The sequence below is a fragment of the Ptychodera flava genome, chromosome 3, assembly GCF_041260155.1.
Source record: "Ptychodera flava strain L36383 chromosome 3, AS_Pfla_20210202, whole genome shotgun sequence".
Lineage (NCBI taxonomy): Eukaryota > Metazoa > Hemichordata > Enteropneusta > Ptychoderidae > Ptychodera > Ptychodera flava.
This window is the reverse complement of record NC_091930.1, coordinates 49,907,847-49,979,935: the sequence shown is the minus strand read 5'-3', so window position 1 is coordinate 49,979,935 and position 72,089 is coordinate 49,907,847. Positions and strand designations below refer to the sequence as shown.

Sequence of the window (72,089 nt, the reverse complement as noted above, 5' to 3'; positions counted from 1 at the left end):
CTTATCACAGGTACTCTCGGCCATGTCTCCATCGCTACCTGGTTGCTCAGCTGCTGAATAAACAAGTGTGATTACGTTGTAGAAAATTTGCGTTTTACATCTAAACATGCATTTTAAAGTCTAAATTGACGCTAAGCAGTTGAATATGAAAGATAATGATAATATGTGTGTTAATCATGGAAGCATTAACATTAAAGTACAGAAAAGTTCTCTTCTTCGTCTGTGAATTAGCAAAACAGACATGTCTGTTTTGCTAATTCACAGTGGAAGAAGAGAACTATTCCTGTACTTAGATGAAAGATAATGGATAATCCGCCTCAAATATCTCATCAGTACAAATGCAATTTTTTTATTCCTTTGTAAGACTTGTCACAACACCAAACGATACTTTCGTTCGCCGTCATACATTACAGTTATCAATCAAGTAAAACCGTGGCATGTGCTAGATTTCGCTGAGACCTTTTCTCCTTTTTTATGCCTCAAACAAGAATCAACAGCTATGGACATTAAAAAAAAGGCTTTTATTGCGCTGTTGAGGATTACCTTTATAGACTTCATTCACTTCTTTTTCTGTAATTTTATCCTTCCTGTCGGATTCCCTTGACTTGCCGACATCCGCTGAAATCTTACTGGCTTTGCCTAAAGTAAGAGTTAACAGTAAATGTCAAGATATATGATATTTAAATATGATTACACTTATGTAGGGATGAATTTCGACAATAGAAATAATGTAACAGTGTATTATTGACCACATATTCTTATTATTCTTCGACAGTGACTCGGTTTTTTGTCATTAAATTAAAAACATAAACAAAAAAGCGTTTAATGTGTACCAGATAACTTGTATTCCTGATAAGTATATAAGAGGAACTTTTTAAATATTTATCAACGCTATTGATTTGTAAAGTCTACATATGTAAATATATAGACACCATTGTCAGGAGACTACTCGACAAGTGAGTCCAGGGGCTTACGATACAACGTTGTAGAGATGGAATCGTAAAATCGTTTCTCTAGCAACCCTTTTATACACACACACACACACACACACACACACACACACACACATACACATATATATATATATATATATATATATATATATATATATATATATATATTATATATATATATATATATATATATATATATATATATATATATATATCCCTTGTGTGCTGAGCATACATTATCAGAAAAAACACACCTTTACTTTCTTGGTCAACAGATGCTCCAGATAAATGTTCTTATCATCTGCTCTCCCTGCCGTGAGTTCTTCTGTAGGTAGCTCAGTCACAGCTTGAAACAAAGTAATATAATTTCAAAATAAGTACAAATATGTCGTTCTTTCTCTGTATGTGTTTCTCAATAATTAGCTAGCTTTAATTATGCTATCTTTATGTGTTTGATATCTGAGGTACTCTAGCATTCAGGACAATCGCATTTTAGCAATTGTGCATTTCTACATCTACTGAACTTCCTCCTGATAGCTTTTCTGGTGGACAGAATTGTCCCCGATGCTTATTTTGGCCAATAAAGCGATGTATTCATTGCTGTGGTAAAGTTTTGTGCGATGTGTGATAGCGAGTATGTTAGTGCGAGACTCGTGCTTTATGAACTCTAAAATGTGCTGAGCGGCCGCAGTCAGAAAATGGAAACAACTTATCTCTGCTATTAAACAACTGTTTTTTTAAAAGTGGGAATTTGACCGAGCGGTTTTGACTGTGATGCCTTTGCTTAATGACTTGGTGCCGTACGTTGTGGTTTCGAATTCGAATCCGAAACGAAATCTGATCGAAATTAGAATTGATACAAGTGAAATTTCCTTCAAATGAAAATGTGTAAAGCAAGCCAGGGATATTGCAATCGGCTTAAATTATTGAAATCGATTTCGGAAAGGAAAAAATATTTGAAGTCATGGAGTGATTCATGAATAACAGAAAATCAGTCTCCCTTCAGACACGTTGATATGAAAATAAAAGACGTTTGCATGACTAGACAAGCGTAACAATGATCGCCCTATCGAGTCATGGAGTGATCCTGTCATAATTGCTTCATTTCGCTGAAGCCACTTGTTATATATCTTTCTTGAGTTACTGGCCAATCAATATGACCGTTTTCAGAAACGATCATTGTAAAACGAAATTTCTTGCCTTTGAAATGTTTTATCGCTACTCGGATGTGATACTTGCATGGACTGTTCTGCTACCTCTATTCCATGTTTTCTGTTGGATGCTATGGACTTGTCGCTACCCACTGAATCCTTATAGCCATCACCAATGAACAGAGAAACAAATCAGTCAATTCTTTTTAACAAGGACGATGATTGCCTTATCAAACAATTGGAGCGCTAATCGTACTAGGCCTAATTAATGAAAGAACGGTTTTGCGCCTCAGTCTAAGTAGACTCTACAGACAATCACAGCAGCTACAGAAATAGAGTCAGTAGAGATATGGTGAAACTTGAAGTTTCTTGACCACCTTAGTGTTTTCCTTTGTGGAAGTGTTACCTGTATTAACTTCATCCTTTTCCGCATCAGCTTCATTCTTTCTGTCAGAGACCTTTGACTCGACTGAAATCTTCGCGCCATTGCCTAAAGATAAATTAATATTCGAAGAAGATATTTAACAGAAAATAAAGAAATTCGAAAATTTTGTCACGATATGTTACATGAACGTTCGACAAAGTGATGTACTATATGCAGTTAGTATGATCATAAAATAGTTATATATCCTAGGATGATTCTTCAGTAGTAATCCGCTATCAGATATTCTGTACAAAAGCCTTCAATATGTGTAACGTAGAATTTATTCTTTAGATTTAAAAATTGAGGCAACATGTAGTGAATAGTTTAAGCATTCCTGTATCCAATATTATTAGACAATCTCAAGATGCATATTACCGCACAAGCACACACCCCTACATACATACACACTTCTTAATTCACCCAAAAGACCTTGTACTGTATGAGTTATTGGTACCTTTGTGTTCAACGGTAGATTCAGTTTCTGTGTCTTGATCGTCCACATGTGGAGAGGTGCTTTGCATATCGGCAGTTATCGAGGCAACAAAACTTCCATTGCTATTCCGCAGATCCTGGGCTACCTTTTCCTTTATGTGATCTCTTATTATCTCTGCACGCTGAAATGCTGTCGGGTATTTCGTTACAACTGACACTATTCGCTTTGTCAAATCCTCTGGGTCTTCATCCATATTTATCGCACATTCTGTCGCTTCGAGCTTATCAATGTGCTTACTGACGATATCATTGCTGTAAGATCTTTTAGGGTAGACTACGGGTATCGCTGCGCACATAGCTGCCAGAGTAAGGTTACCATAATTTGTGGGAGCTGGCGGAATTAATACAAGATGAGATGACATCAGTTCGCTGTTTAGTTCTTCAGTACTTGTCACGATTTTAGGCGTGATCTTTAATTTTGAGCTACGTGTCAGCTTCTCCTCTACCTCTTTCTCCTTGCTTGGTGGTATTCCAATTATTTTCCATACCGAAGGAGTTTTGTTGAACTGAAATATGAGTTCCGCTGCTTCGTTTACCGCCTTTATAGCAACATCAAGTTTTTCGGGGTCTTCAAACTCGTATTCCTGGACAACGGATATAATTTTGAATTTTTCGTGTTTGAGTATCGGTGGTTTATCTGATCTTGGAGGCACTAAGTATTCTTCGTTTATTATCGGCGAAAGAAGCTGCTGATTGGTGCTGTGATAAAGCTGGCTGTATTCCGCGTGGACACGTTCTCCAACAGAAAACGAACACTTTGCATTCTTAAATTCATCTGACATGATTCGCTTTCGAAATTCCAGTTCCTCTTTACTGCAACCAACGATCAAAGGCGTGATGTCATCTTTATCAAAGAGATTGATCAGTAGCATGAAGCCCTCGGAAACACCTTACTCAGGATTTTGAAGGTTGGTATTGAGGTGAACGCACTGAAGCCAAACACGAATTTGACATTTTTCAACTCTTCCAATTGTGGATAGTATTCATTAGGACACAGCAGCCAGTCACCATTTGGCTCTCTAAATTGGAATATGCCCTCCTTTGTTGGAAGTTCAAGAGTCACTCCAAGTTTTTTTGCATCTGCTTCCTCTTCTTTTGTTGCTTTTAAAGCTGTACAATGCATAGATATTCCCATGTCCTGCAGTAGTTTTATCACCACATGAAGAGCATCGGTGATTCCTCCATGAATTGATTGTCCCCATCGGTCAGATACGATCAACGCTTTCTTTACCATATTGCTGTCAGCAAGATAAAGGAGAAAGTATTTTGGTTTTCTGTGACCAGTGTACGGTTTTCATAATCTACTTTATGTGTAATACATTACTGTTGCCTAATTGAACCGTGCACGTTTCTAGAGCAAAACACTTGCCTTACGACTTACACTGAGTCAGATTTGAAATCTTATTTCACAAGTTTTACACTTGAATACTTTTAAAATGATATTTTGAATGCATGGGCTCGATCTATCTGCTCTATACCATATTGCACGGCCAGCGATGGGCGTTTTATCACATCAGTAATCTAATGTAAAATTTACTACTGAAAGGGTATTCAAGTTATCGACTCGTTCATCTTTATCTATCTTTCAAGGCGCCATTTTACATTTTGTATCAGCCACTTTAACAACGGCGAGGAGTTAACTTTCAAACCGGTCTATACATATGTGCGTCATCCACTTCGAGTGGCAACTACGTCCACTCGAGGTTTCAAGGAATAAGCCTAAATTCCTGGACAATGCAACGCAAGCGCTCAGCCTAGTAAGCTAAGGTAAAAAGAAGTATTTGTGAACAAGCAAAATCATGTGGTTTGAATAATCGACGGCCTTTGAATCGATCCAACCTCACATAAATTATTGTAATTATAAAGCAGTAAGCTCAAAAGACCTAGGGGCCCATCACAAAGAGTGATTTTCACGTTAAATTACGATGACACCATCGTCTTCCATCTTCCGATAAAGAAGATAGCGACTCGATATGAGCGACTTGAATATTCTTTCTATAATTCATTAAATCGTACAGTGACATTTTAAAATACGTAATATTTCAATATTCCAAACTTTTCATTGGCAACACCCTATCTATAGTGTTATAGACGTTCAAAAATATAGCTGCACGCAAAATGTACAGCTGTAATGTACTACCCTAGGTTAGCAGTTCTTCGTACTTTATTCATATACATCAACCGTAATTGAGAAATTCCCTGAATAAGCGTGAATATTTTTTGAAACAAATAAAATCATTTGGACATCCTCAAAATGGGGTTCCCTTGTGATGATAATAATTGAAAATACTATTCACCCTTAACAGCCATCCACCTATAGAGGGCGATAGTGTCACCTCATCTGTATAGCATTGAGGACACAAAGTCAAATAGTGAAACTGTGTCTCTTGGCTTGCAATATATATCTTAAGACTTTTTATGTTAATATGATTTTTTTCCTCCTTTGCCGTCATCACATCGAGAAATTTCTACTTCAATGTAAATATCTCAACACCTGGACATAATTGGTCGTGTTTCAATGAGATACTGCCTTACTGGGCGCGTGTATACAGCTTACCTTTCAGTCTTTGTTGCCGTTGTACTGCCACGTCGGCCGCCATTACTATCTGGGCGTTTAGCAGGTACACCGCCTTTGCTGTCAGAAGTATGTGGTCTTGCGTCAGAGCTTGCCATGTCAACTCAGGATCAGAACAAATCAAAATCGATATGAAAAGTGACCGAGACTCTCACAAATGATGTAATTCTGATTAAAGATAGCCCGGAAATGTCGGAGAGAAACACACAAACAACGATGAACTCTGTTTGAACTGTGTCGCTATAGAACTCGTGACCAAAGCCTATCACTGTATGTAAATTATCAACCTTTGAATACATGAATAAAACACACAACATGGTCTCGCTTCCACGTATTTATATGATAATACCCGGTTAAACGATTTTATGTGTCGCTAATGATGCGCAGTGTGATTTTCAGTGAAAGTCTCCTAAATGGCCGCGTCTTTTTATGATGTTTTCCAATGTAACAATATATAGAGGGAAGGACATGCTATGCACATCACACGATATAATCATCATCTACGTGTTAGTTGAAATACAATCATGCTAACAAGCTTCATGGTTGTGCTAATTTCAATAATCCATGGCCAATGTCAAAACACCAATTGAAGAGCGCCAAATTCAAGGCAAAATACCCCGACACATGAGTCTGCCATCGTGGTCGGAATCATACTAAGAATGCTGAAAACCTAAGTCGATAATTCAAAATCTCCATCGTTCGGAATTAGCTATTGTATCTGCTTATGAAGTGTTCTGATTTGTGAACAAAATGATTATCAATATGTGCTTCCCATTGAACTATAGCATTAGTTTGTCCTTGATTCACATATCACATTTACTTCAGTTATATATTTTTACGCAAATGGCAAGAAATACACGAAAATCACAGGCTTAAACTATACAAGCTAGCAAATAACTTTTGCTTTTTCCAAATTCCTGCAGTATCAAAGTCAAGCCTTCCCTTGTTTCTTCTTTCGACATTTATCATTCTTAGGCAAAAGAAAAAATTGTCCTGTCCTGATAAACCGACCTACCCTATTTTTTGCCTGCCGATCCAAAACTTTTTAGAGCTATGTATACGTTAACATGGAAGTAAAAAAAAGAAAATCCCCGAAAAATCACGTGTTCGTTACCTGGCATTTGATTTTTGCTTGAGCGAGGACGTCTTTCATGTTTTTATTCCTTTCATATGTATGATACGTTTTTTCTGGAAATGTTGTGGCCCAGTGTTTGATCGCCCTGAATCCCTGAAAATGCATATCTAAACATAAAAATATTTTGGGAAAAAATTCCTGCCGACCTACCAACCCTATTTTTGCAAACTATGTTATCGTAACAGCACCATTTATTTGTTTATTTTTGGCCTTAAGATGTCGCATGAGGTATTTCTAACTTTGTATGAACCTCTTGCAATCATAAGCAGCCAGGCTTGTACAGTGATTTGTATCAGGCGTTTACTCCGTAAGATGATTTATCGCTGTACGACGTTGACGGCTCCAGTCTGGCGGTACTTAATATGTATACGTGCACACTACAAACAGAACTCAGGTGTTCTAATTCCTCTGATAATGGGTGAACAGACAAGTGACCTGAAAAAAGGTCAATGGAATAAATATATTCCGTCACCATTACCACTCTGTAGTTGTGATATCGCCGACAACTGTGCCGTCAATTCATGACTCACTACACGTATTTTTCAGATTACCAAGAGTCTTCCATCAAATTGAAGGCATATGAAAATGTGTCAATCGTCGTTTGGATTCGTTTTAGTACAATATCGCCGCGCGGATTTCTAATTCATAGAGCATGCATTATACTCAAAGTAGCGGACTGGATTAGGGGAACACCCGTAGCCCCATATGCGCACTTCGTCATTCTGGGCAAGGAACATCTATGTTTATTGAGTTTGTACCCAGGGTTTCGCGGCTCTCTACTTCCGTAATATGTGCTATCAAGCAAAATTGAAATTACTTGTTTCAAAAAGTTGCAGCCTTTGACTTATAATACTACATTCGTTCTGTACTCCAATGTGCATGCACCAAACAAATCAATCTGCTGTAAGTGAGAATATTGACTTTTCATACAATTTTAGGTAACATACTGACGAGTCAGCAGACGTGTCGTAAATTCAAAACGACAGCTTGATTGCTTTTCACACTCATTTCTAAAATGCATGCACGCTCGGCTGTCTTGGCTGTGAAGCATTGAGAAGCAGTCACAGTGTGAAGCTTTACTGACAGATGATAGATCACAGTAACAATACTGGATACAAAGGTTGAGTCAAACTGTCAGTGATTCAAAGCATAGACCCTCGAGAAACGAGGGTATTTGTTCAAAGTAACGCTATCGGTATGAAACTAAGAGACACTTAGGATACGTACCTTGATCCACACGAATCCTGTTAAGTTCACCAAATATGCAATTATGTTAACGTTTATACATAGAAGATAGGGTCAGATAAGCTTGAGTCACGAATAGGTTCCAGGGTTCAGAGTAAATGTTAGAAATTACCAGTTAACCAAATACAAATGACACAAACTGTGTTTCGTAACCTTGTAATGACTTGGTGGACCTAGGTAATTAGGGGGTGTGGGGGTTCAAATCAGGCGCCGCAGTACTTCGTGTTGGCTCTGAAAGATGAATAAGTGTTTACACAGTCATTCCATACTGCACAATAAACAACAAGAGACTCGCCGAGAGGAAGAAACTTATCAGATGACGGAAACTTGTGAAAGTATAATATATCACACATTTTCACATGTGTCCTTTTGCAATATCTCAAAAGCAAAAGTTTCCAATTAACTGACACAACTGCTGCAATTATTTAATATATTTTACATTAAAAAGCCTATTCATAGTGGTGAAATGTTAAAAATACGTACTCTAATTTAGTCACGTATTTTTTCACACAGTCTTTACTGTTCAAAGTTTTGATTTTGCATTATTTTATGATGATAATGTGAAAATTTAGAAAATCAAGCATGGTGACCCTATCTTCTTTCTAAAGTACCTGATAATTTTTTAAGTCTCCTGGTCTTCCATGTGTTGCTCATTGGCCTGATCTTATGTACAAGTATATGTTTCAATGTCTTGAGTTTCATTTGATTCAAACTCTTCTTCAACTACCATGTACATCAGAGCCAGAGCTATCTCTGTCACTGCTCAGCAGGGCGGTACCTGATAGTGACACTGCCAGCAGGGAGTAGCTGTATTAACTTTGATAATTTTGACAATATTTTTGTTCAGTTTATACAACTGTACAGTTCGTCCTTGTTCTACTCCCTGCAGGATGTCCAGTATTCAGCTTGCTAACACAGTCTCTGTATGTGTACAATGCATTTGTATCACTGACAACTGACTGCCAGTCTGGACTCTAATTAAATTATCAACTAATATAAATTTGTACATACAGGCTTTGTCGACAAACTGAATATTGTGTGTTTGAGATGGCATGCTGTAGGGAAAAAGCAAGAAACTGTAGTTGACAGAAATATTGCAAAATTCATCAACAGTCGCAGCTTCTGCCCTGTTACTAGGCTCAAGTTTGTTTTTTTACGACAAATCATACATGTTTAGATTTTTTCAAGATAAAAGTCATGAAATGTGACAAAATTATTCTAGATTTTGTTGAAGTATTACAAACATTACAACAAATGGATGACATAAAAGTGGTATTCATTTTTCATTGAATTACCTACAAAAACTTGGAATTTTAAAATGTATAAAAGGGAACCAAAAAAATTTCAAGTCCCCCTACAGGCAGAACAAAATCAAGTCCTCCCCCTCTACTACCCCAACAATTTTCGAATTCCCTCTGAATTCCTCTAGCCCCCCCCCCCCCAACTGATTTTTGTGAACGCAGCCTTAGCCTTCCTTATCCAGGTCCATAAAGCCATTTTTAAAACTCTGGTTCCGCTAGTCATTATCTTCCTTTGATTTTTCTGACCGAATGTCTTAGGCATCTATTTACGTTGATAGAAAATGAGCAACATTTCGTCATTTTACTCTTAAATACTTCTCACATATCATGTATCAGTTTGTACATTACCTGAGTGAAAATCTGGTGAATACGTTCGTTATCCAGGGCATTTCGTCCTTCAACCAGCAGTTCTTACTTCTGATATCAAAGCCGTAAGACACGCATCCATTACTATCATTACAAAGCTGGCAGCATTCTTCCACTCCGTTGGCCTTATGAGCAAATCTATCGTTTATGTCTGAGCCATGTCTTCCGGAGTAAGATTCGATGTTGCAATCCGGATATAGGAATATTGGTCGACAAACGATGTAAAATTTTACCCGCCCACGTCATAGCAGTGCGCTACACCGTAAAATGCAGGGGAATTTGCAAAATACAGGTGAATATACGAATTCACCTCAATCCAAGAAAACATTCACAGACTTGTTTATTTTATTTATTCTCAGTACTATAAATAGTGCAGTCTGAGCACATCACCAATACTAAATTTGACAATAAGTGAAGAACATTTTTTTTCAAACAGACATAATTAATCCTTGTGACATTAGATTGGAAATGATTAAGATCTTGAGTGGTGGTAAACCGATGGGCATAGTGCATAGAGAGCCTCTACACTGTTCATGCATCCCAATGACCTCTTGCATGGCGATACTCCAATGAAGACAGTTAAACAATTATATTACTATTGCGGAAGTTCAACAACAATACAACATATGTCGATGCAAAGAATGGAATCAGTCACCTGACACCATGATTTGTTGATTTTGATACATGTTATTCATATCCATGATAAATTCGTCAATTTTGATCGATGACTCGGCCGTCCATGGGCTCGTGACGAGCTGATGACATCATGGAGGTATCTTTTAACAGCAGACTGGGTGCCCTGGGATTCCATTTCCGCTAGTAAGTGGGAAAGATACAGTGGAGATTGACCGATTTGATTGTCCCAGCATGGTGACCATGTTGTACAGTATAACGAAATGTATGTACTTTGGCGATTTTCGGAAGTTTAAAAGCCAAAGGGCTGCACAGACCATATGTTCTACGTGGTATTGTAAAAATTCAATTTAATTCAATTCAATTCAATTCAATTACTTTATTATCCACAATAAATGTAGAAATTTGCCTTCAGGCTCATCATATACAAATTAAAATAGTACAACTAGCAAAAGCATTCTATAAAAAGGGATGCATTATACATTGAAATGCTTAAAACACACACATAAGGTAGCGACATAGATACAAAAATTGAAACACAGACGGAAACAACTAAGGACCAACTGGAGGTTTAAAACAACTACATCGAGTTTGAGTTTAAAATTGAAACTGACGATGAAAGAAATGACTTTTTGAAGAGTTTTTTCTTTGCACGAGGAACCCGAAAACGTCTCCCTGACGGGAGTTTCTGGAAGTAACCATGAAGAGGGTGATCAGAATCATTGACAATGTTCTGCGCTTTCCTTTTCGCTGCCAGATAGAAGAGGTTTACAAGGGAATCAGTTAAAAGTGAAAAGTTCAGATATATATTATGACATGAACAAAACATTTGAATAAGCCATAGATGGTAAACTTGCAAAGTCTGGTAAGTACAATGGTCTCATAGGGTATCTGAAGCGACGCAACACCTTTGTGTGATTTTTTGAGGTGACGATCATGCTACGGGTAATTATGAATTGTAGGACCAGATCGCAGTACAGTGGGTACAAAAAACAAGGGAGGCCTTATCGGCCTTTGCATTGTTAAGTTTGCAAGGGGGATAAAAAGGCAACAGTATCAATAGGCATTGACAGTTCGCACTGTAAATGTTGTGACTTCATTGATCAGCATGACATTTGCGTCTGGGATACTTTTGTTTTGAACCAGCTCACACCTATCGCGATAGTATGGAATACCCAACAACCAGTATCAGTGTGCACGAGATGCAAGTGTGATGCAGCTTGATAGCAGGGCGGTGTACATAATAAGGTAACGTTACCCACTGGGCTGTCATTATCGCTACGTTCGAACTTAACATGAAACAATGTAGTGAGGCACTATATGTGATCTTACGGCGCGCCGAATGTTTCGAAAATGTTTATCGTTAAAGTACAAATATCAGCTGTCAATTTTTCTTTGGAAATAAGTTCTTAGACGCGAATGAATAATACTTGTAAAGCTATTTTGTCTAAATGATCGTATTTAATTTCTGTAATATTAATAAACATAGCATTTATGTGAAGTATTATAATCGCGTGCAATAAAGTAAAATATCTAGTTAGTAGTTAATAGTTAGTAATATTAAAAAAACACAAAATGGTATAAACAGAACGTTGTTGTCAGCAAGTCAATCTTTGAAACGACTGAGAAAATAAATAGCAAGACAAAACAAAAATTAAGTCTACGTTTGAATGACTTGCAAAAAGACATACACACAGAATTTCAACTTAAATACACACGTAATAATTCATACACAAAATAAAATGGGTGCTGAGTTTACAAAAAGTAGGTCTAAGTAATCTTGAAAAAAACAACACTGCGTACACAAATACGGAATAAAACAATCATTGAAAATACTCTAATACCTCTCGGAAAAAATATGACGAAATTACAATTCAAATGTGAGACAACGTCCTGTTTCACTGTGAGAAAAAGAATTAAGAAGTCGACCGTGATGGCGCTAGATAAGTGTGCCACTGCGCATCATCTACTCCGGCGTTAATAAAATTTTGAAACGGGGGCCATATCGAAAGTTCAGAAGACCAAGCATGAGCAGGCGCTGTCGTTTAAGTCATAGAGTTTCAAATATTATTAGCTAATGTTCTATTCTTACTCGCCGTTCTGTTCTATTGAGACATGAACATAAACCACAGCAATTTTCTCCATACGAATGCGAAGAAATCTCTTGGACTGTCATCAAAACGTTATGGTACGGCTTCGAAGGTGAGAAAACCTTTAAAGAATTCGACCACTCACTACTAGTTGAATTCTTTGTCCAGTTTCTTTAACATTGTTTAAGGTAGTATGCAACTCAAATTTATAGTTTCTTAGAATGTTTTCAAATTTCTGTAGTTGATGATATTTGGTACGGTAAAGTTATTTGTAGAAAGACATGAGGTTAACCGTCATACGTTTTGACAACAGCGCCCTCTATTGACCAAACATCTCGCGATTTTATTCATTTCCGAAGAAAGACTTGTCGATTTTTGGCTTCTTGAAGAGTAAAAATGATATAAGCTGGCATTATGTAATGATAATTTCTGAGTGAATAAATTGCTTTCCTGAAAACTCACCATTGCATTTTTAAATTAAATTTCTAGCCATTATAAGACGGTGCATTATTTTTTCCGGTCAAAATTAACATTTTGGGCATTTTTGACCATTTCTAACTTTAAACTTTATTTAAAAGTTGCACTTACAATAACAGTATGCAACATGATTATCATTGGGTCCACCATAAAACTTGCTGGCAACAGCGCCCTCTATAGTAAAAATATCTTTTTACAAATCACATACAAATATATGGGCAAGATTGATTACGTTATTGAATTCTTGAATAAAGGTATAGGCCTACTGGCTTTTTACACATGATCTCTTCATATTGAATACAGATCTAACACTGTAATCATATCATTGCCTTTTCTAAAAACAATGGCATGATCCTATTGTGAAAATGACAGGTGACCATCGATACTATTGATACATGTAGATTTGGTGATTCAAATGTTTTCATTCATATCCATCAATGGTTTTCTATTGAGACCATGGTATCTACTGGCAACCATGGCAACATCATTCATGTTCACTTATATACATCTATACATCTTTACATACATACACACACGACATACACACATACATACATATGTACATACATACATACATACATATACATACAAGCACACATAGATAAATAACTTACATTCATACACACATACATACATACATACATACATACATACATACATACATACATACATACATACATACACTGTACATACATACACTACATACTGTACATACGGTACATACTGTACATACATACATACATACATACATACATACATACATACATACATACATACATACATACATACATACATACCAGTACATACATACATACATACATACATACATACATACACACATACATACACACATACATACATACATACATACATACATACACACGTACATACATACATACATACATACATACATGCGTGCATCCATCCATATATAAAAAAAAACATACATGTACAGATACACACTGAGGGTACTTCTAAGCTTCCAAAGGGTCTGTCTATTTCACATCATCATAAAAGAAAAATAAACGAGTAGTTGCACTTACATTTAATTACTCTTTACACACTCATGTAATTACATCTCATGCAAAATATATAATGTGTATTTAATTTTGTATTTTATTGTGATGTATATATTTATGTATACATGTTCTATGTAGAATATAATTGTACAGATAAACAATTTGCTGTTTTTCTCAATACTTTTGATTACAATTTACATAACAATTTATGTGAATTTTTTCTGAGAAATGTTTCTGTAGATAATCTAATACCTTTTGGCTTTTAGTAACACAAGGTTTGCCTTCAACATTCTCTTTCAATAAAGGTGACAAACCTTCTACAACATTACGTTTATAAGCTAATGTCAAATGGGAGTAATTCAATCTAGTGGAAGCTACTTTATGTGCCATGCAACAAGATATCACCTTATGTTGTTGATTGCACAAAACTAGAGTGAGAGACTGAAGTCTATTTTTTTAAACTCGGAGGTATTTACAATTCCTGTACATTGATGATTCAACCTTGTACGACTAATCTAATGAATCATCAGTGGTAACACTTACCACATGAATCAATTTGTGTAGAGCTTCTACATCCTCTAATTCATTATGGGATTGATATCAAGATTGTAGGAAATACTAACACAGATAATGATTGGGCTGTCAAGGAACTTAAGATTAGGACGATTGTTGTGTTTTAGTGCACTTTTGAATTAGAGCAAAAGACACACGACTCACACAGTGTAGCCATGTACTAGAATTCATATGAACTCTACGTCATGAACTCTGAACTCTGACCGGACATATAAACTTAGCGGGGAGGAATGTATATAGGATGAATATACTACAACGATGACAGCGAAAAAACAAAGAGTATCCCCACAGCCGGTAACAACACTTTGGTGTCTAATCCACACCCATGGAGGGCATTCAGTTAATGTTTTGCAACAAATTTATGAGCGTTGTGGCCAACAAGTAAATATGGGCCATCAAATGCACTAAATCAGTCAATAAACTGTGATATAGCAATTTTAGGGGAGACAATTGGAACGCTTTTCCCATTGTGAAGTAAAACCCTTTTACCATCTCTAAAAACAATTGATAGTCCTGTTATCTGTGTTGCCTGTTTATACACATTTTCTGGTGAAATATAATGATAAAGCGTACGTCTCGCTACCAGTCAGTGCTGTCTTATGTGAACTTGTTGCTGTCACCTATGCACCTTGTTAAGTTTAACAGCATGTGATGTTGTAAATCCACCACGAGAAAGATCTGCACTGCGGTGAACCTGAAAGTAAAAATATACATGATGAATAATGTCATCAGAATAAGAATACAAAAAAAGAATTATTAATTGATATAAAATGGCAGGGGTCACCAATATAATACAGGTATTTAAGTTAATTAGATCTATTGTTTTGTCTTACTCATTTAAATTATGCTATGTGTATCAGTAGTGATGAACTTTGATCAGCATTTTGTGATGTCATTTTACAATGGCTGCTGTGTGTTGTCAGTTTAGTACACCCTGGAAACAACAAGGAGATTACTACAACACAGAGATACAATATCAACCAAATGTCAATGATAAATATATAAAATATAGTCAGCTGTTAAAAGTCTACAGTCACAATGCGCGTACGTAAAATACTACAGGCACTGATTACAGTGTTGACCTTTGACAGTGCAACTGTCTTGACACATGTTTGCAATGGCAAGTAAAATGCTTTCTAGGCAGTTTCCCATGATCCAAATTACAGTGGCTTTGTGAAAACCAACCTGTAGTTGTATTTCCTCTGTTGTAGGAACAGTGTGATTTTTTGTTGTTCTTGAAAGACTTTCTGAATCACAGTAATGGTGTGTCTTTGGTGTCTTGGTTGCTACGCTATGGTTCATACCCTCATTTGCTTGACTGGTACCTAAATGTTCAAGTTTGACACTATTTCTTGCATATTTCTGGAATAGCTCAGGGTGATCCTTTCTTTAAAGCATCAACTTGCAGGTCAAGGCCAAATGGGAAAGCCTTGTGCATGCATTTTGTTGGATCTGGCTTAAAACCAGAACATTTGGCCGAACAATTATCATGTTTTCCGAAGGCATTAGGTGTTATATTCTCTTGCGCCAAGCGTAATTCTTAGGGATCACCCTTGTCTGTTCAATGACAAAATTGAAGCATTTTACTGGATAGCTTATGGCAGTGGTACTGAGCTGTTTGTACGGTAACTCTGTTTCATGGAATAAAGGTCATTGCTCAGATTTCTTTTTCCAAGGTTTTTTATCACTGAGTCTCAAGATTTCTTCATTCACTGCAGATCTGGCTTAATTTCACTATAGCTCTGTGTGTGTCATCACTATTGTTGAACTATTGTTCCAACTTCAAGGTCATTGCCCTTGCTGTTTGTAGCATGTCAACAATCATACTTGCTTTCAAAAAACTTGTCCAATTTTTTCTACAGTCATGCTCACTGACACTTATTCCTTTTCTAACAGCCTCTTTATATGTTCTACAACCTTTGAACTTCACACCATAGTAGGCATTTCAGACACATTTACAAAGAAAACACTGATATAATATATATATATATATATATATATATATATATATATATATATATATATATATATATATATATATATATATATATATATATATATATATTAAAATTTGAAGATTTTAGAAAAGTTTACAGAAATACGTTAAATGCCTATAGATTTATGGTCAGAACTTTGTAGACAGGTGAGTGAAACGCAATACTGGTATGGATAACATGTGACGGCACTGTCGAGATCCTGTTTGATGAGAAAGCTAGGTTATCAGGCCCTATTGTTTGTTAACTGTAACTTATGTCCATCAATCTATCTGAAAATTGGCAGATACACATAATTCAGTGAGTTCTTCCTGATTTTGATGATGTCATGTTTCCAGGGTCACCATTTACCATGGTAACTAATTAAACTTGAACAAAACGATGGTAATTTACAGCAAAATCAATGTTTACTAAATTTATATGATGTCAGAACAATCTCATTATGGATTTTTTTCAAAATACCTATGCAGTAAACATTCCAGATTGAAATGTCGAGGTTATAATGGAAACGTAATGGAGGAAAAGTTACTTTTGGAAACTGTAAGCACATACAACCAATTAGACATCATTATTCTATATCACTGTTATAAATAGTGTATTTTCACCTGAAACTCAAGACAATCACAACATTGGGATAAAACTTTTTCCATGGAAACAGGCATCTTGACCTTTGACACTGAACTGTTGACCTGCAAAAGAGAAGCAGATTTTATTGACTATCACCTACTGCCCTGTAAAGGAGATAGAATTCATTATGCTGGTATAGTTAATTGTACCTGAAAAATGTGTTTTGATGCAATTTAAGTTATTTTATGCAAAAAAGATACATGTTGCCAGTTTATCGACTATACACAATGAGATCTCCTTTTTTAAAAATCAGACAGCAGGTTGAAATGCCACATGTCTTCTTGATCAAGGTCATACTGAACTTCATACTGTGTTTTCTGGGGCATCATTAGGTGTCTTAATTTACCTTTGTCACTTTTCCATCGAACCAATCTGACGTTGCGTCATCACATTTGGAGTTATGTTTTATTCATTTATTGACTAACTTTACAGGCTTGTTTCTGTAGAAATCCAGTTGGACCCTTTTCTGCCTTGCTTCGGTCAGTTTGTTTCCAAGTTTTTTTTTTTTCCAACTCCACTGCTATTTTCCTCTCTTCTGTACTTGGCCGCCTTGATAAAACTTGTTCAGATGTGTTGCTTTCCGTTGGATTTAGTGCTTGATTTTTTTTCAGATTTTCAACAAACTTTTCCGGAGTGAATTTCTTTGACAGGTGGCTCTGATAAAACAACTCTTCAGGACCTTTGGATTGAAGGATATGTTTATGAAAATTTACTTAAAATCTACAACAGCTTCTCTCGTATTTTACTTTCGCAAAGATTTTCTATTTCCCCTGATCCACTTCTGTTGCAGTGGTCCGTACTTTTCCTGTCAGTTTTCCAAGTTAAATGTGGTGTTCACTTTCTTAGATTTTTCCTTCATTTCTGAACTTTCTTTTTTCTCCTGTTTCTTCCGCACTTCCTCCATTTTCATCCTCTTATTTTCTTCTCTTCTCGCTTTGAACTTTGCTGTCAGGCTTGTCGCAGAATCCCTTGCTCTGGCCAGTAGCTCTTCCATTTCCTAAATGGTCTTTGATTTCAGCCAGTCGACTGTCTTGTTATTCATCCACATTGTCAGGGTTTCATATGTTGATGTTGTTGCTGCAGGTTTGGTGTGTACAAGCATGGCAAGTACAGCAAAATCACGCTCTGATACGGTGTTTGTGGTAGGTACAGTCTTTGTCTGTTGCAGTCATGTCATCTTGCTGGAAATATTTTCCTCAAGGTAGTTGATCTTATGCCTGCTTTTCAAGTATGAGGAGCATACTGACACACAACATGTCAAGGGCTTTCTGAGTGAAACGTCCATTTCAGTATCACCGCTGTCTTCAAACAAAGCTGAGTACAGATAATCCTTGTGCACAAGATCGTTATAACACACCTTCTCCCTGTAGCACATGGAACTGGCGTCTTTACAGTATCGCTCCAACCAAAGTTGCAGCTGAAGCAGTTGGTTGTTGACAATGAGGGTGCTGAACTTCAGTGTTATTCTCCAAGATACTCCATAGATGCCGGTGATTATCTTGTCGATGACACCAAGAGCACATATCCCTGCAATATGAACCTTCTGTGATAGATCTTCTTCCGCAGTAGGGAGCGGGTTGGGATTTGGCCGACTAGCTAGAAAATCAAGGTGTTTTCTGTGGTAGAGCGGTGCTGTCAAAATAACGAATGTTAAATCTATTATCCCATAACTTAACTTACCAACCTCAATCTCTCACCTGTACTGTTCAAAATGTCTAGAAATGGGATGCTACTCCTGCCTAGCTTTTCATTACCATAATGATGCACTGCTTTCACTGCTGTTCTAACAAACCTTGCGGCTCTGGACTCACTTGTAGGTAAAGTTTTGGTCTTTTGTGTATGTTCACTCAGAGAAACTGCTCTCAAAAGCCTTCAAGGTCTTATCACATTCTGTAGCAAAGTTGACAAGGAGATGCATTTTACAGGAGAAATTTATCCATTGACGATATAGCTGTCTTGATGTTGTCCCATTCCAATTATCAATCACAAGTGGTAAACATTGGAGGCAGAGAAGTTCTATAACTAATTATTGAAACATGGGTTTGTTGCACCTTGGTCAGACATTGTTTTTGATGCTGGCTGTAAGCTGAGTAATTTTGAATTCTTTTTGTGTGACTTGTGTACTGATAGAACTGGCTATGAGCAAGGAAGCCAGCGTCTACTAACAGTCGCGATTTTAATGCATTGCTTGGCAATCTTCCTATTTCCTTTCCTGCAAGATTTTTTATCACATCGTTCATTATATTCATGCTGACATTTAGTGCGCGTAGCTCCATCACAGTTTCTCTGACTTCATCTGTATACTTACCATTCTGAAATGTCAAAATTTCTTCATCCTCGAGAAGCACAACTATTTTTTCCAAGTCACCGTTCTCCCTCTCTCGGCAGAGTTTTAATTGACTTTCAGTTCTTCTACTTCACTTTGGCAACTTAGATCTGCTGCTGACACCTGTTTTCTAGCTGTTTCAACTTTACTCCTCAGGAAATTAACACTCTTCATTGGCTTTCATCTGTCTCCTCTGAGACTGAGTTCTGCATGTTGTGCCTGGATTCGACCAAGCTGTTCATTCTTTTCTGTCAAATCACCCGTCTGCTCTTCAAGGGTTTTCTGCATTCTACTTTGCAGTCTTTTATTTTCCATCACTTTTCCTTGTCAATGTTGAGCTTCAATTGCTTCATTTTGTCTGTGTATTGCTCCATCTCTCCTTTTTACCTTTTTGTTGACAATTTTTGTCTGCTGCTTGTTTACCTTTGCTTTTACTTTATTATCCAGTTTTTCACTTTTCTGATGATATTCTCTCTGTAAAGTTTCAAGCTGTTTCATAGTTTTTCTGTTTTTACTATGTTCAGCCACTTCCTGGACCTGATGAATGGACCGTTGCACATCATTGACACATGAATAAAACCTACATCCTCTACACAGTCCCATTAAGGATCAAGGAGTTTTTCATTTGCATTCTGAACTTCATCTATTTGTCTCTTTAAGTGCTTGTTGGTCTTCCTGTCTTCATGTAGCAGCTGTTCCATCAAAAGCCTTTTACGCGGCAAAGCTTTCTCACATGCCCTATCTTTGTTTGATGTGTACAGTGGAACCTTGAATTCTTCAGCTAAATAAAATTCTGTCCTTCCCTCACCACCTTTTTGATTAAGCTGTTTTACTCTCTAATAAACATTGTTTTATTTTGGTGTTGACAGATGATGGCTGGGAGTTGCAAGTCTTATTAAAAGCTGGAAATTTTCAACTCTCTGTACATATTGTAGATATCAATTATTTGTGATCATTGCAGAATCAATTTTGGTGTACAGTGTATATGAGGAGAAATGTATACATTTGTGTGTATAGTACAGTGTATATGAGGAGAAATGTATACATTTGTGTGTAAAGTAGTGGACAAAGTTACTGTATATATCTAGATGCAATTTCACAAATTAATTATTTCTGACTTATGCTTCTACTAATGAACTGCTGTAAATTTGCACCTATGCAACTGTCACATAACTCAACAAATTACCTCTATAATTCTGTATTATCTCCTATCTATGGTAAACTACTGCTACAGTAATGTCTGTCAACTATATTTAATTGTTTATTGCTATTACTGTTTCCACAAGTACTTTTGTATTTCTACTAATATGTAACATTAGTGTAAAAATCTTATAAACTGCAATATATTTCTAGCTATAATACATTGAGAGGAGTCAACAATATTTCTACTAATTGCTATGGTGAAAAGTGTCTAAACTACTGATATCCTTTGGCGCTATTATAATTAAATCTGCAAATAATTTTTATTCTCCTTCACATGCTACTACTTTTTGAAGTCTATAAAGTACTATCTTCCTGTTTCTATTATAAAATTCTATATTTCTCCACATATGCTTCTAATACTATTGAAATTATTTATTATTACTACTTATTTGTTATTCTATCAACAGTTTACTTGTCTGTAACTCACAATTTTCAATAATCACTCATCAATATAGGGGTCAGTTCTTTTGAGAGAAAAATCAAAAAGAAGAATTGAACGACCTGAAAGAAAAGACTGAATTTAGTTATTACTCTGATATGCTTATGGTATGTATGTGGTATACAGTAGTATCACACACTGATGGTTGGTTCCCAACATGGAAGTGAAACTCGAGAGAAGCTAACTCTTATTTACCTAGATATACTAAAGAAACACTTACTCCATCTAATGATTCAAAATAAACACTTACTCTATCTTATGATTCAAAATAGTCCTGACACTTAATTGTTCTTCCTTATATTAAAATATATCTTGTCTTATTTCAGTTAACTATCCTACCCACTTACTCTATCACATAAAACTAAAATATTCTTGACGCTCAATCTCTTTACACTATCTATACCTCAACTTATCTAAGTTGGCAAGCCTGTCTGCTTTTTCCATTCACCTATGTTGCTTCCTGCGTCTCTGATCTTACTCTCAAGTCTGGCATAAACTTTTTAACCTGTATTTCACAATATTTAATAGAGTAAAGCATGAAAACGTTTTTGGCACAGTGCATTTGTTAGCATAATGAGGAGGTAAGTTATCAATGCAACTGAAATTAATATGTTGTCATTATGATCACTTTATAAATGATTTTCAAAATATTACAATAAAGACTATCTTTGTCTTTTTTTCTAATGAGGACCATTATCGTGAAATTATGAAAGGATTGACTGCCAATTTTTCAAAATTAAAGGAACAAACTCAAGGAAATAACAAAAGGAAGATTTATTGGATCAAACATGCATGATAAAGTCATTAAAACCAGTCAGAAACAAGCAAAATTTGAAAAAATAGGAGCGTTTTTTTTTGCAATGCATGCTGGGAATTTCCAAAGCAACAAACATAACAACTCACTGAAACACCCGCATGTTCAGTACACAGTATGTAAAGTCATGGATATGCCCCTAGGGAGGTAATAAATCTTTAAAATTTTAACAGAAAATTGAAATATATAATATTATATATATTGAAAGTAAAAATGTCAAAAAGATTTGATCAATTTGAGAAATTTATTAAATACTTGACTCTGGAACCTGCTTACCACTAAAAAAACATGCTGATTGCATTGTTTTGAGCACCATTTGGACCAGGAACTTCTCGGAAAGAAAAATTGTTTACGTAGGACTTTCATGGGTGCACTGCTACTTGCATATCGACGCATTTTTCTGACATGTCAAAGCTACTGCCTTGCTTTCCATCGTGTTTACCAAATGGTCTCGCTGTGGAAAGTGAGTACACAGTGGCTACATGTTACAAGATTAATTAAACGTTACTACTTTATTATATGGTGTTTTGAAATGAAACTTTGTCCTTGTGAACCTATATCAGACTAAATTCCTGTGAAATTTCATGTCTGTAAAGCAAGAAAAGCTAGAGAAATCATCCAGATAGAATACTTTATGGTAGCCTACGCAAACGGTGGCTACACTCACAGGTCACGTGACTGAAATATCTTACTGTAGCCTATCAGGTTGCATGTCCCATGACAAAAATAGCACTATGATAGAATTAGCTTTTTAATAAATTTAAATGTTTTTCTCCTTCAAGTTCACATACATATAGATTTATCACTTATACAGATAAAAAGATGTATCAGATGATATTGCTTGCACTTATACTATGAAAAACGTTTGACACAGTAACTATAAATTCACATTTATTCAGTAGATTTCTACTGTAAGTCAACTGCATTCAGTGATTTGTTAATGACATACATCTCTGCAGTTATTTGATATCATCATATCACTAAAACATGTTGAAATACCAATCATTGCATTGTCAACACAAACTCTGTCTATAAGCGATGCATTGTTATTGTTGAGACTTAGATTCTCATCCAGTCAGTTAGGCCAAAGTAATTAAATTCTTTGTTTTGCGTCCCCACCCACTTAGGTTTTTAAGGTTTTCAGGAAAAACACACACAGTGTATTTGAATAGGAAATTTTAGGGCATGACCGCTTAGTTTTTTTGAACTAAAATTTTGTTACAATTTTTTATTTGCTGCAATCAAATTACATTGTGTTAATTTTCATGTGTATGTGTTTTTCAGCTGCTTAGACGCGTACCTTTTCCCATTTTGAGTGGATGCAAAACAAAGAATTTAATCACTTTGGCCTTACTTTAATTTTAAACATCAATATATGTGCTGCTTTGATATAAGCAATCACAGAATAGACAAAATCCAGTGAAAGCAATGCCAAACGTTAAAGTTACTGGGTCTTCAGCAGTCAATTTTACACTTAAAGATGAAGGTAGCTAATGACTACCGGTTTCTGAACATAACTTTCATTGTTTCATAAACATGTACATGTATGTTACAGTGGACAACAATTCATTATTCTGAAACACGCATTTGCAGGACATAATATTTAAAGGGGCAAAGTCAGCCCTTATTCATGAATTTTGTTTGATATGAGATACTGATATTGTTTGACATGTTGAAAGATACTGAATGAATGGGTGAACATTCATATATTTGACCCCAGTTTAGATACGATAAATAAAACCATCACATTCATGAAAATGAATTAATGGCCATGACCATTAATTCAATTTTGGCCATGGTTTCATTTAATTTGCCTAAAACTGGGGTCAAATATATGCATGGTCACCCATTCATTCAGTATCTTTCAACAAGTCAAACAATATAAGTTATATCTTGCATCAAACAAAATTCATGAAAAATGGCCGACTTTGTCCTTTTAAGTCATCATTACTAACCTGATAGACTATTATAACACTTTCCTCTGCTTTGCTTCTGCCATGCCCCATCAACTGTTGCAAGTATCCCATTTGAATTTTCTTTACTAGGAAAGAAAGTAATATAGATTCACCACATGTAAATGGCAAAAATAAATGAATGTAATTCATGTGCTGCAATTCTGTTCACAAGACAAAATAATCAAGATGAGTCAAAATCAGCTGTTTTCATATGCACATTCAGACCATTATGTTTTGATCTTGATGAAGTAAATCATATCTAGAATTTAGACGAGAAATTATCTCAAGGATTTTATGATCATTGCAGTAAAGTTATTTCATTCTCTTAAACACCAAGTTTGTTTATTTATTTAAAAATATGCAGAGGTTGTAAAAACCTATCCATATAGATACAATTTCACCTCTCTTACTGTTAGGCAGAGATATATTACAGCTTGCATTTCATACATGTAAAAATGCGGTGTTACATTAAAACCATACCTAGCAGCAGCTTCTTTTCCTTCAAAGCTTGCTTCACACCATATTTTGCCGTCTTTTCAATGCTTCTTCCTACATGTACTTCCCTTCCCTTCTTCTTGAGAGACTTGAGGTGGACTCCTTTTACATTCAACACCACAGTGGTCAGAAATATGTTTGTCTGATGTTCATCTATACCAGCATGCAACATAGCTGGTGAAATCAAACAATATGAAAAAAACCTCATACAAATTCTGTGTTCACAGTGAGTAGTTTATAACATCTTTTAATTTTTGAAAATTACCTTTCTTCTTTCTCCATGCACGTGTTCATTTCACTCCACTTTCTATGATTATATGTAAAAATTCTGATAACCACAAACTGTTCTCACTGTAGTTCCGTAGCCTTATCATTTGACGGTTTGTTTCTTGGAGTGATCGCCCCTATACAAAGGGAGTTGCAGGGTTATGGAACCACGGCAAACACTGTTCAAGGTTTCAGATTTTCCGATTAATTGATTACTCATAGATATTTTGTTCGATTTTACAGCAATAAAAATTTCACGATAACAAATCTTACGATGACAGTTCATGATGTCAAGAAATCAAAATATCTATGAACTATTTCGTCTTACCACAGTCCCTCCACCAAAGGACCGTGGTATACCGTGGCAAGTTTTGTGTTGACATCCCTCACAAAAACTTTTGATGTTGGGTCCTTGCGTCGTTTCCCTAGCTGAATGCACTGACAGCTTTGCGGGCAGGATTGTCACACTTTACGTAAAACCTAGAACAAAATGTACACTGTCGCCTCAGCGATATCAACTGATACTGACGTAGACTGCACTCAACCAAGGAAAAACAATGTCGTCAGACGGGGCATTAGAAGTTGAAATTTCAACCGTTTGAGCTACGAAACATTCACTTACATCAGCAACAGTATTGCCTCTTTCAATCGGCAATCGGAACAAAGTTGAGTCCCACGCGCCGCAGTACGGTTGAACATCATCATGGTTCTCGCTTCGAACTTGTTTGACCACACATCTGTCCTGTTGACGTTTATCCCGATAAAACTGATGTTAGTCATGTAAACATCCTTTTTATCTCCGAAATATAGCTTGCATGGTCATTCACAAAAACGTTGGTTCGAATATTGTCAAACTAACACAATTACGAAGAAGTAAAAGAAGAAGCGAAGCGAAGCGACAACCTCGGGTCAGCAGTGTAAACCGGAAGTCAGGGTTTGACCTTTGGCCGAGCGAAGAACAACAGAACAAAGGATAGAGGGAGTACGCGCGTTTGGGAGTCCTGTCATCTGGTTGTAAATATGTCATGTGGTTGTTGGCTATGACACACCCATATTTGGTTATGTTTCGATGTCAAAGATCAGAGTTGAAAGTCCAAGCATGGGTAATTCCTTGCATTCTTGATACCTTGTGCTAGCTCTGGTTGTCAGAGCACGTTTTCACGTGAGTACAAGTATAGTAGTCTGTTCGATTCTTGATCGTAGGCTTGTAACACAAGGATACGATGTCTCATATATCTCTGGTATTAGCATGCAGGCGGTTTTAAAATTCAGGGGTCTTTAAAATTCAAAGGTCAGACGAAACCAGGTCTACATGACAGTTCGCCTCTGACTGTGCTGTGTCTACATACATCAGTCATCATGATCGACCTCAACAGATTCAGCACTTTAGTGTTTGATCGTTATGGTCCAAAGCCGTACAAAGCTACTGTGCTTGCTTTTGTATTCATGGCACTGCTTCAGTAACAACGGTCGAAAATGCTCGAGTCAAAGCATTATAAACCTGGTTGCATGGACACTCGGCGCATCTCTCTTAGTGTGCTATGGCTGTGACTTCTAAGTTTTCCCAGTGGTTTATCATCTTTCTATGCTATCGCCAACTAATTTAAGTTGTCTAATCAAATATTTTTGCAGAATCTGCATTTGGAGTATGCTAGTCACCATGTGTCACCTGGTTGCACGGACACTCTGGTGCATCTCTCTTACTGTGCTAAGGCTGTGACTTCTAAGTTTTCTCATTGGTTTTCATCTTTCTATGCTATCACTAATTGATTTAAGTTGTCTAATTAAATTATTTGCAGGAACTGCATTTTGAGTATGCTGAGTCACAATGTGTAACCTGGTTGCATGGACACTCTGGCGCATCTCTCTTAGTGTGCTAAGGCTGTGGATGCTAAGTTTTCTCATTGGTTTTCATCTTTCTATGCTATCGCCAACTGATTTAAGTTGTCTAATCAAATTTTTTTGCAGAATCTGCATTTGGAGTATGCTAGTCACCATGTGTCACCCGGTTGCACGGACACTCTGGTGCATCTCTCTTAGTGTGTTATGGCTGTGACTTCTAAGTTTTGCCATTGTTTTCATCTTTCTATGCTATTGCCAACTGATTAAGGTTGTCTAATCAAATTTTTTTGCAGAATCTGCATTTTGAGTATGCTAGTCACCATGTGTCACCTGGTTGCACGGACACTCTGGTGCATCTCTGTTACTGTGCTAAGGCTGTGACTGCTAGGTTTTCTCATTGGTTTTCATCTTTTTACTCTATCACTAATTGATTTAAGTTGTCTAATCTAAATTTTTGCAGGAACTGCATTTTGAATATGCTGAGTCACCATGTGTCACCCAGTTGCACGGACACTCCGGCGCATCTCTCTTAGTGTGCTATGGCTGTGACTTCTAAGTTTTCCCAGTGGTTTTCATCTTTCTATGCTATCGCCAACTGATTTAAGTTGTCTAATCTAAATATTTTGCAGGAACTGCATTTTTAGTATGCTAGTCACCATGTGTCACCAGGTTGCACAGACACTCTGGTGCATCTCTCTTACTGTGCTAAGGCTGTGACTTCTAAGTTTTCGCAGTGGTTTTCATCTTTCTATGCTATCGCCAACTGATTTAAGTTGTCTAATCTAAACTTTTTGCAGGAACTGCATTTTTAGTATGCTAGTCACCATGTGTCACCTGGTTGCACGGACACTCTGGTGCATCTCTCTTACTGTGCTTAGGCTGTGACTTATAAGTTTTGTCATTGGTTTTCATCTTTCTTTGCTATCACTAATTGATTTAAGTTGTCTAATTAAATTATTTGCAGGAACTGCATTTGGAGTATGCTAGTCACCATGTGTCACCTGGTTGCACGAACACTCTGGTGCATCCTCTTACTGTGCTAAGGCTGTGACTTCTAAGTTTTCTCATTGGTTTTCATCTTTCTATGCTATCGCCAACTGATTTAAGTTGTCTAATCTAAATTTTTTGCAGGAACTGCATTTTTAGTATGCTGAGTCACCATGTGTCACCTGGTTGCACGGACACTCTGGTGCATCTCTCTTAGTGTGCTAAGGCTGTGACTTCTAAGTTTTCCCATTGGTTTTCATCTTTCTATGCTATTGCCAACTGATTTAGGTTGTCTAATCAAATTTTTTTGCAGAATCTGCATTTGGAGTATGCTGAGTCACCATGTGTCACCTGGTTGCACGGACACTCTGGTGCATCTCTCTTACTGTGCTAAGGCTGTGACTTCTAAGTTTTCTCATTGGTTTTCATCTTTCTATGCTATCGCCAACTGATTTAAGTTGTCTAATCTAAATATTTTGCAGGAACTGCATTTTTAGTATGCTGAGTCACCATGTGTCATCTGGTTGCACGGACACTCTGGTGCATCTCTCTTACTGTGCTAAGGCTGTGACTTCTAAGTTTTCTCATTGGTTTTCATCTTTCTATGCTATCGCCAACTGATTTAAGTTGTCTAATCTAAATATTTTGCAGGAACTGCATTTTTAGTATGCTGAGTCACCATGTGTCACCTGGTTGCACGGACACTCTGGTGCATCTCTCTTACTGTGCTAAGGCTGTGACTGCTAAGTTTTCTCATTGGTTTTCATCTTTCTATGCTATCGCCAACTGATTTAAGTTGTCTAATCTATATTTTTGCAGGAACTGCATTTTTAGTATGCTAGTCACCATGTGTCACCTGGTTGCACGGACACTCTGGTGCATCTCTCTTACTGTGCTTAGGCTGTGACTGCTAAGTTTTCTCATTGGTTTTCATCTTTCTATGCTATCACTAATTGATTTAAGTTGTCTAATCTAAATTTTTTGCAGGAACTGCATTTTGAGTATGCTGAGTCACAATGTGTCACCTGGTTGCATGGACACTCTGGCGCATCTCTCTTAGTGTGCTATGGCTGTGACTTCTAAGTTTTCCCAGTGGTTTTCATCTTTCTATGCTATTGCCAACTGATTTAGGTTGTCTAATCAAATTTTTTTGCAGAATCTGCATTTGGAGTATGCTGAGTCACCATGTGTCACCTGGTTGCACGGACAGACTGGTGCATCTCTCTTACTGTGCTAAGGCTGTGACTGCTAAGTTTTCTCATTGGTTTTCATCTTTCTATGCTATCGCCAACTGATTTAACTTGTCTAATTAAATTTTTTTGCAGGATCTGCATTTCGAGCATGCTGCGTCACAGTGTGTCACCTGGTTGCACGTTTTGAACATGCTGAGTCACAATGTGTAACCTGGTTGCATGGAGACTCCGGTGCATCTCTCTTACTGTTCTAAGGCTGTGACATCTTTTCTCATTGTTTTCATCTTTGTATGGTATCACTAACTGATTTAACTTGTCTTATCAAAATTTTATGCAGGATCTGCGTTTCGAACATGCTGAGTCACAATGTGTCACGTGGTTGCACAGAGACTCTGGTGCATCTCTCTTACTGTGCTAAGGCTTTGACTTCTATGTTTTCTCATTTGTTTTGCTCTTTTTATACTATTACAAAGTGATTCAAAATCAAAATTTTATGCAATTGTCTGCTTTAGGAGTATGCTGAGTCACAATGTGTCACCTGGTTGCACAGAGTCATGTGGTACATCTCTTTTCCCTTATAAGGCTTTGTCGTCAAAGTTTCTCCTTGGTTTTGCTCTTTTTATGCTATTAAAATGTGATTCAAGTTTTCAAATCAAAATTTTATGCAGGAATCTGCTGTTAGATCATTCTGAGTCGGAATGTGTCACCTGGTTGCACAGAGACTTTGCAGTGGTATAAAACTTGCTAATTAAGGGGCGCTGCACCCAACACGGTATTTTGCACCAAAATCACTTTTTAGTAGACATTTATTTAATTAATGACATTTAACCCAAGATTAAAATATCATTATTTGGGTTCATCTTCAAGGTTGTCAAGCAGTCGTAGGTTGCTTGATGAAGAAGTGTTAATTTTTGCAAATGTTTGCAAATCACCCAATTTCCTGGCTTCACTATTCTTCCAATTTCAAGATTTCCAAACAATTTAACTCCATACTGACTTGGTCAAACTTTCTTAGATTTTCACATTTTTTTAGTAATTTTGTTAAACAAAACTTTTTTGATTGGCAATAAACTTCTTACATTTTGAATAAGAGGCACTTTAATTTGTATGAGGATCATGTACTGTAAAATATGTTCAGATGTAACCTGCCAAAAGAAGGAAATGACGACCATGTTAAAAGTGATATTTTATTCAAATCATATGTGTCACTGCCCATTTAGGGCAACTGTTGTCAGCTCCACTTGTATATAACCATTGCAAGACTGATATCATTTTTATATGCAAAGTAAAACAAACTGTGGCATGTCTTTTGAAGGTTTATGGCATGTCTGTTGAAAACAGAGAGTATTAAAAAAGGCTAATTTTTAAAATGAAACGTCTGTGAACAGTGTCTATTCATTCTGATGTAATAATGGATTTTTGTTTGTTTTGACAGTATCTTTGAATGCTATGACACTGCCTTAACAACAGATGGTAAGAAGTTTGTTTTGGAAGAGGAATGTGAAAGAACGTCAATGTAAGTAAGGTATTATGTTCATATGTTGCTTCTCACATTGGTGTACCATTTTGTAGTTACAACTTGAGCTGTATCATGTGAATGGTTTTGGGATAATTGTGTAAGTTATTATATTACAACTCTCAAAATTTTAGAGGGCCTGTAATGCTTACTTTTGATATTTTTTTCATTATTTTTTTTCATTATTTATATTTGTCCACTGTAAGTTGTTATTTTACAACAAAAAGATTGCTAAAAAATCAATATTTAGCTTGTCAGCATAGCATTTGTATGTGTGATTGCACTGGTATTAGAAAGCAGCCGTAAGGACTTGTTTTAAGCATCCTGGTGCACAGTATACTGGGTAATCAGACTCAACAAGGAGCCACATGCATAAGCAGTGGAGGTCATCAACACCAGTGCTAAATAAGAGTATTTTAACAAATATTTTTTATTGCACACAGAACTCATATAATTATTGAACTATTACATTCTATTGAATTACATTTCCAATGTTACTGTGCACAAGTTTATGGGCTAGCCCTATCATGATATCATACATTTTATGACATTATCTACCAAAGGTTTCATGGGTGAAAGAAATATACAAAAATGTATTAATAGTATATCTATATTTCTATTTTTCTCACTCAGGTTTGTTGTAGACTACATCACAATTGTGTTGTTGGAGGAGGCTGAAGTTTACCTTATGTCAAGGAAAAGAATGGTTATGCTTGAAGAAGCAAATAAACTCTAGTATTGCCACAGAAATCTAAATATACTGTTCTGCAGGGATAATCTTATTGACATTTGTCCATATTGTTATGAAATATTTTAAAACTTAAATTTTAAGGCAATTATTGTCATATTTAACCAAAAATATCATTCAAAAAGTTCTGGTCAGACACATTAATATTGATTATACATGTCCCTTAGGATGACAGCAATACAAATTTGTACAATCGTGCCAAGATATGCAACTTTGTATTTTTGAGATTATTTTTGTCATTGTAGATCTATTTTTTTCTTCAAAACGTCTCATCAGACTTTTTGATATTCAGTATACAGGTCCTTAGGATGACTTAAGTCAGATATTTAGACAGTGAGAAAATGCAAAATTTTGTATTTTTGGAGCAATTTTTGTCAATTTTGGTCAAAATGTGCTTTTGTCTAATTGGTGTTTATCTGATAGCTTTGCATTTTCTTATAAAAATCCCTGGAGAGTACCTAAGCCAAATCATTTTTCAAACTGGGGGAACCCATGATTTTTTATTTTTGGAGCCAATATATTAGTCTGCAAGCTTGAATGACCTATTCCAACCCTGAATACCTTGTAAATCAATTTTGAAGACACTGAAAATAATGTAGTTTTATTTGGTGCCAATTTGTAGTGAAATATGATCTAGAAAAAAGTTGTGAGGCTATGTTTTATGTAGTGGATCAACTTTAGCAAATATTTCATGGAGGAAACCCCATACACTGATGAGGGATTTCAATCCACAAGAAGGCATATGGCAAGATGCACCATACCATTAAAACAGACTCCAGTTTATTTGTATCAGTTCCAATCATTTTGTTACATAAACAAAAAAACCTGTCATGGTATCACTTAATTAAGTAAATCTTCACAAAGATGAAGGCAGCCGAGTGAAATCATGTGTAGTTTGAATAAGATGAGTGATGAATGATAATATCAGGTCACTTCACCACACAAACAGAATAAAAACGATATTAATGTTGACGACCTATCCCTCTGACACCATATTGTTTTTTGATCAGTACACTGCATATATTTACTCCTTCCAAGGTTCGAATTTATCAGTTATCATCGACCAATTACCAGTGGTTGCCTGCTTTTGATTACAACTTTGAACTTGCAGTAGACAATGTTGACTTACAATATATTTTGCTTGCAGTAATTGTCAAAATATAGTTGCACATTTTTATCTGAAACCAAGAAGTTTTCACATTAATGTTACACATACTACCTGTACAACTAGGAAGTTATTGAAATCTTTCAATTTTTCTCTGACGTCCAACATTTGAAAGTTAATTGAGCTGTTGTAAGTTTCCTTCTCACCAGTTTATCTGGTGTGTATATTGCACATTGTATTCTTGGCTCATCTGTGTATAACTTAACTCTGAGTAAATCTTAACATTTCAAGCAAAGGATCATCAAATTTTTACTGTTGATCTACAAAATTGAAAAGTGGCTGTTAAAACAGAATTCTGCCTATGAAAATTGAAAGTTCAAATCTTTGCAAACAGTCGCATTTTGAGTGAATAAGTGGAAATAGGAATACCTCTCTTTGTTTGTCAGATAGGAGCAATACTGTGCCCTTGGTGGTATATTTTTAAATGACTTGCAGAATTGATATTTATTATTATTGCTATTATTGCTAATTGTTGTTTTGCCTGATTGAGGCACACACCTAGCTATCCTATGGATTCTCTTGAATATTATCACAGTACAGCTACATGAGCCACCAGGCTGCTGCTAGTTGAAACGCCTATTTGTAGGGGTTTTAATGACTGCTAAGCTAGGCGAATTAGTATTGTAGATATTGTGAGTTCAAGCCTCATAAAAATGCATCAGCAAGACTGCATCAAAATTGACCACTTTTACTATACATGTTGTTCACAAATTTAGTTCTAAGGCCATCAAGAATATTTTTATGGGTCTTTTAGAGTAATTTAACATAAGGGCCTGGGGGGTCAGAGGAATGTGAGGGTAGTCACTCAAAAAATTGAAAGCTACAAGGGGGTTGTTCAAAATTGGAGAGAAAGAAGGGGTTGCTCAATTTTTGGTACAAAATGAATTGAAATACCTCTCAGATTGTACCATTTCATCAATTTCTCAAAATTCTTAATGCGACCCCCTGTCACTTCCTCTCCCCCTGGGGTGTTCTAACAGTTTTACTTAGTAAAAACAAATAGAAAACACCTAATATTGCACCAGACTGCATCATTGAACTCATTAATTTCTCAAAATTTCCGACGTGGCAGAGGGACACGCCTCTCACACTTTTCCCCTGTGGGGTGTTCTAACAGTTTTACACAAATTGATAACATCTCTCATATTGCACCAGACTGCATTATTGCACACATCAATCTCTCAAATTTTCAACACGAGAGGGTACAACTCCTCTGACACTGCCCCCCCAGCCTCCTGACTGTTCTCCTGTGCTTTCAGATTCTGCCCTGTCAGATATCTTAGTGAAAACCTTGTCATGATACCCATCCAAAGTAAACAATACTATATGGTTGGATAGTGGTTACAGCATGAGCTTTTGTATCTACATTTTATTGTGACTTTGAATTTCCTTTTGCCGGTTTCATCTTTTTCAACTGTCATGAGGTAACCGATGATATTCTAGCAGGATATGAAAGGTCTGTACTATTGCTGTAGTTTTGTAAATGTTACAAATACATGTCTTGGTATTTAACTGGTCTAAGTGGGGGGGGGGGGGGAGGGATCAGTCAAAATTTCTGTTAGAGACTGGGTTACTCAAATGCATTGGGGCAATTGGCAGGGGTTTACTCGAAATTTCAGAATACCATGAAATTCCCCAGACTCCCCCCCCCCCAAGGTCGTAATAATGACGACTCCCTAAGTAAGATTTTTACCACAGGAAAACGTAAATTTTATTCACTCTTCATCCTTTGTTAACCTTAGAAAGTTTGATTATGTAAAATTGTGTTGTTACTTGTTGTAATCTTGAATTGTTGAAATGAATAAAATCTTGGAAAGTAAAACATGATCCTGTGTCACTGTTGTTCCTGTCTTGTTTCACTATCAGAGAAAAAAAAAGATTCTAATAAATTCACACCCATTGCTTACCAAAACAGAAAAATTATTGACATTTTTCAGGCAAAACACGCGACGTCTCACCAGTAATACTTGTAATGTAAGTTCAGTGCAACTCTGCATAACATGTTCGGACGAGAGAGGTGACCATAGAGGGCGTACGTCCTACTGGTACTCGTGTGACAGGCTTGCAACCACATGACATACTCCGGGTGCGCGCGTACTGGTCTACAGGAACAAAGGCGTAAAGTTCAAAAAACAGGGAGGCGCTATCTCATCAGCCTGACCTCAAGTGACCTTTCTAACACTGAAAATGACGCTACTCAAAACAGCATCAGCGTCAGCTTCAGCGCCGTATCCGAAGAATGCCGCAGTACGCGCTTGTGAATAGTAATAAATATATGCCCACAACTTCAAAATAACAATTCTTCGTAAAACTGGTTCGCAGGTAATATTTTCTCGGAAGAATATCTCATAAAGACTAATTTTTGGTAGTGTTCGTAATATAACAACAGACTTTTGTTTGTGAACTTATCGATTTTAACATTTGACGAACTGTTCAGAAAAAAGTCGGTGGGTTTTCTCAGTAAACTGCATATCTCTGATAACCCCCTTATTTCAGCAGTTCTGAATATTTCCATTTTCACATGTAGTAAATTGTGGAAAAAAACTTGTGTAATTGGATTTTTTAACTCCTTTTCTGTCATTTACTTTTCAGTCTATATCCGTGAATGTGGTTTGTTTGTGTCCTCTTATGTCAAGATTTTCGGAAATGTGGTGCAAAAAAGGCACCCATTGCCCTAATTATTTTTAGAGAACGTATGAAGCAATGGACTTGCTTACTACTATTACTTGCGGAATGAAAAGTCAACGTAATTACGATAACAACAAACATCCAGCAGAGATAAGAATGTTAGAATGTTAGTAGAGTTACTAAATGTTATGAATACACACGCCACGATGTTTTGATTAACATTTAAAGTGATATGAAACTTTGAGCACATTTTTACGGTCGTGTTTACATTTATCATTCCATCCGACGCAATCGGGAATAATCGGATCTGACGCCGGTGAAGCTGACCCTGGCCCTGTAGCGTCATCCGGATATCCTGACTAAGGGTGAGGATGAGGATGACGCTAACTTTACGCTGGTGAGGCGACCTATTTTGGCGCCAATTCTGTTCTTTATTGAGACATTAACAAGACAACATTAACCGTTAGCCAAGGATATTTTTTCAACATGAATGCGAAGAAATCTCTCGGACTGCCATCAAAATTTTATGGTCCGGCATCGACGGTGAGTCAACCTTTGAAGAATTCGTACACTTGTTGAATTATTTTTCCAATATCTTAAAGAAAAGTGGCATTATGATACGACTCAGTGTTCGCGCTAGGACTTTTTTCAAAATAACAAGATGCTTCGCAAAACCCTACTGAATGATGTTTGTGAAAGAGATAACTGGAAATGCATGATATGATGCTTGTACTGTCGGGAATAGTCAGATCTGACCGTCGTCAGTCTAGTGAAAAAAATGACACCGCGGCATCTCACACTCAAAATCCATACCTGCCCTGTGAAGCTGAAGTGAGTATGAGGATGACGCCAATTTTACACTCGCAAGTGATTATCTCACCTGAAATACACACAGCAAGTTGATTACAAAGTTGCACATTCCCAAAAAGGCAATTAGGGTAAACTATTTTACAGAATCGGTTTGGAGACCATGACGTGATTAAGCCTCTCCTGTTTTTTTTTTCAGTTATTAGTTATTTTGTAATATACAGAAAGAGTTGGGGATTGATATCTCTCAATCCCTTCCATATTATAGTATCATTTGTCCGAAAATGAAAATAAGGAAGGTCGGGAAGAAATGATCAAATAAATAAAATTATGATTCTCCAGCATCTTGTGTTCATTGTGTCTCTTCGGTCATTGGAGCTCAGGCAACTTGTGTTTAGAAGGGTACCGTTAGATTTAGGTGGGTGAGATTCTTGAATCTCCAGGTGAATTCATGATGTTGTAGCTGAGGGACAGTTTCAAATAGGGTCAATAATAGATCTACAGCTTGCTGATTTTCACCTTGGTTATCTTATTTCAAACTGTAGCCATAACATGGTATTCACAGCTACACGTAATCATACTAAAATGTCACCTTGACTTTCATTCATTCATTCTTCATCAGTTTTGTGAAAAGCATACCAAGCAATAAATAATGTTTATTTAATATTTATTTCTGGGCACCCCTAAAAATTCAAGTAGATGCCAAATTTATTTCACACTATATTTGTACACTTGGTATTTCTGGATACACTGGTATATTTTCTATATCAATGATATACATGTATAGCATTGAACAAAATTTCATCTACTGATGTTTGCCTGCATATTCATGTAGTATTTGAAATAAACAACCCTATGTGCTACACTGTTTTCATGATATTGAAGGTGTCATAATTTCTTTCGAGAGAGAGTGGAGATACCATAGCCAAAGAAAAGTGACTTGTGTGTTGAAGAATAAATTATGCAGATGTTAAAGTATGAGTCATTGCTAAAGGAACGAGTAAAGTGTTGTATTTATGACCTGAAAAGATACAGACGTGTTGAAAATTATAACTATCAACAAACAACAGTACAAATAATTATCCTGGATTTCATGGAAATGTGTCAGGACTTTCCCTCATTCAATCTTTGTCTCATCATCATGTTATTTTTTGTGAGTTAAAGTTGTCATTTATATAACTTTTAATGTTGAAAAATGATCAATTCATTAAAATGTTCGTTGTCTGCTCGCAAAGTGATTCTTTTTCACCCTGGAGTGCGGAGACAAAACGTTGTGGGACGCCACACTGTTTGATTGACAATCTTGTGAGACGAAAGTTGCAATTTGTGAACCACTCACAGACCTTGTTGTTGATGAACTTCCCCCCATGTGGTATAAAATTGAGACAATATTCGGAAAGGACCAATCATTGCGCAAGTTTTAGAGAAGACAATCAACCCGACGGATATGGGAGGGCTTTATTTTTAAAATATCATCCAATGATAGTTTGGATTTATTTTATAGACATCCTGAAGGAAAGTCATTCATTGAGCCAAGTCGCAACTTTGAACAAAGCGAGAGCCCGGGGCCGGTTTGAGTACGATCACCCGGCCTCGACAATATTTACCCAGGGACCGGCGTTGGCGTTGATAGATCATACCATGTAAAGTTTTCTTACTACTATACTCGCATTACTTTTTTGCGGATATTTTGTAAATCACACATTTCCAATCGCGTAAATAATAAGCTTAGGCTCCATGCACTGAGAATAAACCAAGGGACGGACTACGTCGCATCAGAACATTTTCACGTCCTTTCGTGTGATGATCGACCTCCGCCGCCACTCCATCCCGGTGTCAGCCCCGGCCGGACTGGATGTGTTTAATCACGGCAATTTGACAGCAATACTTGAAAAGAAATACACTACATCCCTACTCATTGTAAAACTTTATCTTTCTGACATTATTATCCAAACATCCTTTCACAAACTCCTCACTTTGCGCGATATGCACATATATACGTTTTCCCAGGCCAGGAGATACGGCGCGCCTTTCATCGGCTTGTAACATACACAGGAGTTCGTTGACCTCATCGTACGTCTGGGCGACCGACTGGGCGACGCGCGCGAAATCGAAATATCTTTTAAAAATTGGAAGTTTTGAATAGTTCATGTTGTTTGAATGTTATAATTTTTAAAAGCTCATGGCTCCTATCATATTCCTATCTATTGGTCTAAATCTACGCCTCTTTTACGAGCGTATACCGTTTCGGTCACAGGTTCATGTTTGTTTGCACAGGCAAAACATGGTCGGGGGGTGCGACTCCGCGGCTTGTCCGGAGTGTTCGTTTGATGTCGCTAATTCACATTAAATCAAACCCATTCACAATTTTAAAGACGGGACGAGTAAATGAAGGTATGGCTGGAGTAAATTAACATGTTTCGGGACATTATACGCGTAGAGATACTTGAAATTAGCGGTTTTCGTTTGTGCTGAATTTGTTCCGTTAGAACATAGGGTAAGCGACGGGGGTCACGTATAGCGGTCGGGCGCACTTACAAACAAAAAGTCGGTCGCGAGCCCCCCACCGAGACGGAATATTATAATTATTAATCGCATACACGGAGTTAATTTAAGCAAACAAATTAAATCAGGTGAATGTCAGAATAATCCGCAAGAAACTTACCAAAATGTACCTCATTAAATGCGATTGTGTTTGTTTATATTTGCCTTTATTATAATTTCTCGCGCGGGGGCACCGTCAATTGTTAGGGTAAGCGAGAGTACACGGGATTTTGCGAGAGATTTTAAAAATCGCATTTTTTATCAAAATTATGAATTTTTATCAACATATTACTGTACCATTGTGATCTTGGATGAGAAGAGAACGTGTGGCCACAAAACAGGGTCTCTTTACGATCTGTGCTTGGAGAACGGGGTGAAAAAATGATCCGGCGTAAATAGGTCAACCTGAATTCTTTTTACTATATAGTAGTAACCATGGTCTGCTGGTGTGTGGCTAATACTCCTATAGTAAAATCTTTTCCCGGTGCACGATTGTAATCTCGTTTCCATTTTGCCCCGTTCTCGCGCTATAGGTCGAAGAAAGGCGTGATTTTTGAGCTCCAGGCTCTCTACGATTTCAGGAATATGGTGGTATACAATTGTGTGAAAAAATCCCGAAATTTGACTAAAAATGCGATTCTTTAAACTCCCGTTTCAGTTTCGCGAGAGAGATGAAAGTTTAAATATTCAATCAGTAGATGCATCAGTCAATAGATGCACTTTTTCATTGCAGCGGAATATGTATTCTGTTCTACAGCCATAAGCTAGCATAAGTTGTCCCGGTTATGGCAGAGATAATTTATGCAAAGGAATTAATTAAGGAATGGAAGGGCTCCGAAATTTTTTTTTTAAACTCACTTGCCATAGGGCAAGTGAATTTTGAATTTCACTTGTCCTGAACCAACATTCACTTGCCCCGAATTTCAAATGATTTTGGGAGTAAATGTGTATGGTTTTATTCATGCCTTGTAAAGAAACAGTAGCTGTAACTTATTCGTTTATTTTTATGTCCTTATTTGTTGTATCAAAAATAATATCTTGTGTAACAACACGCTCAGTGTTTCAACCAGCTTTTGCTAGCATGGGGACACAGTGACCAATAGTAGGTCTTAATGGGGGACAAATTAAATTTTTTAGGGACATGTAATGTATTTCAATAAAACAATACATACAGTGTCATTGTATGTCATCATGACATGGTACTATATTTGGTGTTAAATGGGCAAGTCAGGTGGGTGCATTTCTTGTAAAAGTTAAAGCAGTTTGAAATACTAGATTTTTGATTTGGCTAATGAGTCGGCTAATCTTTGGTGACTTAGGGGAACCCTGCTGGATATGCACATACACATGGTAGCAGTAAACTTCATGATACTGAAAGTTTCACATTGATTCGCCAGTGGCCTATTTCATACTTACCCTTAATGCACCCATTACAAGGCATGAATAAAACCATACAAATTTACTCCCGAAATCATTTGAAATTCGGGGCAAGTGAATGTTGCTTCCGGACAAGTGAAATTCAAAATTCACTTGCCCTAGGCTATGGCAAGTGAGTTTTAAAAAAAATTTTGGAGCCCTTCCATTTCTTAATTAATTCCTTTGCATAAATTATCTCTGCCATTATTACTGGGACAACTTATGCTAGCTTGTGGCTGTAGAACAGAATACATAGTCCGCTACAATGAAAAAGTGTGCATCTACTGATTGATGCATCTACTGATTGAATATTTAAACTTTCATCTCTCTCGCGAAACTGAAACGGGAGTTTAAAGAATCGCATTTTTAGTGAAATTTCGGGATTTTTATCACACAATTGTCTACCACATATTCCTGAAATCGTAGAGAACCTGGAGCCCCCAAATCACGTCATTCTTCAACCTATGGCGTGAGAACGGGGCAAAATAAGAAACGAGATTACAATCATGCACCGGGAAAAGATTTTACTATATAGCACTAACAAGAAATGATGTGATTCTGTCAGTTTCAGAAAAATACAGAACATTTAGCACAAACTTTATGTGTTGACTGTTCATACACTACTTGTAACTGCCTGTATTTTTTATTTTTGCCACCTGTAACTGAAATTTTCTACATCCCTGTTATTTCTACATCTGATGGTTTCATGTTATCTTTGAATATTGAATTATAGACTTCTTTGAACGTGAATAGTATGATGTCAGCTCAAAAAGGGGTCAAGCGGAAAGTTGATCATGCACAGTCGGAAACCGAAACGAGCTCAATTCAAAAGGTATGTTTAGTATGTTACTATTTAATGAAATTTAATTATTTTGCATTGTAAATAATTTAGGATTTTCTTTATTGACAAGTGCCATTCAAAGTATTGTGTTGCACTGCTGTATGATGTATTCAAATTACTTAAACTTGATAAGGCAAATTTTATACAAAACAAAATGTTTAGACAGAAAGAAAGAAAGAAAACTTGTAACAGTGGTAGCCCAAAATCTCAAAATGATAACACCGCAAACCAAAGATGCCATGCCATAAAAAACGGAATAAGCCACTCTAATAAGGGAGTAAAGTGATGTAAATCAAAGCTTTACAGTGTTTAACAAGTGTACATTATAACAGTATTTCTCTGCCAAATTGCTATGGAATTGTCTAAAGTAGGCGTTTTCTAAAACTACCATATTAGAAGCCAGTCTTGAGTTATGCCTGAGTGCATCTTTCATACTTGTGGCTAATATCCATTAAAACAACAACAACAAAGGAACAAACAAACAAACAAACACTCAAGTGATTTTTGTATTCACTGAGCCCTCCAGTAATTATAAAGCGCTCGATGGCAGCCATATGCCATGAACAATGTTACACAAAATGCAAAACAGTTCTTCTTGGTATTGTGTCAAATATAGGTGCTCCTTGTTGAAGTCAGAGCTCTAATATCATAAAATATCATCATTTCATCTCATGTCCTATGTCACAATATGTGCTCACTAATTTATCTTTACATTAGAGACGCATTTACTATAAACATCATCATCTAAAAGAAGAGAAGATACGTGATGACAGCCACCACCAGAACGGTAAGTTCAATAGAGAGTTAACAAGCTTCCCCAATATTGTTAAGTTTTCATAACTATAGTATGTGCATTTGTAATTAAAGTGTTGAAATCTTGATTATATCCTAATGGTGTTTGTAAAGAGCCACATATTCTTGGCTGTGATAGTCCCCCTTCAAAGTGTAGTATGTGATTTCGTTTCTGAGAATGGTAAAATGTCTTTGATCTCTATTGACAGAAGACTGTACTCTTGGAGGTGATAACGCACCGAACTCAGCTGACAGGTATGTATATGTGTGTGGGTGTGTTTGTGTATGGTGTGGTGTGTGTGTGTTTACCTGTGTGTATCTCTCCATCTACCTATATGTATCTATCGTTTTATCTATCTGCCTATGTATCTTCATATGTATGTGTGTATGTATGTATGTATGTATGTATGTATGTATGTATGTATGTATGTATGTATGTATGTATGTATGTATGTATGTATGTATGTATGTATGTATCTATCTATCTATCTATCTATCTATCTATCTATCTATAGATGAACTTATGTAAGTATGCATATATATTGGCTAGAAATTAACTTAGTAGTCCACTTGGGCTACCATAATTCTGTTCGGGGATATCTTATTTCCATTACCCGGACAAGAAAAGGCTATTTTTCTAGATTCTGCCCATAAAGTGAATTTTCTAAGTCATTTGATGTAAATATTGCACACCTTTACAATCATGTAATACCCAAGAAAACAGGTTCAATGAACGTTAGCGATACTCCAAAATTTGGTGACCTATTGACAACCCGTTACACTCCCAGAGTTTGATGCAAATTTTGATAGTCGTCATGACAACGACACAATCTTCTCAGCACTGAGACATGCTAAAAATAGACGATGGGCATTCTGTAAGGAGGAGGCATAATTTCTGTGTAATTATGATTGATACGTCAGTTCAGATATTGAAAGTTTGTTGTGAACTTCCACCGCAGGACCAGTCGACTTTAGTAATTTGCATAACAAAGTTATAGTTCGGCCTTTCTGTGTCTGGCTTGGTTTGACTGCATTTCGATAGCTTGTCCAAAAGTGATGGACCTGGCAAGGCATGCCAAGTACTGAATGAATTTCAAGTCTCAGGCTTTGGTAGTCCGCCTGGGCTACCATTTCATGGATTTTGGTAGCCTCAGAGAAAAGTTGGTAGTCTTTAGTCGTGGGACTACTGCTAATTTCTAGCCCTGAATATATGTACCGGTAAGTTCTTGAACTATCCATGATCGACAAACATACATGTTCTGTTTTAGTGAAGGTATCAATGTGTGTGTAATATTTTTTATCACATCACTGGAAAAAAAGCAATGATGTCTTAACAGGAAAAGGCAAATGAGAACAATTTTGCAACATTAACACTTTCCAAAGGCAAACACTCCGATGGCATTCAGTGTCCGGCAAATAGATCTCTTTATGAAGGTATTAAACACAATGGTGTTGTTCGAGACCAAGATAGTTTTGCTATAGAAATCAAAGAGGAAGACCAGCTGCATGTTCCCAATTTGGGTGCCCGAGCAGGGTGGTTTGCAGGGAAAGAAGTTAATTTAAAAACATTTAAGGGTGGGAATAACAAGATGTCAAAGTACAGGCGATATTATAAGCAAGGTTGTTATCCTCAAGAGGAAAATTACTTCCTTTTAAAATTTGATTCAAAATACATTGAAATCGAAAAAAAACAGTTGACAAATTTATCTCGAAGTAACTACAAAAATCAATACTTACGTGTTGACTTTTTGGATGGAGAATCATTCCTAACAGCTTTACATGAAGACGGGAGATTCAAGACAGATGAGCTAGATCATTGTTTCCTTACCACTCTAGGAGAACAAAAGTTCGACTAGATCTTAAACCAAGTACATATAAGGGCAATTCTTTTTACTTGAGATGGAGTAAAAAGCGTCAAGTCAAAGATCAATCTGTCAGATCAAAAGTTGGCTCTACTTCAAAACCAAAAGAAAGTAAGCACGAAAACGACAGAGGTAAAACAATCAAAGCCAATTCCATCAGAGATCCTCAAATCCCAGCCGTTGAAAATGCACCTAGAGGCAAGGAAAGCAGAAGTGTCTTTCCCGTTTTAAGAGCCCGTACTGTTGAAACACCTGTACCGATGGGAAGACGGTCAAGTTCAGCTTTTGGATCTAGTGGTAAATTCAAATTGAAAAATTTTCCAACTGATAGACTGAAATCCTTAATACACGATAAGTATCCAGAGTTAGATCTCGAAAGTAAAGAAGATAAACGACGTAACAGTGCAAGAAAGAACAAAATTGATTCGTACATTATGGAAAACTTTAGTCACAATGGCAGAGAAAAATCTTACATTGAAATGAAAAAAGATTTTGAAGTTATAACCATGTACAGCAAAGCAATTGCGGTGATATATTGGCCAAATGGAAACAAGATTGAAAATGGCACCGCATTCAGATTAGGCCAAAGTTACATCATCACAATTACCATGTATTGCAAGACATAGTGAATTGTAGGGTTGAAAGTCAAAATGTTAAACTTGTATTTGGTTGGCAAGAAGAGCTTCCACTTGAGAATCTGGAGCTCCGCTTTTCTGTTAGTCTCGAACCTTACTTTATGAGTCAAACTGACGAACTTGATTACGTAGTTTTGGCGGTTAATCCAGACCCTAGAATAAAACTACCGAGTCCGGTTGGGCATCTCGTATCGCCCTTGCCAGTCGGCAATGGGCACATCCCGTTAACAATCGCCGGTCATCCCGGTTTCAAACCACTGCGCGTTGACCCAGATTGTTTTTCTCTCGATATTGAATTATTAGAAGACGCTCCAATCTATATTAGTTCCGGTGAATGGGTAGAAGATGATGTAAAACAGAAAGCTACTGATTCTGATAGACATGTCTATCATACAAACCTGTCATTGGGCATCGGGTTCCCCCGTGTTTACGCGCGACGGCAAGCTAGTTGGAATGCATACAAAGCAACTTTTTAGCCATAGAAATACAGTCGATGGTGTTTTAGGGAAGGGTATTTCCATGGTTAGCATACGTGACCATATTTACAAGAGTTGTCTCTTACAAGAGGGAGTACAGCGAGCACGATTGCTAAAAATATTCTTCGACCTCTTCCCAGACTGACGATTTGTACATGGAATGCCAATAGTTTGATGATAGTTCAAGTTGACCTGAAAATAACAAAATATAGAGAAAGTGACCCCTGTATTAAGTATGACCTGCAGTGTGCGCATGTCCGAGTCAAATATGAGAAAAAGGAGAATTAGGTGACTCTATATCCACGTCAGTATAACAAAATATATGTAACAAAACCTTATGTTGTACCATCTTCCAACCAACACAAGACAGTTTAGTTTTAGTCTGTCGAAAGTAATGTGATTTTATTACATAGAACATTGTGTGACTTATATTACCATCTCGTAAATGGAAAGAGCGCTAGCTTTGAACACGCTTGGAAATAATTTTGGATAATTGGATCTTTATATTTTGCAAATTTCTCAAAAGTGTCAGGCGCCGCATAGCTGAATGTTTCGATATTACAATGACTCATTAAAATAAGTGTGAAACTTAAAAAGGATAGCAGATGAGGTTACATTTGCAGATTATATCGACATTACTTCACCATCCAATTATCCCAAATTAGTTCCAGTCGTGTTTTTGTTAATCTATACATTTAAAGTATGCAGAGTAGATGTCAAAATATACCATTGTTAGAAGTGAAAGCATTTAGTTGTTAGTACACATACATATCAGAGTATGTCAATTATCAGTCTCTATTTTTGTCTTGAATCTTTCCCGTCTTCAATTTATAATGATTCACTTTTGAAATTTAATGTATTTTACAAGATGCTGACTACTTACTCGGCTGAAGGAATTAGCTATGTTGCTGATATTTTATCAATAATCTGTAGATGACATAACCTGTGTACCTTGCTAGAATAAAGAGAAAGGGATAACTCTTTAGATGATCATTTAAGACGCAAATGTTCGGGTGCAGGTATCACCTCTATTATATCATGTTTTCCTGCGACTGTGGAACACTGCTTTGTGACTTTACATATAATTAAGCATGATTTACTATATTGCTATTTCACTTTTCAGTCATACAAACACTGGTGATATTATCCATCTATGTATTTGAAGTCAATTATGATTTTTATAGCAGCTTTTTTAGAGTCAAATTGAAAAGTTGAAGTGAGGCATCTGTAAGTTTCCGAGAAACTGTACCCTTACTAACATCGAAATAAACAGTCTTTTGCCTTTGTTCAATCTTGGTCTCACCGTCATTCACCCAGTTCCCACGTGATAGGCATGACATGTCGTGGCACTATTTTCGTGACCCATGCCCTTGATACTGAGTAGAAGCTACTGAGTTTGTCTACTAAAGAGTATAAAGTTTCATATATAGATCTGTTATTTTTGGCTTGGAGCAGGCATGCTAGGACCTGGCAATTGTAAATCTCCTACCATGATAGCGCCAATATGGATAGTGGAAGTTAACAACACACATATGTTGTTGTTGTGCACCGTTAATGAACCGCACTAAGTCTTGCATTGGAGAGCATTTGAAACGTAAACTTACCGATTGACTTGTCATTGATAGTGACTTTGTTGTCTGCCCAGCAGTGGAGTTGGTTATATGTACTAAAAATGCAATCAAAGGGCGTTTATTTGTTATCGCCGGTGATTGGCCGGGGAAACCCAGGGGATATCCAAAAGTTACAAGATACAATGGGGGATGTTTCCTCAGAAAAGGGCATTTGATTTCCGCATCACCCATCCATCTATCTGCCATGGACTTCGTCTAAGTTACATTAACGTTTTACATATCCTTGTCACGTGTATACGTAGTGTTTCAATTAAAACACATGATTTTCAAGAGGTGAAGTTGTTTGCCCTATTGTATTCGATAGGTACACTCTGCGTGAATGATTTTGTAGTTCCGTCGGAACTGCGTTTGTGTGACCTTCTTATAATAATTAATTACAAGCGATGCATTTCGCTTGTAACGTAGTGTTTCAAAAGAAATATTTTCACTAATAATGTTTTGCATAAATCTGGGAATCTTTGTAGACATGTATTTCGTCACTCCATTCTATGACAAGTACTATTATAAACCAACGAAAAAAAGCCAACTACAAACAGAACTACAAAATCACTTGTCAAGGGATCTCAACACTAACTGCAGCAATAACCACTAGTGAACTACGTACACCCGGAAAGGTGAGAAATACAGGAATTTTTATGCAAATATATTGATGCATGAACGACTCGGACTAAGATAAACCAACTTGAAGTTTGTCGAAAATGATAAAATCGTCAAAGTATGAACCTTCGTATTATACGAATCAGCAAGAAGTACAAAGCAACATTGTGGGTCTTTTGGTGCAACATAGTTACTTTTATGAATTTTACATGCATAAAATCAAACCTAGGACGTATTAATCAAAGCATCTTCAAAAGTTAGATACAAAATCGCGTCATCATGTGTATTTGTGTACTAGCTTTATACGTGTACGGTGAATATTATCGTTCGCATCTATAGCAGATGCCTTGTCACAATATTATATATCAATTATTCATTATGGCTTTAACAGACATATGTTCATGTATTCACGTTGTTATTGTGATCAAATGAGGGCTATTTATGGAATATATTTTGAATACATTTTATGGTGAACATATAGTAACAAGAATTTATCGTCGTTTAGGCACCCTAAAACTTAGGATCCGTCAGACTGTTGAAACAATGATTATCAACAGCATATAATGAGAGAGAGAGAGAGAGAGAGAGAGAGAGAGAGAGAGAGAGAGAGAGAGAGAGAGAGAGAGAGAGAGAGAGAGAGAGAGAGATTCTCATTTAAAAAAATGAATAAACAATCAAATTGCAAACATGAAATCTACGTGGATTGCACACTTATGTCTTGTATTTTTAGACCGGCACGCAGTCGCTTTGCTTTTAAGCCGCCCGAAGTGCAGATTGGCTGGCTGATGGGCTATTGAACCAACAATCCACGCAACAGCTTAACACTAACCGAACAGTCTTTGAAGTTTATACCTTCAATTTGTTCTGTTCGAATATTGAAATATCCACAGATTTGGAGCAAGTCAAACGCGTTGTGTAAAATCCACGTCATGAATAATAGATACACGAACTTTCCGTTCATTTTGCAAAGTACCAATACGTAGTTTGACCATAGGTGCCATTTTCTTCATGCAGGGTACAACGCAACAACCGTGCGAATATAGTTCAGAAAGTGTCGATTTATCAATATTTTTCCTGGTACAAATTGGCAGATGAGTTTCATAAATTTGCCAAATTGCAGGTCATTACTCGGGGGTCATAAAATGTAGCGAATTCATATGGTGTTCTTTGCAGCTTCTATATAACTGGTTGACTATTTATTTTGCTCACACCACAATATCCTTTTTATGTTTTCCGCGCGCGTAAAGCGAATTGGGGTCCTTCCTCTCCCCACCCCATCACCGACACCACTTAGGAATTACGTTACTGGTGCATGCATTATCGCTTCATGATGATCTGCCGGACAATCCCTTACGACAAATAAGCATTCATAAACTGACAAAATATTTGTTGAGAAATAAGAAAATCTTATGACAGCAGTTTGTCAGAAAAATGATAAATTTTAGAGGGATGTCAAATGATAAAGAGTGGTAAGTAACAACTAATTACAAGTCTTAGGTTTCTATGAACAAGTAGGCCTCACTATGACAAATGAAACCATGTCATTACATAATTTGATCAAATCCTATTTGTAGAGTATATGAGACTAACTTTCATCACTCCAAATAACTCGCAAAAAAACCCGAGTGGAATTAATGTGCTTCACAGCGTATTAGATTAGTTAATTACATCTCTTCGAACTTGAACCAGTCAGGTGACCTCGCATTACACTTCGCCGATGCTAACTAGCCATGTATGCAACCCCGAAATTTCGGGGTTAGTTAATATGCTAAGCCGGCGGAAGGTGTGAATCACGTACACATCATAATACATATACCAAATCAAACGACACGAACAGCATTTGCATGCAAGCCAGTGTGTGGAAACCGCGACTATTTCTCCTGTAAAGTTTGATCATGGAGGTAGAAGGACCGGAGAGATCTCCTTCATGGTTTGATTGAATATTATTTTCGTCACAGTCCCTCTACAAGGGACTATGGTTTCGTGGTATTTTCGAATTCTGACACCTCATGGCAATTGCGATGCGACTTCGGTACAAAAGAACTGAAAAGACGCTTCATTGTACCAACACCTTGCACAAAAGCTGAAAATGGTCGAACGACGTAAGCACGGTCACTCCACAAAAGCGAGTGGAATGACCGTGGCGTGCAGACTTCGCTCGACTTCTATAGCTTGTAGACTTGACTGCTACTAAAGTTCATATTTTACAAGTATAACTCCTACTTTCTTTCGGTCCGTACTTATGACGACATAGCGGCAGCTGTATACCTTACCTCATCCCACCCCACAAGAAAAAAACAAAGACATTGTCTATGTATTCGACTCAAGTGCATTGCATCCTGATGTAGCCTCGCCAGTCACAATCGTTTTATCAAACGTTTTGAATCAGACAAGGACTTCTGTCAGAAGAAAATCGTAATGAAAATTTGTACCATTCTTGAGGTTGCTAATTCAGCAAACAACACACGCGATAATTGTCATTGTCTCACAGTCTTCAAACACTCCAAGCAGAACATTTACATCAAGCAGTGGAGAACGAATTCAATTTTTAAATAGCCAAGTGTAGGTAAAGCTACATCCGAATCAAAAAATATAAAAATACAGAATTGAGAGTCCCTTGATGACGCCGATTTTTTTATGCCGGTGTTAATGAGGGAGCCGCGGGCCTCGAACGGAATGATGTTAAGTTTCAGTCGTAGATAAAGGTTTTCGGTTCGGACTTTGATTTACTTGAATTTGTGGTGATTCGGACTCAGTATTTGCTGCATCAAAGGGTGTAAAGTGTAAGATGAACGCTCATGACTACGGTATTTACGAGCTGGTCATTAAACCACGGTGACTTCACCATAATTTTGAATCCTATCTGCGGACGGCAGTGGATCACGTGGTCCATGCTGCTTATCTCTCGCCAAATGCCCTTGGCGAAAGGTTAGATCATGTTTTGTCTAAATAATGCATCAAAACATTGCAAAATTTGTTGAAAACAACATTTGATGGACATTCATGATGGATTCATGGAGCATGAAAAGGTGTCGAAATTATTCCTCTGGTAGTGATTCGCATGCTTTTTACAGAACTCGCTTTTACGTTGTTAGCCTTTTCTATTCAAATTAGATAAACATAATTATGCCAGCATAAGCCGCATAAACGCTAGAAGCGAGGACTGCGTTCCTTTTTGAACAGACCTTACAAACTGCAATTTACCGGTGGTACACATTATGTTTGAAAAGTCCCCCTAAGATAAAAACACAGTGAGAGTGACAGTCACTGAAGGAAGACAATTTTCACGAAAACAAGGATATCTCTCACTGCGAGTTGTCGTTGAAAGGCAACCAACGCCAATATATATCGTAATCCCTATCCTATGTTACTGCAGACATGCCTTCAAAATGACTAAGCTGAAACAGTTTTGTGGCCATCGCTGAATTTTTTTAAAGGGATATATATATGTGTCACTTTAAAATCTTATCATTTAATGGCCAAAACAGTGACCATGAAATTTAAATTTCCATTTCCACATAAATGTTGGTATTTTAGTCCTGTTTGTGTAGCGTAGCCTCCGTCGATTTTAAATTTCACTGAACGAACGCGTCGAACAATGATTGCTTCCTTTCTCCCTGTTTCTCTTCGTCTCTTTGTCCATCTACATGTATCTTCTCTGCCTGATCTTCATACACAGTCGCTGTCACAAAGAGAATCTATCTATCCAACCACATGATCTATCTATCTAGCTATTTGTCTGTCTGTTTTTTTATTTATGCTAATGGAAAGTACTGGTCGAGAAGTTTTATAGCTTGTTCCTTTGAGAAAAAACACTTCGAATGACAATCACTGGAAGAAACTGGATTGCGAAATGAATTGCCCGGTCAACTTCCGTTGTCGGACAAAGACGATCTCGTTTGTGTGAAACTGTTTTTTTTTTTTTTTTTTTTTTTACAGAGGACATGGCGACATTTCACTTTTATATGATATCCGATATTTACGGCTACTAGACTATACAATATCGAAATTAGATTGGCTTCACCAGATCTATAAAGGGCTGAAATCTCCGATATATATCGGATATTTACGCGCGATTTCACTGAATCTAGTAACGTCTAGTATCGAAGCTAGAGTCAGTCCTTGGAAGTCGGGTTTGACCAGAACTGTAAGGTGGTGAAATCTCCGATATATATCGGATATTTACTTGCGATTTGACTGAATCTAGTATCGTCTAGTATCGAAGCTAGAGTCAGTCCTTGGAAGTCGGGTTTGACCAGAACTCTGAGGTGGTGCAATCTCCGATATATATCGGATATTTACTTGCGATTTGACTGAATCTAGTATCGTCTAGTATCGAAGCTAGAGTCAGTCCTTGGATGTCGGGTTTGGCCAGAACTGTGAGGTGGTGAAATCTCCGATATATATCGGATATTTACGCGTGATTTGACTGAATCTAGTATCGTCTAGTATCGATATTAGAGTCCCGAAATCGCCGATAAATATCGTGTAAATATCGGAGATTTCACTGATCCGGCGTGCTGAGACACAAGGCAAGTAGTTCTAGTATCGTCTAGTATCGATATTAGAGTCACCAGATCGCCGATAAATATCGGGTATACATATAAGAGATTTCACAGATCCGGCGTGCCGAGGCACGAGGCAAGTCATTCTAGTATCGTCTGGTATCGATGTTAGAGTCCCCAAATCGCCGAGAAATATCGGGTAAATATCGGAGATTTCACAGATCCGGTGTGCCGAGGCACAGGGCAAGTCATTCTAGTATCGTCTAGTATCGATATTAGAGTCCCCAAATCGCCGAAAAATATCGGATAAATATCGGAGATTTCACAGATCCGGCGTGCCGAGGCACAAGGCAAGTCATGCAAGTATCATCTAGTATCGATATTAGAGTCCCCAAATCGCCGATAAATATCGGGTAAATATCGGAGATTTCACAGATCCAGCGAGCCGAGGCACAGGGCAAGTAATTCTAGTATCTTCTAGTATCGATATTAGAGTCCCCAAATCGCCGAAAAAATATCGGGTATCCTAAATATCGTTGATTTCACAGACGCAGCTTCCCATGGAACAACCGCAGTTCATTCTAGTATCGTCTAGTATCGATACTTGTCCCGAAATCGTCAAACTTCGATACTAGATAGTAAATATCCGATATTTAAAAATTGTGCAAAGTTGCGCCTTCATGGTGAAACACTGCCGCTCTAAAGATACCCAACGTTTTATTCAGATCAGAAGGCATCCATGACCCACTGGGTTTAATCTCCACTCCTGCTAAACAATAGCATCTCGTTGGCGTGTACACATGGTAAAAATAATCGATCTTTATTTCTAAGTTTCTCGAAAGAAGTTCAGCATTGTAATAAAGTGAAAGTTTGATCATGACACACTAAATTAATATCAAGAGATCGTTCGGAAAACGGGTAATGATTTGATTAGGTGATCATAGCCTGGTAGTTCCAGAAAATTATCTGATTACATCCACTCTCTCCCATGGAAATTTGAAAAATTGAAATAATCTGCCTCGTAGTCGTTTTCGGGGCAAGGATATGGTGAACAGTAGGACGCTCGTTAGCTTCATTGCTTGTCAACAAGCAGAGGGTATGCAGGATCAAAATGTCAGAAAATAAAATCTTCCGGGGATGTTACTTTATAAATTTACTACATTGCAGGTTATTGATGCTCTGCTCGGACATAGACCCTCGAGGGTCTGTGGCTCGGAGAAGTGTTTTAGCATTCACAGAAGGTCGATCGACACTCTTTAGCAACAGTAAAATTGCGCACATGCACACGTCACTGATATGAAAACCTAGTTTTACGGCTGAGAAGTGAGCCTTCACGATAAGTGCAGGTATAATGTGATTTCAAAAAAATGGAAAAAAGTCCATGGAAATTTGCGGTGTAAATTTTCTTCTGTATTACTGTTTGATGCGGACCATCGCTGGTGCAGTCAGCCAAAAATAAAGTCGTAGTCTTACACCATGGAGCTAGAAACGGATCTGGCTCCATGCTTACACCGATACGTTGTACCGCTGTATAAACCACTGATGATTTATACACCGTTTTACACGTCTAGGTACACATAATCAGGTACCAATGTACTCTTGCATTGCATGACCAAAACCGGTATCGATTTATCACTGTGACAGTCCCTCCTCCAAGCAAGAGACGTCCTTTTCAAGCTCCATGGGTCAACCCATGGAGGTAAGGGTCAGCCATAGTCCGTATCGTGTTGAGGACTTGAGGGTGAGCATATCATGGTCAGCATTGCCATAGCATTGCATAATGCTGGCCAGAAAATTCATCGTCAATAATCCCCTCATTAACTAATACTGTGAGCAAACTAACTTCATTTACACTTCGCCGCGAAATGCATACAGGTGGCGCTTTTCGCATCTGATTAACAGGCGTTAATAGGTGTCAAGTTAGCATCGGGGAAGTTGTAATGTTTCAGCTTATGCCATGTCTCAGATGATGACTGATGTCTGTATCTTGCTTTTTTGTGGTATATCAACTGATCCGACTAAGTCTTCTAATAAGTTTAGTATGATTGCTACTATCATATGTCCTTCCCATGGCAGAACATTTTCAATTCAACCTGTTTCTCCCAAAATTTAAATACAAACAGGTCTACACTCAATATTTGGTTTGGCCAAACCAAGGTGTACAGCGGTTAGGACGGTACAGATTTGAAGTTTTCGTCGCTAGAGGGCGGGCGCCGGAGGGGGGGGGGTGTATATACCGTAAAAGGGTAAGAGATGGTACGTAACCTGTGTGCGGTTGATGTTGCAATGTGCCACTAATTTTCTATAATATTCCCATGTTAGTCAAAGCGAACATGACATGATCCGTCTTTTATGTATCGACCACTTTCAGCGAAAACTAGTGTTCTCGTGCAAGTCGTAAACATATCACTCACCCATTTGAGACTCGCTGGGTCTCCGCGGGAGATTCAGGAGATTGGATTGCAGTTCGGGCGCGATCACTGGAAGAAGTGAGAGGAGTCAACAACATCCAGCAACGCGCAGATCATGGCAAACTTCTTGCTTGTCTATTTTCCCATCGACAAGGTTTTCACTGTTGAAAGAGCCAGTGATTTCAATTTACACGAAGGAGACATTTCAATCGGTCTCAATGTCAAGCGTGAATTTCTGACGACAGTGTTCCATGACGGCGGCCGATCGAATGAACGGCGTGTGGAGTACGAAGGTGTTGTGATCTTCCATTCGTCAAGTAAGTAAAGTCCTAGCCTGGTGCAGAACCATTACTTGGTTCACCCATACATAGACCATCGAGAAAAACTGACCCATATTGTCATGTGGCGGTAATGCGCATTGCGGAGAACAGGTCACCTCGACCACTGTTTGTTTTGACTCCAGTAATTCGCACCTTTGTCGATCCGGTACCCCACGGTTCACTTGGACCTAGTTCACTTTTCCTGTCATAATGATATTTTAATATCGTGTAACTGATGCCGATGGTTTTTCTTTGAGAAAATTTGCTTGCTCCGTAACAATAATTTAGCCGTTTTAATTCACAAGATGCAGGCACAACGACCAAGCGCATGTGCATATACACGGTCCCTCCACAACTGTGGAGGGACCGTGGCACTATATTAGAGTGGCCGTGCATAATAATACAATGTATCTGCCTCCGCTTGCTTTGCTATGATCCTGGCATTACTGAGCTTCCACTAAGGCCTTCAAAGTGCTATGAGCATCGAGCACAACCGACGACATGCTTTCGAGATAATGATACAAGTTTGTCTCTGTAAAACCGAAGGAAAGGTACAGGGGGGTGGGGAGGGTTTGAGGTTACATGGGTGGAGGGGTCGAGGTGACCCGGGTCGGGGTGACTTACAGGGTCAAAATGGTCAGGGGTTGAGGTGTTTAGAAGCTGTGATGGTGTAATATTATATATTATAGCCCAAACATGGGACTATGTACCCGAGGGTAGGTGACCATTTGCCCGACATAAGGAGGGCAAATGGTCTCCTGCCCCCAGGGTACATAGTCCCTTGTTTGGGCTATAATGTTTTTATTACATGCCTCTCTGACTCAGTTTGCACCAAAAATATTTACGTTTTAGACAAAAAACGATTAAAAAGAAAGAAAGATTTTCACCATTGAATGGCGTATTGATATATTTTAACTACTGTTATGCGGTTTATCAATATTTTTATGCGAAATTTTCCAAAAACCGGATTTTCTGTGCAAAACATGAAATTTCAAGACTTTTACATCCAAAAGTTTTCAAGTTGAAAATAGTTTTGGTTCACTTTCAGTCCAATGATGACTTTGCGGCCCGCAACGTCATGGGTGAGTTACTATTGAATCCCATGGAGTGCGCGGCGTTCGATATACGAGGCATGTAATAATACGCCATCCAAACTCCGAGATTTCTTAATGGAATTTTCATGACGATGGGGTGGGGGTGGCTGGAAGAGCCTCCGAGTCCAAGTGCAGTCTGGGTAACCAAGACCACAAACTTGCTACATATTACATTGTAGTGTTCTTGAGGCCAATCTAGCCACCATGCGGTCAATATGGTCAATGCTGTCGTTCAAAATTACAATATTGAACTGCATCTCTTGAAAATGATATACATATGATATGATTGCTACATGGAAATGCAGCTATCTGTTAGCGGGGCAGCATGCGTTGCTATGCGGGTCATATCCGTGGCAGGGTTGACCTCTGATGACCCGCATAGCAACGCACACTACCCTGCCAACAGATAGCTGTGTTGTTGTTGTGTTGAGTGAACATCCTCTAGACTCCTGTATGGCAGCAATTTATCTGCAATGGCTCGATTGACCCTGTGACCTTTCTGGACGTGGCGATTCATGTATTGTGCCTCATACAGGCACATAAAACACTAAACCATAGGGACAAACCATAGAAGTGATAATACAATTATGCGGGATGTACAAACACCAACCCCATACCCTCCTGTAAATAAAGTTTAGGATAAAAACGGAAAGGAAATTTGCTGCAAGCAAAAGAGATGAAGGTAATTTCAGTGTCAAAATTTTGCTCCAACTGTATTCAAAAAGTTTTACACTCTTCATAGAAGGGCATACAATTTGAATTTATCAGAACGACACAATTTCAAACAGCCACCATGGCCTGGGTTAAAGGGACAAAGTCGGCCAATTAATTATTCATGAATATTTGATATGAGACACTATTATTGTTTGGCATATTGAAAAATAATGAATGAATGGGTGACCGTGCATATATATTCAACCCCCGTTTTAGACAAATGAAACCATCGTGAGAAAGAATTAATGGTCGTGACCATTTATTCTTTCTCGCGTTGCTTTCAAGTATCTTTTCTAAAACCGGGATCGAATATATGCATCATCACCAATTCCTCTTTAAACATGTCAAACAATAATAGTGTCTCATATCAAACAAAATTCATGAAAAATTGGCCGACTTTGTTCCTTTAATTGTATGGGAAATAAATCACATTTTTGTTTCTCAAAAACATTTCTGTGAATACTTTAAAATAAACCCACACTGGCAGGGGACCTGAAAAGTATTTTTTCAGAATTTCAATATTTAAAGTACTGTCCATATGTGCATTCTATGTTAAAAGTACCATGAGATGAAAAACATAAACCATGCAGAGAAAAGGTAATTAACAAAACAATTAAAGGCAAACGAACGGAATTTAAAAAAATGTGTTGGACAAACAGAAAAGTTTTATTTTTTTGTTTGAAATCAATCACTCTGATCAGTCCAAATATATAGTATATTGATGGTGCAAATACAGCAATCTGATTGGTCTAGACGTGAAAATAACCGTTGTATTTTCTTGATATGCCCCAGCTAGCACATGTGCGAGCTCTCAGCAAGAGCAAAAACCCTTTATGATGTTCCATGCCAGAATTTCAATATACTGTTATGATATACACCCAGTGACGGTATACCACTAGGTTTTGACCAGTTCACTTTATATATGCACTTGCTAATGCTGGTGCATATTTATTGTGAACTGGTCAAAATCTTGTTGTATACTGTCGCTTGGTGTGCTTTTTTCAATACACATGTATACAAGTATAGATGATTGAATTTGATGTGAACACTGTATCATTTAATCTCTTTGTATTTCTAGGTGAGAAGTCTTGCACCCAGAAGCAGACGCTTTTTGAAAAACTGCTAACAAGAATACCCGAGTCAGAGCACGTTGCAACTTTGATGTCTGAGGGTAAAAGAGCCTTGCAAGACAGCAGGGATTGTGGAAGAGCTTGGAGGTCAAGTTCAACGGTGGCCGAACTTGAAAAAGTGAACCGTCAAGATGAGAAGAAATTGTGTAAGAGGAAGTCAGACTATGCGTCTGAAGAAAGTCAGGTGAAAAAAATAGCTGTATTGAATCAGAAAGTAGACAGACAATTTCATAAAAAAGCAGAGGAGGGTTTGAATAGAGCATCGCGGAATTCACGAAAGTGGAGACTGAGTGAGGAAGAGGTGAGGAAAATGGCAGAAATGACAGGATTCAGTGGCGAACTTGATAATTGGAAACTGAAGAGGGCTTCAGCCGCCTCGGATCAAGTGAGAGTCAAGCCACAACCTCCAGCCAATCCAACAGCATGCCGTATGGATCGTATGGATTGGTTTGGTTCCTGGAGAGAGGAGACTCCATGTGAGGGATCGGGAGTTTTAGACAGGTCACAGTCGGGTCAAGGTAATCCCAGAGGTGAAACTCAGACTGTGGAGTCACATCAGCCAACACCAAGGCAACTTCATAAATGCACATGTGTATGTGCCTCCAGGCATTCACACGCAACTTCCCCAAATAGCCAGCAAAAGCAACTTGAATCCATACCAGGGCGGAAAAAACACCCAGTTCAGTCGCCGGCAGTTGTTTTGCACCATTCTCAGGCCACGGTACCTGCAAAACCAAGTGAGACTCACGTTGAACCACCCAAGTCAACTCCTTGTGTGGTCAGTCATTCTTCCCAGAATCCTTTGTGTTCAAACTCAACCACTCCAAGAACATCTCCGGATCGTGTGCAAGACTCCACGGACGTTGATCTCAGTAGGCCAGTCTCCATTCTACTCCTTCAAGAGGAGAACAAGAGACTCAAAACTGAAAATTTTGCCTTGAGGAAGGAGATTGAAGCTCTACACAAGTTAGGTAAGGATAACCATTGATGTGCTGTTGACATATAGCCAGAAATTGTTTTCCATAACATAGGGTGGATGAATAGGATGGATGTTTACGTGTACAAATAATACAATCAAAATGTTTTCTTTAGCTCAAGTATGGTAGCAAATGAACTGCAAAAATAACATGTATTTTAATATTAACCCTTGTGATGCCAAGTGAGGCATAAAATGTCCAATGTGTTGTATTGTAAGGTGGTATGCACCTTGAAAGTGAAAAAACTTGAACTTTTGCTCAAACTCCCCTCGGGGCATTTTTCAACCATTCTCTTTTGAAATCATGCATAAAAATTTGAGGTCACTGTGCAAACTTTGTTACCAGAGAAATAAAATACCAAAGATTTAGTGATATTTGAAATTCAAAATGGCCACCATCCCATCTCAATTGAGAAAATTTTTTTGTTTAATTTTTGAAAAACTAAGGTGTTGATAAGTTTCGTTACACCAAGAACTTTGAAATGAATCCCCACAAGTGATAGATCAGAAAAGAAATCTAAAAGTTTTGGTGTCTGAATATCCCCAGACACATTCTCCCTTAACACAGACCTGGAGATTTGAAAATCCCTGAAAATATGTATACTGTAAACGTTTTTTAACACAGACAGTAGAGGTGGGAAACCCTTCAGGTGTCTTTGTTTCACCGACTAAACCTGTGCTAAGTACACAGTCCAAGCGCAGTGGGTGAATGTGCATATAAATATTAAAATAAGACTCAATACTGCATTTTACTGACTTGGCAGACAAAGTGAAATTGTTTACTAAACTGTTAATCACCAAAAAAATTGTGCTGTTCCGATAACCCGACCTATCCTATATTTTACCCTCCGACCCGAGAAGTTTTTAGGGCTACATAAACACTGAAGTTAAAAAAAAAGGAAAGAAAAAAAAACTAAAATCAGGTACAGGAGAAATAAAGAGAAAATCACAGCTTGAAATTATAATGTTACATGTATTCATCGTTGCACATATGTGACATTAACAATATGAGGAAACTGTTAACAGTTGCAGGGTTTGAACCCCTGAAAAATGCCTATATTCAAAAAATAATTGAAAAAAATCCCTACCTTCCAGGCCCTACTATGTTATCGGAACAGCACAATTTATTGTTTTTTGACCTTGCTGTTGTTATAAACAATGAACTAGAAATGCATGTACACATTTAGCAAGATAAATAATTTGATAGATGACACTGTAAAAAATACAAAAAAAATCAGAGAATATGGTGATCCCATTTTTATCATCACGCAAACACCATGGTGACATCAACTGAAACGCATATCATTGAGTATAATTTGCTTGTATGTTGTATTGTGACAAATTTTGGAAAAACTGTTTTCAAAAATGATCAGAAATCAGTCAGCAACAAAGAACAGTAGTGTAGGAGCTGTGAGCAAGGGTATTTTGGGTTTGCTTCATTTATTATAGGCTGTATTAAAAATGTAGAGCAATGCATGAAGTGTTTACTACACAGGGTTCGAAATACCCGGTGGTCATGCGTCAAAAGACCACCAATTATCTCATTTGGACCACCAGATTTTGTTGTGGGTGGTCAATGTTGACCATCAAAATTTTCGGAGGTCACACTTATGAGTGCACTGCAGAGCTGCAAGTCTTATATGCCTCTTACAGTTTATTGCTAGGAGTATCAAGAAACAATATATTATCCTCAGAGATAGATATTTTAGCAGTTATCTAGTACACATCTTGTCTGTTCAATCACAGTCCCTCCACTGTGGTTCAATGTCAGTCTTCAACCCACTCTAATCTACCCAAGTGAGGCGTTCCTTTGAATAGGCAAGTCTCTCTTTGTTTTACTGTTTACTGCTATGATTATTGTGATTAAGTCTGCAAATGTTGCATAACATCCATTGCAAATTCTGTCTAGTCGTTAAAGTGACACAGATCAAGGTACAAAACTCTGACAAAACTTCATAGGCCTAAGTCCAAAAAATGCAATAATTGTCATGTTATCAGCAGTAATTGTCATTTCTTGATTACTCAGTTTGTAATTCTGTCAAAACTTACAGTCAGTCAGTCACTCATGCAGCGGTCAAGTTGTGAAAATACTGAAAATTTTCTGGTGGATTTTATTGGGCATCTAACATAAACCACGTAACACGAGTAGCAGCATAGTGGAATGGTTCCAGAACAAGATGTCAGCCCACTATTCACCCCTATGGACCCTGACCTCCACAAGAAATACACTCTGATAATGACAATTTTTTTTGACCACCAAAAATTTTGCAATTGACCACCAAATTTGAATCTGGTGGTCAAACTTGACCACCAAACAAAAAAATAAATTTCGAACCCTGCTACATGTATGCTACACTAGTGTTTGCCCATGAATTTCTGATAAAATAGTTGCTAATTTTCATAACAATATTGGTTACTGTGTCAATGAATTTGTTGTTTTATCAAAATTAATCAGTAGTTGCCACCATTCTTCAATTACTCTGTTGGGAACACTGCATGCACAATGCACCCATCATTGGTTGTGAAGTGTTCAAAACCTGCATACAACAGTCATTCTTCAATAAAAGAAATTTACCAAAAGTTGTCAACAACTTTTCTTTCTCATTTCAGTGAACAATGCCAGCATCTTTGGTATCACACAGGATCATGTCAACGCTTTGTCTGAAGTCGGCAAAATTCTCCAATCCTGTGTACGACCTGGGTCGTGTGAGAGAGATTCAGCACAGGCCACTTTCATATCAGATGGGATCCAAACATCCTCCATACCTGTAGGTACGGCACCAGAGAAGCTAGCGGTAGTTCTCCAGTACAACCAACACCCCAAGTATCTGTAGGAAGTGGTGCAGTGGATCTGGAGTCGAATAGCAGACCGTATGCACAGGGAACACAAGCAGTTTCCATTGACAGCGATGTGGAAAAGGTCAACAGAAAACCAGCTCAACAACAGGCATCCCCGAAAATCGTCGGAAGTGGCATCAGAAAAACCAGTGGTAGTTCCCATGTACAACCAACATCCCAAGTACATGTGGGAAGTGGCACAGCGAATCTGGAGTTTAATAGCGACCGTATGTACAGGAACACAAGCACTTTCAGTTGAGAGTGACGTAGAAAAGGTTAACAGAAAACCAGCTCAAAGACATGCATCCCCGGTAATCGTCGGAAGTAAAACCAGAAAAGCCAGTGGTAGTTCCCCTGCACAACCAACATCCCAAATATCTTTAGGAAGTGGAACAGCAGATCTAGACTCGAAAAGCAGACTGTCCGGGCTGGGAACACCAGCAGTTTTTGTTGGGAGTGATGTGCCGGTGTTTGAACTATCACCAACAGTTTACTACGGCAGTGAAGTAAGTCATTTCAAGTTGACAAGTATGATTGTCAAACATGTACTTGTAAGTTGTATCATCATAAATGTAACTTACGGCATAAATGATAATTTTGACACTTGAGAGTTTGAAAAGTAGATGTACTTCTAAGTAAATGATACAAATCTGATGTTGTAGTGATTTTAGTTAATCTTAAGATTCCCACTTACAAAATGTAGATGTGACTACTATGCAAATAATGACTGTGTACTGTCTGTCCACTGTCAGATTTCAAAATATCAGGACTTTCAGAAAATATATTTATTGTGGTTTAGGAGTTTTTCAAGTGAGAAAAAAGAAATATGTGTGTGTGTGTGTACAATCATACACATACACACACATCTCATATATATATATATATATATATATATATATATATATATATATATATATATATATATATATATATATATATATATATATATATATATATATATATATATATATATATATATATATTATATATACACACATATATATATATATGTATATATATATATATATATATACATATGTGTATATATATATATATATATATATATATATATATATATATATATATATATATATATATATATATATATATATGCATACATACACATACACACATACATATACACACACACACACACAGGGAAAAAAGTAAAATATTTTATTTTGAGCGGAAAAAGTTTACCATGGGAAACAGAACAAGTTAGCAGTTCTAAAAAAATCTGATTGCAATGTAAAGTGAACATTACAGTGGAGGCAGGCTCAAGTGTTTTGGCAAATGTATTTCTGTTGCACTCTTTCATTGTTCATTGTTCAGTGTAGGATAGCATTTATATATATTCCATGAATTTTTTCTCTGTTTTACATCATCGTATCTGTGTGTTTTCAAGGAGCCGTACAACTTCGAGCCTTCAGCTCGAAGTTGTACGGCTCTGCAAGTGTACAATGATGTCAAACAGAAAAAAATTTCATTGGATTGTATATGTATCACATGAACAGTCTTTTTACCGGTATTTTTCATGTGATGTAGATGCATCAAAATTATTTTAAAATTGCAAAAATATTGTGATCTGGGTTTTCTTTCCTGGATTACTTTCATTTAATGAGTAAAATGGTCCATCACGTGAACTTGTCAATCATTGTCTCGCACTCTCCTGATGCCAACGGAATTTGGCCATCACCTGGTAAGGGGATTCACGGCACTAGTGCCTGACAGCTACAGCAGTGTAACCAGACTTATTAAGAAGATTTTCAAATATATTATGAGGGGAAGACAAACAACAAGATGGGCACAGTAATTCATATGCTAAGTGTCATAGCTTTCAAAATATCATGAGCTTATGTCGGGTCTGAAAAGTATGATGGCATCCACCGTGACCCAAACTAAGGACGTAGTCCACAACAGGGCGTCTCCAACGGTGTTGACTCGTCAATCTTGATCCGGGTCGATAATTTTTATGTCTTATGAACTTTGATGTTTGCAGTGTCACATATCTCGCCCGTAGAAAAATCCAAATTTTGTCACTTGTTGGAAACTCTGTTCTGTTGTACAAGTCAGCTTTCGATAATAGATCCATACATGCAGCACTGCAATGCAGAGTTCAGGCTACAGCTAAATACACAGAAATATCCAACACGAATCTGGTATACTGTTAGAGAATAATCGTTTCAATGATTATGATACCATTTTAGCCTAGAAATATTAGCTCTGATATTTTGATATCATCACAGAATATCTGTTAATATTAACTTCCACTTCACTAAACAGATGAAACCTGCAAAAATATCAATTCATTCAGAATCACGTCATTTCTTTCACAAGTTATATTTATTTATGAAATATGCCAGGTGAATGACTTCAACAGTTTCTCCTACCGGTATTTTTGCATTGTTGCTCTCGTATTATATTGCAAAATTGCAATTCTCAAATATAATGATTTAGATATGGATATGCAGACTGTAACTACTGATGACAATTTTCCCTGAGCCATGACTCTTATAATTTAAAGTTGGCATTCAAGCCTACATTTTTCATATTTCCATCTACCCTCCTGCTGATTGAGGTAGAATTCGCCTTAGGGACAGATATTTGGACTTTCAATGTTTTACAGTATTCTGTTGGCCTGCCACTCATGGGGGATCTTTATTATGCATATGGAGTGAAGAAAGTTTTTCTTCAGCTCAGTTCAGTGAAAATCAGGAATTTTTTCCCTCTATGGATACCACTGGGAAAGCGGCCATATTGAATTTTCATTATAGGTTATTAAAGTCCCCTATAGCTGTATGTCTTTCTATTTTGTTTGATTTGCTTTAAATTCTACAGATTTAAAGGATATAGTCTTTTACCACTGAAAAATTGGACAAGTAAATTTAAATTTTAACCGTTATTTTAATTTCCTGCCATTTTCAAAAGTTGGTAATACTACAAATAAAACATAGCATATAATGTCCCAGTGGAAAACATTCAGCACTATGCATAACATTGGACTACTCTGTTGTTTCTGTGAAGAATTCCAATGCATATATGCACTGTGTACTGTGTTTTTGCTTTATTTGCATGGGGGCGCCATTTTACGTTTGGGCAAACATTTATTATTTATCTCGCTCAAAATTGCTCTTGCAGTCCCAGTGGACAGTTTATTATACTTGTATAAACACCCCTCAATGAGTACATTCCCAGAACTTGTTTTAGTTTGGTAGTAAAATCGGCAAAATAATGCTAAAAGATATAGCTATTGGGCCTTTAATATTGGGTAATTTGTCTCTCTCATATCAAAATTTTCACAGCAACTACTGCATTCCATTCTTGATTTTGAAAGAGAATGGTTAATGCTTTGCTTAAGGAAATTTTGAGTAAAAGTTTAAGTCTGTCAATTTCAAGGCACAAGCTATATTGATAAACCATGACTGCCATTAAAAGTTTACTTCAGTGTGAATTTTACCTTTTCCAGGAAAAGGTTTTGGTAACTCCAGAGGAAGATCCTGAACGATATGCTGATGTATTGGTTTCTTCACGTGCTCTATCCCAGGCAGAAATAGAAGCTAAACATTCCAAGGATTACTTTGGTGAGTTGCATGCATATTTATCGTTTTCACAGAGTTTGAGCTAAGTTGAAGCTGGCATTATGTCTTTGGAAAATATTTGAAACGTTTTGTATTCACCCTTTGAGCGCTGTAATTTTCTCCTGCCAAAATTTTAGTGCAAAATTTTACTAATTTTATGAATTTTTCTGTAATTTGTTGATAATTTTGGACCAAAAAGGACATCACATTTCATTTGCTACAGTTTTTTCTCAAAATTTTGCCAAAAATCTGAGAAAAATTGACTGGGGTTTATTTTATATAGGGGACAAAAATAGACTTTGGCCCTCAAAGGGTTAACAGTAGTGGTAATATTCCATTCTGCATTTCTGTTTGGATTCCACTTGGTTGATAAAAACAGTCACGGTGATGGTTTTTTCTGTAAAGACTGCGTATTGCAGGCCTAGTGAATTTCTGCAGCACCACAGTATATTTGACCTACATACAATTAAAATTGTAAATCAACACAATGCTAGGTGGTCCAGTCACTTCACCAAGCTATGTGATGACCCCCTAAGAAACCTTCTTACCTTTTTGGGGGGCAGATTTGGCCAAGTGCTTTTGAGGAGCACCAAATTTCGTTCATTTCTTAAGATCTAATGTTTGTTTGTAATCCTTTGTAATAGAAGCTGGAGAATATGATGCAACTTCCTTGCTTAAATCACCTGAACTGAAAAATCCTTTTTGTTACTGACCTCTTGTAATAGAGGGACTATTGTGTGCTCCGCCTGCACAGATTTCAAGGGACTTAACAACAAAGGTTAGATCCTAAGAACTGAAAATTCGCTTTAATTTTTGCACCATGTCATAATTCTTTTCAAAATTATTGGAGTGTCAAATTGTGCAGGTGTTGTATACAGTGTATATTGCAGGGTCGCATGGCAAATACAGCTTTGTATAAAAATATGCACATTGCATACTCATCAGTGAAATAAACATAATTTAAAAACTGACCCATCTGTATCCAGGGAACAACGTTGAAGTGGACTTTGATCAGTTACTGTGTAGCAAAAGAGCAGTAATTAAAAATGACAGTCGGGCTTTGAGAACAGTTAAATTCCTGTGTTTGTTCTTGATCCATAAAATTTAATTTAGTTAACCATGGCCTTCAATAATAACAATAACTTTGTTGCAAAGTTCCAACAGCATTTCTCCACAAATATTGGCAATTGCAGTCTATGGTTCTCTAAGACTCCTTTTCCCCGTGAGCTTAATAACTTGACCAAAGTCAGGGGTAACTGCTGTTTTTTTCTATTGTGTGGTAAGCTGTTTACAGGTAGAGGGCACTGTCTGACTTTGCATTGGGTGATGGAGGAAGGAAAGTTCTGGTCAATACCAGTGAGTCTTCCAAAGTCCTAGAAAATTTATACTCACATTAGTGATATCATAGAAATGGTATGGAAAATCATACATAAAAAAAATGAGGTATTGTAAAAAATTATATCTGAAAAATTATGGGTTTAACTTCTAAAAGTCCTTGATATGCCTTAAAAACGCCTGAAAAGTTATTGAGGTTTAAATGACTTTGAGTTAGTGGACCCTGATGTAAATTCCCAATATAAATGCAGGTAGAATGTTTTCTTGTCTACTTACACTGCCCTCAACGCCCACTATTGGCACCACATCATCTTTTGTTTTTTATCACCCATCTGTAGGAACACTCCTGAATGAAGTCATTGACATTGTGTTCACGCAAAAAGAGCTATGCCAGTCCCGTGGCTTGGGTTTGCGAGTAAATAAAAAGGATGCTGATGAGAAACAACCCCTGGATCAACATCGCGTCAATGCAGTCAGAGGTAAGTCCAGGGTAGTTGCATGTGTTACATGTGTGTGGTGGCACAGAGCAAATGCTCCCACATTTTTGCAGCCGGTATGAATGAAATATGCGCATTAGACGTAGCCTTGCTTTGCCACATACTGTATGTGTGGCTGCAGAGAGCAAACATTTACACATAATTAACCCAATGCAGCTTGTATACAGTGGCAAACCTGATGGATTATAATCTGTGCATGGTGTCATAGGTTACCAAACCTGCATGGATTATAATCTATGCATGGATTATAATCTATGCATGATGTCATAGGTTTCCAAAGCTGCATGGATTATAATCTATGCATGATGTCATAGGTTTCCAAAGCTGCATGGATTATAATCTATGCATGATGTCATAGGTTTCCAAACCTGTATGGATTATAATATATGCATGATGTCACAGGTTTCCAAACCTGTATGGATTATAATCTATGCATGATGTCATAGGTTTCCAAACCTGTATGGATTATAATCTATGCATGATGTCATAGGTTTCCAAACCTGTATGGATTATAATCTATGCATGATGTCATAGGTTTCCAAAGCTGTATGGATTATAATCTATGCATGATGTCATAGGTTTCCAAAGCTGTATGTATTATAATCTATGCATGATGTCATAGGTTTCCAAACCTGTATGGATTATAATCTGTGCATGATGTCATAGGTTTCCAAACCTGTATGGATTATAATCTGTGCATGATGTCATAGGTTTCCAAACCTGTATGGATTATAATCTGTGCATGATGTCATAGGTTTCCAAACCTGTATGGATTATAATCTGTGCATGATGTCATAGGTTTCCAAACCTGTATGGATTATAATCAATGCATGATGTCATAGGTTTCCAAACCTGTATGGATTATAATCTATGCATGATGTCATAGGTTTCCAAACCTGTATGGATTATAATCTATGCATGATGTCATAGGTTTCCAAACCTGTATGGATTATAATCTATGCATGATGTCATAGGTTTCCAAACCTGTATGGATTATAATCTATGCAGTGATATGGTAGGTTTCCAAAGCTGTATGTATTATAATCTATGCATGATGTTTTAGGTTACCGTAGCTGCATACAAAATATTGGCCTAATAAACAAGAATGCTAGCCTGGATTAAAATTCAGTCTTCAAACATAATATTTGACACTTGACAGGGCACAGGAACACAAACAAATGTAGGTATACTATTGTCGTAGAAATTATTAACATTGTGCATTACAACATGATTTTTGAAGAAGATCGGAGACTAGTCATTAACATCAAACAAAAAAATGCTAGAAAAATCTTTAAAGAAGTATGCTTTGTCAGATTTATCTCAAGGCAAACTGAGTAACTGCACAACTTGTATAGGAGAACAGAGGACTCAAATCATATCAGCAGTCAATGTCAACAACCAGCGTTCTGTTACTATTTTGAAACTTGTGTATGATTATACGTAAGTTGGGTTTTATTCATCCTGTTTCATAAGTGAGGTCCAAGACATATGTACCGGTCACAGTGCTTGGTGTTTGCAGTCCTATAACTTACAGCTCACTGATTGGCTGGACCCATTCTCATCGGTCTCATTACTCTGTAATGTTCAGTTTACGGCACTGTGATTAGCCACCTTATGTCCCTGTGTGAGGGTCATTTAGTAATGCATCATTATGTAGTGTCCAATGTACTTCATGGAAACTGTTGGAGTATCAAGTTAGTCAGGACGTTTGCATGTGGTTCGACCCCAATGTGAAGACAAAAACAAAGAAACTCAATGTCTACTGAGAAACATATAAAGCCATTCAATTTGGTGGCTTTATTTTGCACTGCAAGTTTGAGGTTCAGCGATTGTGGCTTTTAATAGTAATTTTGTATGTGGTCGGTAGGGCAAAAAAGCATATTCTTGAGTAATTTTGAAACGTTTGGCCCAGTGATGATATCTTGTGTTTGGCCCAGTGATGATGTCTTGTGCCATGTGGAAAAAAGTCTGGGATAAATTGATTTCATAATGCTAACAATGCTTACAATGTTCAGACACCTGAAGCGCATCATTCTAACAATCATAACTGCTGTATAGCTCAGAAACTGGTGAAATTAAAAAGAAAAAACTCCCTCACGACTAATGTCACCGGTTTACCATAAAAAAAGTTGGGATGTTCAGTGCCAATGCAGTAAATGTCATTATTTTGGAACTAGAGGTGTCAATGATATTTTGAGTTCCTTTTAAGAAAATCTTAATGACATCCTAAACAAGGATAGAGGGTAAATTAGAGAAACATTCTATTTTGAGCAATGGTGTCATAGAAATTGTTCTGAGTAGAGTGTACACAACGGTTTCACAAAAAAAAACGGATTGAAATATCGCCATGAGATTATGAATTATTACAACTTGTGTACTATATGCCCAATTTACGCTAATTGTTGTTCTCCCCCCAAAAAGTGAACGAATGTAAAAGGCTCTCACGGTGCCCGATACTTCAGAAATGCTAGCTAGCAGTGTACTATCTGTTGTGTTCCAACTGTGGTACATCATGAATAATACAATGTATCTGAACCAATCAGATCGCTGGCTTTGCAAGAACAAGCTGGTACATGTATATTATAATTCAGGGTATACTGTTGGCATGCTGGGAAATTGAAAACGGTCCATCATGCAGAAGTGGTTCATGATTCACAGACCCTATTGGTGAACAGCTGATATGTTATTATATTGCTTGGAATGTTTGTGTTCAAAACAAATTTACAATTATAGTAAGTCTTAGGTTCATACCAGCACCATCAAAATATCACCCAAAAACTGAATCGTAGCAAGTATTTGGAGCCCAATAGACATGCATGTTTTGAACCAGTGAATGTTTCTCCGGCAAATTCGGCATTCTGTCTTTGACTTTGTACGTTATGATTGAACCACGTCATAGGTGCAAATACTTTAAATAACTGGTTACCACAGCGGTATCCAGGAAGTAGATGAGACACTTTGTTAGGAGGCAGTGAACACTACAGAATGAAGCTAACACAAGTATACAAGGCAACCAATCACATTGCTGTGAGATGAACTTTACATGGTAATGAGACCTAGAAGAAAGGGTCCAGCCAATCAGTGAGCTGTAAGCAGACTTTAAAGGACCACAAAAATCAATCCATTTGGCAGATACATTTGTCAAGGACATAAATCATAGGTCATTTTGAAACAGGACTATTTGCATAAAATATATCAAATTGTGTACGTCAGCGTAAAATATGCAGAAATCAGTAGATCTGAAGTGGTTTTGGCAGTCTTTTTCTGTAGAACTTGGCTGGAAGGGAGGGAGGTTGAATTTTCCTTTAGTATGCCTGTTTAAGCCCTGCGGAACTTCAAGAATGCCACTCGACAGACTCGTCACCTGTACACACTATCTCAATAACATGCAATATGATAACAATGACTGTATATTGTGTTACTAACAAGATAGACTAGATTGACATGTGAATCCAAGTCCTGCCTTTGTTTTTAGAACCTTTGTCTGAACAGAACGTATTGACACTATGCTTTGTGATGATGGGATACAATGCTGCATCGAAAGTTGCAGTCGGCTCCAAATCTTAAATGAATATCATGGTAACTTTAACCAGCAAGCAGGTTTATGTGTTCTATTTTGGTCCTGCATCGAACTATGTTAAGGCGATTCAGTGTGGGTTGAGTGTGTCGTTATTATGGAACTGCACTTCGTCAATATGTAGTACATTATGCAGACGTAATTTTCTTTGTGTAATTTTGAATAAGTTTGGGTAAAATATGCATGATTCTGAACAGACCACAGTACAATAAATTACCCACAATTCTCTATGATTTGTATCCTTTAAGGTTACTTTTCTAAAAACTTTTTCATTTCTGCATGTAAGCATTGGTGTGCAGCATCAGAATAATTTTTAAATAATATCTAGTAAAAGTACGTTTAGATATATCAGTGAAAGTTTCAAAATAACCGCTAAACAACCAGAAAAGTCACATTCTTTAGGTACTACAAATGCCATGCTTTTTGGGCAGCAAGTTATGATGAACTGAAGGGGTCATTCTCTGAGAAAACTTAGCATGCAAATTTATTTTGTCACTTCTTTGCAAAAAATCATATCCTTTGTTTCATAAAACAGGTGCAACTAGTCTCCCTACTTTCCATCACATTATTCTGTATGGCTGAGGACACAATCTGTGGCAAATTTCACAAAAATGCTATCTCCTCTCTCAATTATGCATAATTTTCCAAATTATTTAAAATGAGAATTGAGAAGAATGGTGTGCATAAAAGTACGTTTTCAAAATTTTGATAAATAGTCTGTGAATTTGTCTACACATGGGAGACATAGTAGACTTCACTCAGGTATCTCCGAGGATACAAAGCATAATGAATTCTGGGAAATCTACAGTACTGTGCGGACCCTCTGAATGACCACTAATGTGAGAACCAGGGATTGAAGACTGCCCCTATAAAAGTACTGTATATAAGTATGGGCTACACAGTAATGGAATGATTTCTCATTTCTCACACTTTTTGTCTTACAGCCTACTTGTATGCCAAGGCCAAAGAGCAGATGAGGACAATGGACCTGAGTGCCAAGACGTTCAATACCAAGTTCCAAAACAAGATTGGAAACGCCAGGAGGCAGCAGAAGAACAAACTTCTCCAGAAATGAAAATAATTATTTTAACATTTTATAGATTTATATGGTTGCTAAAGTCCTTTGCATTGTAATGACAGTATAATCGTCTTTATTGCAATATTTACATATATAATTTGAAGTTTAAATTCTGAGTGAAGATTTGTTAAAAATAGTAAGAAAAATATTAACGTCATTTAAAAGAAAAGTATCTAGAACTGAAGTCAGGCAAACAATTTTAACCCACAAAAAGACAAAACACCCATATACAACTGAAAAATCATCAAAAGTAATTGTAGTTACCTCAGTTCCCCCTGCCAATATTTCATGATCATCAAGTTAGCATCAAACTTGATCATGATCTCACAATTTGTAGTGGAACAGATAAATGTAAATAAGCTCTCTAACTTTTGATGTTGTGTAAAACAAGGGCATTACTCATCTGGGTTTATCTACAGAGTCTCAGTATCATCAACATGTCATTCTGTGGAAAAAAGTCAACTCATATTTGGCAATTTTAATTCCAACTTTTCGACGTAAATTGTTCAACAATTACATTGATTGGTACTCACACCTACACGCTGTGTCCACTACATGCCTTTAAAAATTAAACAAAAACGTGTATTCCACAAGTAAAATTATTCTGTGAAGTATATCAATGGTTAAAGGCTAATGGAGGGATGTCAACTCCTATGGGGTGACATGGATGTTGAAGTTTGCCACAGAGGGCGCCCTAACAATGCCACAGAAAGAAGGTGCCAGGCAAAGTGCAAAGAAAATTATCAGTGTGCATGTGAGGTACATACTTCTTGTTCAGAACTAAAAATTCTACCGAGTCCAACTCTACAATCTTCTGTATTGGCCTAATTTTTTGTTTCCTTTCAATATGATAGATTTATGATGTTGATATAATTATATCTATGTAGTTTTTTTAACGTCAAAAATATATGTGTACATGCATTGAGTAGCAGTGTATTAATCTACCTCATATGAAATCATAGTTTGGAGATTATTCATAACTTTTAAATTTTGAGTATTTTTATCACTTTTTTGTCAGTCGCAAAATTTAATTTTTAAATTAACAATCGCGTTCACCATTTTCACTAAAATCTGAGACATAAGCCAACTTTGCAAAGCATAACCACTTTCTTACAAAAATCACGTAAGCTGTACTCCCTGCAAATTGCATCTTAGCGCTAGATTTCTTTAATGAAATAATAACTTGGGTATAAACAGCAAAAGTGTAATTTTTTTGGATGTGGAAGACAGTGCCTGGGTTTTGTGATTTTCAGTGAAACTTTGAATATGTCGCTGTGTTGGCAAATTCCATGCATGTTGAGATGCTGAGATAAAGGAGTCGTTGAGAGATTGTGACACATTTTCACAGGAGATTTTGCCGAAATATCTTGTGATCTATTTTTCTCCTATAATTTCACCAAAATTTAATCGTCACTTTGGTGAAAAAGCAAAGATCAGATTTGTATGGTTTCTGTCTCTTTTCAAAACATCCTATCTCTGACCGTGAATCCACCTACTAGACAACTTGAAAAGTCCACAGTCGTGTATGCACAGATTCCTTCAATTTTCATTAATCTGTGCCCCCAAGATTAAAAGATTGGTTGGGTTCACCTTTTAACCTGACAATCAGTTGAAAATTGCTGAGAAAGATGTGTACATTTTTGTAAGCGTTTACAAATCACCCCATTTCCTGGCTTCTTTTCTCCAGTTTCCAACTTTTCCAAAAAATAAACTCCACTTTGGCCAGGTCAAATTTTATTAAATTTTCACATTACATTCGTTAGATACTACATAACAAATTGAAATTGAAAATTTATTTCGCA

The 72,089-nt window shown here is 37.1% G+C and overlaps 4 protein-coding genes and 1 long non-coding RNA gene across 7 annotated transcripts; 2 read left to right on the top strand and 3 right to left on the bottom strand.

Annotated features, from left to right (window-relative positions):
* Positions 1-543: 543 nt before the first annotated feature.
* On the bottom strand, positions 544-2,596 carry LOC139127115 (uncharacterized). Its single transcript, XR_011550929.1, has 3 exons — positions 2,511-2,596; positions 1,208-1,299; positions 544-639 (listed from the first exon to the last, which is right to left on the bottom strand). It is a non-coding gene; the product is annotated as an uncharacterized lncRNA (long non-coding RNA).
* Positions 2,597-2,944: 348 nt separating this feature from the next.
* Positions 2,945-5,872, bottom strand: LOC139129379 (uncharacterized). The gene is made up of 2 exons (XM_070695013.1): positions 5,578-5,872; positions 2,945-4,258 (listed from the first exon to the last, which is right to left on the bottom strand). Exon 2 carries the CDS (start codon positions 3,890-3,892, stop codon positions 2,945-2,947), a length of 948 nt encoding a protein of 315 aa, XP_070551114.1. The 5' UTR covers positions 3,893-4,258; positions 5,578-5,872.
* An 8,160-nt stretch (positions 5,873-14,032) lies between these two features.
* LOC139130226 (uncharacterized) lies at positions 14,033-25,514 on the bottom strand. Of its 3 annotated transcripts, XR_011551822.1 has the most exons (6): positions 25,177-25,514; positions 24,915-25,034; positions 24,273-24,461; positions 23,793-23,878; positions 22,114-22,291; positions 14,033-15,128 (listed from the first exon to the last, which is right to left on the bottom strand). XR_011551822.1 is itself a non-coding variant. In XM_070695976.1 (4 exons), the coding sequence occupies exons 2-4, from the start codon at positions 24,457-24,459 to the stop codon at positions 15,051-15,053; spliced, it is 351 nt and encodes a 116-aa protein (XP_070552077.1). In that variant the 5' UTR covers positions 24,460-24,461; positions 25,177-25,511; the 3' UTR covers positions 14,033-15,050. The 3 variants fall into 3 exon arrangements, 1 of the variants encoding a protein (XP_070552077.1); XR_011551821.1 differs by lacking the exon at positions 24,915-25,034 and having other exon boundaries at positions 25,177-25,512; XM_070695976.1 differs by lacking the exons at positions 22,114-22,291; positions 24,915-25,034 and having other exon boundaries at positions 25,177-25,511.
* A 27,485-nt stretch (positions 25,515-52,999) lies between these two features.
* On the top strand, positions 53,000-60,218 carry LOC139130224 (uncharacterized). Its single transcript, XM_070695974.1, has 3 exons — positions 53,000-53,467; positions 56,357-57,379; positions 59,995-60,218. The coding sequence occupies exons 1-3, from the start codon at positions 53,266-53,268 to the stop codon at positions 60,216-60,218; spliced, it is 1,449 nt and encodes a 482-aa protein (XP_070552075.1). The 5' UTR covers positions 53,000-53,265.
* Positions 60,219-60,257: 39 nt separating this feature from the next.
* LOC139130225 (uncharacterized) lies at positions 60,258-70,527 on the top strand. Its single transcript, XM_070695975.1, has 4 exons — positions 60,258-60,728; positions 63,689-63,803; positions 65,474-65,614; positions 70,154-70,527. The coding sequence occupies exons 1-4, from the start codon at positions 60,258-60,260 to the stop codon at positions 70,282-70,284; spliced, it is 858 nt and encodes a 285-aa protein (XP_070552076.1). The 3' UTR covers positions 70,285-70,527.
* The last annotated feature ends 1,562 nt before the right edge of the window (positions 70,528-72,089 follow it).

Coding starts and splice junctions, on each gene's coding strand:
- LOC139129379 (XM_070695013.1), bottom strand. CDS start 3,892: ATGCTACTGATCAATCTCTTTGATAAAGATGACATCACGCCTTTGATC.
- LOC139130226 (XM_070695976.1), bottom strand. CDS start 24,459: ATGTTGCATGCTGGTATAGATGAACATCAGACAAACATATTTCTGACC. Junction 23,879..24,272: donor GGAAAAGAAGCTGCTGCTAG/GTATGGTTTTAA, acceptor TTTCTTTCCTAG/TAAAGAAAATTCAAATGGGA. Junction 15,129..23,792: donor GTGTTATAATAGTCTATCAG/GTTAGTAATGAT, acceptor TTTTACTTTCAG/GTTCACCGCAGTGCAGATCT.
- LOC139130224 (XM_070695974.1), top strand. CDS start 53,266: ATGGCAAACTTCTTGCTTGTCTATTTTCCCATCGACAAGGTTTTCACT. Junction 53,468..56,356: donor TGTGATCTTCCATTCGTCAA/GTAAGTAAAGTC, acceptor TTGTATTTCTAG/GTGAGAAGTCTTGCACCCAG. Junction 57,380..59,994: donor TGAAGCTCTACACAAGTTAG/GTAAGGATAACC, acceptor TTCTCATTTCAG/TGAACAATGCCAGCATCTTT.
- LOC139130225 (XM_070695975.1), top strand. CDS start 60,258: ATGCACAGGGAACACAAGCAGTTTCCATTGACAGCGATGTGGAAAAGG. Junction 60,729..63,688: donor CAGTTTACTACGGCAGTGAA/GTAAGTCATTTC, acceptor TACCTTTTCCAG/GAAAAGGTTTTGGTAACTCC. Junction 65,615..70,153: donor TCGCGTCAATGCAGTCAGAG/GTAAGTCCAGGG, acceptor TTTGTCTTACAG/CCTACTTGTATGCCAAGGCC.